This window comes from Dermochelys coriacea, chromosome 2, assembly GCF_009764565.3.
Source record: "Dermochelys coriacea isolate rDerCor1 chromosome 2, rDerCor1.pri.v4, whole genome shotgun sequence".
Lineage (NCBI taxonomy): Eukaryota > Metazoa > Chordata > Testudines > Dermochelyidae > Dermochelys > Dermochelys coriacea.
In genome coordinates, this window is record NC_050069.1 from 217,466,041 (window position 1) to 217,531,173 (window position 65,133).

The 65,133-nt window shown below is 42.2% G+C and overlaps 1 protein-coding gene across 3 annotated transcripts; it reads right to left on the reverse strand.

Annotated features, from left to right (window-relative positions):
• Nucleotides 1-42,507: 42,507 nt before the first annotated feature.
• Nucleotides 42,508-46,248, reverse strand: ARL4A (ADP ribosylation factor like GTPase 4A). 3 transcript variants are annotated; one of them, XM_038392278.2, is made up of 2 exons: nucleotides 46,094-46,248; nucleotides 42,508-45,276 (listed from the first exon to the last, which is right to left on the reverse strand). In XM_038392278.2, exon 2 carries the CDS (start codon nucleotides 45,176-45,178, stop codon nucleotides 44,576-44,578), a length of 603 nt encoding a protein of 200 aa, XP_038248206.1. In that variant the 5' UTR covers nucleotides 45,179-45,276; nucleotides 46,094-46,248; the 3' UTR covers nucleotides 42,508-44,575. The 3 variants fall into 3 exon arrangements, with proteins under 3 accessions (XP_038248206.1, XP_043365173.1, XP_038248205.1); XM_043509238.1 differs by lacking the exon at nucleotides 46,094-46,248 and adding an exon at nucleotides 45,472-45,609; XM_038392277.2 differs by lacking the exon at nucleotides 46,094-46,248 and adding an exon at nucleotides 45,442-45,587.
• Between the last annotated feature and the right edge of the window lie 18,885 nt (nucleotides 46,249-65,133).

A 65,133-nucleotide genomic window follows, 5' to 3' on the forward strand; every position in this document is an offset into this window, starting at 1 on the left:
CAGGGGCCCTCAGCCGATTGTCAAAACGTAGTCTTTCTTCAACATTGGTAGGCTTCACATTTGACCTCTCTTTTCCATGTATTATTTCATTCTTTATACATAATCATTTCAAAAGAATAAAAACCACAATTGTCAGCAGCACAGACATCTTAAGCAACCCTACAACAAGGATATAGGCATCTTGAATTATATATATATAATTGGCTTCTAGCTTCAAGTTTCTAAGGAGTCCAAGTTTATAAGTCACAAGGACTGGAACAACACAGCAGTTATGGGGGGAAAAAAAATCAAGGACCTTCTGATTTTTGCTCAAATATGCAACTTTTTAAACAGTTGACTTGTGTGCATGTTATGCCTGAACCACCATTTGCCTGATTATCCCATCAGTTTCTCCACCCTTGTCAATTGGATAATGATGGTGAGATGATCATTTTCACATTTTAAAAGGGATGGGGGCCCGATCCTGCAAGATCTGAAGGCAGAATCTTTCCTTTGTTTTCTGTAGGAGTTGGTTTGGGCCTCATGGGCAGAACTTCCATGCACATTCACAATTTGCAGGACTGGGGTCAAATGTAGCATAAATACATGCCAAAACAGAAACATTTGCTTTTAAGTATTCCCTCCCTCTATCCCTCAGTCCTGCCAAAAATCAAATTTATCGATCCTGATTGATACCATGATAAAAGGAAGATGCTGGTCAGATCCTCAGTTGGTGGAAATTGATGTAGCTCAAAGGATCTAATCCTGATTTCTTATTGTCACTAAAAGAAAAGGAGTACTTGTGGCACCTTAGAGACTAACCAATTTATTAGAGCATAAGCTTTCGTGAGCTACAGCTCACTTCATCAGATGCATTTGGTGGAAAAAACAGAGGGGAGATTGATATACACACTAGTCTATCTCCCCTCTGTTTTTTCCACCAAATGCCTCCGATGAAGTGAGCTGTAGCTCACGAAAGCTTATGCTCTAATAAATTGGTTAGTCTCTAAGGTGCCACAAGTACTCCTTTTCTTTTTGCGAATACAGACTAACACGGCTGCTACTCTGATACCTGTCCTTATTGTCACTGTCAAGTTAAAACTTTTTTTGTTTCACTGGAATAGCAGTAAGATTAGGGCCTGATCCAACTCCCATTAAAGTCAGTGAAAAGCTCTGTTTTTAAGGAGGTTAACCTATATACAATTGATTTTAAATGGGTGATCTAAATTCAGCTTACTTTTGAACACAAATTTTAACTGGCTTGGCTGTCACAGACATTTCCGATCAAACCAGCTGTGAAGGAATGGTCTGCTCAGCTCTCCAGCTTCAAGATGTCAGAGACTTGCCTTTGACTCCCTGCAGCAGAGGAGACATCACAATGTCGTTGCTCCAACAATAAACTCACAGCAAGGCTTTCCATGCTGCTTACTGCCCATTGTCTTGCATAACATAATCCTGGAATGAAGCCAAAGCTGCAACCTGACTTGGATTTTTATTAAACACACAAATCTCTGTTGGGAAATGGGAATGAAACAAACATTGGCTTTATTTTCATTACCAATTAGAAAGTAGGGAAAGTATGAGGAGATCAGACTTGGGTTATGATGAGGATTTTAAACATCAAATCCTACATAATAAGGAACTGAGATGGGGATGTGGCGAAATGACTTTGAACTCAAGATGCTGATGAGCAAAGCAAAGAATTAAAAGGATCAGGTCTAATGCTGAAAATGAACAAAGGAAAAATCTGCTTTTGTACTTGGAAATATTTTACTTTAATTTGTAAAAGAAAAATGTTAGGTTGGTCAAGCAGAAGAATGTTTAGAAAGCTTTGCATTTGAGATCATAGAAAATTCAACTTCTGTCTTAGAGTTTTCCCCACAGTAAAACTACTGTTATGGAAACAAGTTTAAGAAGCTTTAGCTTACTAGAGACATCTCAGGCATTAGGTCAGGCAGAACTGACTAAAGTTCTGTTTACAATAAGGTTTTTCAAACCCTTAGTTCCCAGTTGTTCCATCCGTTCCCCCCCCCCCCCCCGAGAACTATTTATGTACTTTACCCCATTTGACTCTTTTCTACACCACAGATCACTACTACTGCCACTGATGGAGTTTCACAGGCTTCAGATTCAACTGAGTAGAACTGTGCAAAAATGGAACTGGAATGTTTGTTCCTCAACCCCACTGCTTAATGGAGTGCTTCTAGCAAAAATAAACCCTCCAGGACACAAAACATAGACCAGGAACAGTCCTGGGCAGTTTATTCTGCACCACCTAGGCTACTTATCACTATCTTTTATAATGGATCTCTCTAAAACTGGGTCACGTCCATTACCTTCTAAAGTGAATTCTATTATTTCACAGTTGCCGTAGCTCTGTTTCAAGGTAGTAATGAGGCTTATATGGCTTCCAGACTATATTTCAAGCTCTGGCATGTATTGGAAGCAGACAAGAACAGGGTAACTGGTTGGTGCAGAATGGAGCACTGATAGTGAATTCTTGGCCTGGAACGTTGTGCATGCACACAGCTTTGACAGCCTGACTCACTATCCTAATTTCACTCCCTTTGCTTGCTAGAGCTAGCCTGGAGTCTGGCATTTATGAAGGAATAGCAGAAATCCTGTGCCAAGTATTGCGATAAGTTAGCTACTCACATAACTGTCATTGTACAAACTTGTACCAGCTCTAGCTCTCAGACTATGAATTCTGTAATATAGTGCCAATCTAGTTACTCACCGTCTTCTCCAACGGACTCAACATTTACTGTGGTTTAGGCTTCCCTATTTTTGCGGGACATGAGTACCACAGGTAAAAATGTGAGTTGAGCCAGTGAAAGTAAAAGAAAGTAAGGCTGTAAGAGCTCCACAGGCTTGTTTGCAAAGGGTTTCACAACTCAGACTTGCAGCTTGATTTGCTCAGGCTAGAAGGTTTGCCCTCAAACGTCTATGGGGAAGCCCCTACACGGGCAGCTCATTGTTAATCTTCTCCAAACTACCCCAGCTGTTCTGTTCTTTGCAACAAGCTCCCCTGCCTCCCAGCCCATCCCTCTCCTTACTGTAGATATCTTCAGGAAAGCCCAGATGCCTGTTCTTTCTCCTGGAGTCAGGTGGCCCCATTCCCTGGCCTCCCTAGCAAACACTAGATACTACTTCTCTCACCTGACTTTCAGGGGGTTATCAGGTATGAGCTACTGACCTGTAACCCTAAACGATCTTCCACAAGAATAGGATGCACCCACAGAGCAAGGAAAGAAGGGAAAAATCACAATCATTGCAGGTGCCACAAGTACTCCTTTTCTTTTTGCGAATACAGACTAAAACGGCTGCTACTCTGAAACCAATCATTGCAGTAGCTCAGATACCTCCCTAGCTGTTTACAAGAATTGTTTTGGGGAAACAAACATCCTTCCCTCCCTACAAACCCCAGGACTCTTGATATACTCTTTATGCCTTCTGTGGAGAGGAGAATTGACAGTAAGCCAAGGGTCCTGGAGCTTAGCATGCTAAGGATTATGGAATGCCTCTCGGACTCAGCTGGCTGGCGATTGGAATTGGCATGTGTTCTCTAATCCAAATGCTTAATGAGGTGCTGCTCACAGAATTCCCCCAGGGTCCCTCATGCACAGATGATCTTTCAACTGGCAGCTGATCTGGAGGGCTTCCATCTGGTTTAGGAAGGGAATAGAAGAGGCCACTCTACCTCAGGTGAAAGTAGGGAGAGGCAACAGAAGATATCTAAGGTAAAAAAAGATCCCAGGTCTTGCTAGGCAGAGATCCTGAGGCTGAGTGAAGGTGTCCAGTTAGATAGAGGGAGAAGCAAGCATGGCAGGTGAGGACAACCTCACCTCATGCTGAATATTTCCCAGACATTGACAATGTTTACAAATACATTGAAAATTGAACTCAAGGTTCAGGTCAGTAAATATTTGTTCCGGGTTCAATAAATATTTCACACAGTTCTAGAAGAAAGCGATGTCCCTTGTTGGCAGTGGGAGAAAATATAACCATAATTCATAGTAATTACCACTCGATTGATTGTGACTAAGTTCTGCTAGTTAATTCTGGGTCACCACCGTTTGCAAAACTATTCACGATTCACTTCAGTGGTTATATCCCTCTGCTGAAACACAACCCGATAGGGAGAAGGGGCGGGGGGGGGGGGGGAAGGGATTGCTAACCAGCATGAACAGCTGAAGAGATAAACTCCTACATTAGAAGACTTCCTACAAATATAGCACTTTTCATCCAGAGATATCAAAGGTACTTTACAAAGTAAGCAAGCATTGTCCTCAGTTTATAGATAGGAAAATCAAGGAATAGAGAAGAAGTCAAACAACTTGCCTATGGGTCACACACTGGTTCTGGGGCAGAACCTGGATTTTAACCTAAAATCGTTAGTGGATTAAACACTGGCTCCACTGAAATCAATTGGATTTTTGCTATTGATTTCAGAGGAGCCTGGATTTCACTTAGATCTCTTGACTTTCAGATCTAACCATTTGAAATCTGTGTTTGTCTGTAGCTGTATCAAAAGTCACTTCAGTTGCTCACTCCTTATATGACAACAAAATTCTAAAGTTGTTTAACTGACTCATGCCAAAAATATAAACCCACTCAGAATGCTGAATCTATAACAAGCTGATTTTACTAAATATATTGTACTCCAAGGGAACAACTTTCAAGACAAACGATTAGATTACCATCATCAGGAGAGGTGAATGCTGCTAGGCAGGAAGCCCATCCCATTACAAAAAGAAAAAAGAAAATCTATTGTGTTTTATAAAAATACTGGTTTTCTAAAAATAAGATGAAGATCATCAGTTCATGAGGAGGAATGGCATGATCCCTGCCATGAATGCCACTTCCTAATGACACAAAACTTCCTATTTCTAGAGAAAGAAGCATTCATATGAATTGTTCTCTATTTTGGTAAAATTTCTATCCAGTATGATTGATTTTGAGCATTTATTTAGTCGTTCCCACCCTCTTCATACATTTGTCTTAAATCTTTGACTTAAAAGTCCCTTAGAGGTTTTTTTACTGCTCTTTCGGACCATATATTATTTTTATTATATAAACAATCAGATCTAATCACCAAAGTGTCAAATTAGTCAATAGCTTGACAATTAACACCAGAAAGTCAAATAAATTCAATGATTTCTATCTAGTAAGCTTATAGTCAAATGTGAACAGTTATTTACAAAATGTAAATGGGTATCAATTTGAAGTCTAGATAATTAAAAAAATCCATTAGAAGTATGCCACCTGCCCGATAGTCCCGTCTCAAGTTTTACTGTCACATTTTTCTATTTTACTATAACTTTCTCCCATGCTGCCCCTCTCACTTAGGAGAAGTTTCCTGTAAACATCTGCAAAGCTAACTTATGATCCTCCTTCAAATCCCTCCTTAGAGCTCTCCTTTGCTGCGATGCCTACAAGAACTTGACCATAGTACTTAGGCTGCAGGGGATCGTCGCCTACCATGCTGAGCAATATGGTCTCATTTTCCCCTTCTACTCCTCTGTCTTGCTGTCTGTTTTCATCTTTTATCTGGTGACTTCAACTGTAAGTGCTTTGCAGCACAGGCCTTCTTTTTGTTCTGTTTGTACAGTGCCTAGCACAACTGGGTCCTGGTCTTATGGCTCATAGGACCTACGGTAATAAACAATAATTCAAGCATATTTTATTGTTTTCTTACCTGATGCTGTGCAAAAGACTCACAAAAACAAAGAGAGAGACTAATTTATTATACAGCAGGAAGTTAAGCACATAGAACTGTCAAATGCCCAAAGCAAACAAACTGCAAATATTTTCCCCTAATCTTTCCATTGCAATAACCTTAGCTACAAAGTTCAGTGATAAAATTGACTCTCTCTTTAAGGGACAAAATATTTTTCAACCGAATTCAACAAATATTTTTCAACCAAATTTACACTGATTGAAGGACATGAATGGAAAGCATGTCTGTTACTATGAAGACAGGAATCACTCTGCAGCACCTAGAAAGTATTCTGCGACTCACCTGCAGCATCTCTCATCCAATGAGATGGCTAGAGATTATAATATTTATAAAATGCAAAGACAATGCACACGGCTGCTCTCCTGGATCCTTGCCAGTTAGTATATTTGTGATTCAGAGGGTGAATACCTTTGTGTTTGAACACTGCATGAATCAGAAAATAATTTCAGAACAGTTCATAGATGTCATGGTTGATCATGTCACCATGGGTCACCTTCACACTTCACAGGATATGAATCATTGGGATCACAGCCCTGGGGCCATATATTTTCTTCACGATAAGTTATTTATGATAATGGCTGTTACAACCACAGTGCATAGTCCTAACACCTCTTTCTCCTATATACACTCACAAAACAAAACACTGAGGCTATTGTGCAGCTCCCCAGTCTAATATACTGACTGGGGCACTCTAGACCCACACAGGAAGTCATAGGGTGGGACCCACGTCCAGTGCCTGGCTTTCTAGGCCAGCGAAGGATTTGAATGCTGCACAGGCACCGATCACCACTACCGTATGATCATAAATGTCTAATTATACGTTAGTTATTTCTGTTAAGTAGCTAATGGTGCCTCTAATTCATAACCAGAACTTTAACCCTATAGTGAAGATAGCTACATTACATTAGTCAGCTTCTGCGGGGGAGCAATCCTTGCTCTGCTCTCAAGTTACTGCATCCAGCCAAACTAGGAGTAATGTTAACCGAGCCTAGAAGTAGCCGCACTGGGTACATCTGTGCAGCAAGCAGCAGTCCACAGCAGCGAGTCTCAGACCCCAGGTCTACAGACTCAGGCTCACATCACAGCAGTAAAAATAGCTGTGTAGACTTTGAGGCTCGGATGCTGAAGCCCCCCCACCCCAGGCTTTAGCACCTGAGCCCGAATGTCTACACAGTCATGGACGCTGGGTATAATAGGCCCACGGAAGCTCAGCCTCCCCTGATGCTGTCATGGCCTCTGGACCCCCAGTTGCAGGGTTTTTGGGGGGGAAAGTTTTTAATTTATCATGCCCATGCAGATTCGAGGAGACGGTATGTGCTGCCCCAGAACCTGCAGAGGGCATAGCAAAAGCTTCTTCCGGAGAAGAGAAACATATGTTTTTCTACGGGTGGCTTGGGGAGAAGAGGTGTGGCGCGGCTGCAGCTGGCCCAGAACTCCGGGCAGTGGAGCTCGGGGCTTCAGTTGGCTGGGGGCTCCTCCGGGCAGGTGGGGGTCTCAGGGCTCTGGCTGAAGGTGGGGAGGGCCCATGGATGGAAGGGGTGGAGCCTCCCCAAAAGGAGGTTCCACCCACCATCCATGTACATAGCTCTTTTTAGCGCCATACTGTGAGCTTGCATTTGAGACTTGCTGCCATTCGCTCTGTAGATGCACACTGAAGCCCCTCTTCAGGGAGGGGGAACCACTGCAGGACCTGGGGTGGGCAGACTCGGTAGGAGAAATCCCACCAAAGAGATTTTGTTCAGGTTATCAAGAGACAAAGGGGGCAGAAATACTCAGCTGTAGAACAGGTTTCAGAGTAGCAGCCGTGTTAGTCTGTATTCGCAAAAAGAAAAGGAATACTTGTGGCACCTTAGAGACTAACAAATTTATTAGAGCATAAGCTTTCGTGAGCTACAGCTCACTTCATCGGATGCATTTTGTGGAAAAAACAGCTGTAGAAATGTCCATTCTCCGTATTCTTAGTGGATACAGAAAATGCTCCCCCATCTCTTCAATATGTTATGAGCAACAGTTCCTTCTTCACTGAAAATCCTTCAGCATCTGTTTAAAGTGATCTGTGCTGTCAGAACATTTAATAGCTTCTAATCTAATATAGGGATCTCCTGAGCAATTGGCTGCGAGAATCCATGCACTGTACTCATAAACAGTTTGCATGTCAAAGGACAAAAATGACAATGGCGCCGCTTTGAAAATGCCTCTCCTGGCCAAAGTACAGAATTCAGAAGCAGACAAAGTGTTCTATTTATCTTATGCTAGGGTGCGGTCCGTGTGTGTTGTAAAACTCCAGATACAAAGGCCATTCACGTCCGTCAGGAACTCCCCTGCACTGTACTGACTCAGCGGAAAGCGGTGGGAAAGGAAATGTGTTCTTACATTTCAAAACCCCACCAAAGCAACACACTCCCTAGTCAATGTTGTCATAGTGCAAGAGGAAAGGGGCTCCGCCAGTTGAAAAGAAAAGAAAAAAGTTAAGAAGATATTAAAGAGGGGAAAATAAGTCCCTGGGAAAAACAATATACTGTACAAGTGTTGAGAGTTTTCAGGCTCTATTTTTGACCTCTGCTTGCCACTGGAATTGATTGTGATCTCACTTAAACTAGGGAAGTTCCATTGACCTCTGCCGAGTTAAGTGCCAATCATCCTCAGGCCTTGTTTATATGGGAAAATTCTCATTCTCCCTCCCCCATGGTAATGAAACAGCTTTAACTAAATAGAAAAAGCATCCACACTGCTTTGTCTGAAGGAGCTTTAGTTATTTTTCTTGAGAATCATAGCGTCAACCCAGAACCGTGCTTTTTGAAAATAAGCACACAGCATTCTGGGCAGGTATCCCAGGGTACAATATTCCACCACTAAGGTGAACGCATTATAGGCTGTTTATCAAAGTAGATTTCAGGATACCTACCAGAATTCTAGGATTAATGGTTAAACTTCCCCGATTCCTTCCATGCTATGCCATAATTGTCTGGTTTTTGCTAGCAATGCTATTTCACTCTTTCAGTTTCAAACAAGATTTGAAGTTGCTGCCAGGCAGCACGGAAAAAGCACTGCTGAGCACCATCAGTAGTATAAGCAGGGTGCTTCAGTTGTATTGGCAATTAGGCAGGTGGGTGACTTTGGAAGAGATGGAAGATCACCATCAATAGCCACCATGCAGATGCTACTAGAAGAGGCTAACGAAACTAGACCGTTACTTCTGCATGACATTTGCCTGGACCGGCTTCACTCTGGAGCACTGCTTATGGGTCTGGCCAATCAGTACTGTCTGGTGGGAAAAGATAGTGCTACAAGCCTGGGATGACCAGAAGTGGCTGCAAAACTTAAGGTAGCCCATTGCCTAGGAATCGGCAGAGAGCTCACCCCTAGAGCTGCAGCACCAAAGCACCAACACAAGTGTTCCCCTCAGCAGGAAGATGCATGTGCCCATCGCAATCTCAAAGCACATCACCATCCCAATGGCAACTGGTCAATAACTAACCAGTTTGGTGTTGGTAGCTGTCAGGGCTGTCGTCAAAGGGGTGTGCATGGATACTGAGAGCATACTACTGGCCCAGGTCCTAAAACTTGGCAATGTGGAGGAGGTTGACAGTTTTGAACACCTGAGGTTCCCAAATTGTACAGGAACCACTGGTGGGCTCCATGCCCATTTGTTCCTCTTTCTACTGCCCTGTAGCACCCAAGTTTAATCAGCAAAAGGGTCTCCACAGTCATGCAAGGACCAGTTAATTGTCATGACATGTTAACAACATTAGTGAAGGGTGATCTGTAAAGAGCCTTAATGTTCAGATCTATAGGAACTTTTATGCAATGAAAAAATTGCACTTTCACTCTCAAAACTATGATGGACGTGAATAGTGTTGCAATTCCAGATGTTGCACTAGAAGATCCACCTTATCCTTTGATTCCCTAGTTTATGAAACTTTTCACTGGACACTTGCATGAGACAAAGGAGCTATTTCACTATATAGCCTGCATAATTGAATGCCTGTGGTGTGCGTATTTGGAAGACTGAAAGGAAAATGGACCAGTCTCATCTCTCAGAAGCCTCCAGCCTTGTCACGTCTTTCTTTTGTTACAGATGTTTGCTGTGTTTTGCCCAACATCTGTTAGATCAAGGGAGAAAGTCTCACCACCAGATGGCAGGCAGATTTGAAGAGACTTTTGGAACATCATGGAGCGAGTGACTAACAAAATGTACATACAGACTTGAGAAGTGTTGCATTTATACCTTGGAAGTAGAATGTAGAGGAGGAAAATTAATGTAATATATGAAATTAACACACTAAATGTGTATGCTTTGTGAATGGTTCCTTTTAGGAATGGATATTATGTGGGACAACTATATCTCAGCTATATTTTTTTCAAACCAATTGCAGCTAAAAATAAAGTAACTATTGATTTGACAGATAAGCCAGCGAAAGCTAGAAAACAATTAAAATGGTGGATAACTAGCCAGAGCACAGAAACACATGTTGTGCACATGATCACAAGTGTTTAGGGGGAGAATAGCTGTTCTCTTCTGTGGGGGGGGGGGAAGAGTGGAATAACATGGGAACGGTCTGTCCCTTGCAGCTGGGGGAGTGAGATGGGGCTCCAAGTTTCCTATGTTCTCAAAAGGCTCCCAGAGAGGTGCTACATATGAGTACTGGGCACCAATATTATCCAGAAAGCTGGTTGGACAGTGTGCAAAAAAAATCCTCTCCTGCAATTTTCTATGTCCAATGGGTCTGGGTGCTCTCTTGCCAACTTCAGTACATTCCCTGTCCTCTTCCATCTCGGTCTTGTCCTGCAGCATGAATCCTACCCTTTGGTCCGGTTAGCTTTTTTTTTTTAATTGTTGGTGGGACTTTTCTAGCTGGTCTTTGCCAGGCTCTCAGCTAATAGCACCCTTCTCCCTGTGAGCCATGCCATGCCAGTCACAAGGTGAACAGAAATAACCCATACAAGTAGTTACTGTAGACCAATATTATAGCCTCCACACAAAGGATGATATGAAGTTACAGCTCTCCAAAGTCTCAGTTTTGGAATTCCATTCCCTTGTGATTTCACCTCTAATGGGGTCCCTGCCTCAAATGGCAATGGTACCCTTTATATTACCCTTATACAGAGACAGGGCATGGAGAGTCACAGAACAGGCTAGGAATTGCATTTACCTCCCTGCAGACTGGAGATTATTATCCAGAGCCATGTCCCCAAGAGGCAGAGAAAGGTCCTATTCAGAAAGGCAAAGGGACAACTAGGAAGACATAGTGTTGCCACTTACCAGGATAGTATCTCCCAGCCCCAAAAACACTACCTGCATGGGCTGCTCCAATTCAGCAATTTTGCTTTGAATGTGTGCGCTAAACTAGACCACTCTCTTTGCCTACCCTTCTTGTTTATAATACTGGCTGAGCAGTGCAAAGTACACTGAAACAGAATTCTGCAGCTGTGATACATGTCCAGTAATAGGTTTAACAATGCAGAGTGTACTACAACAAGTGAATCCCTGGTGCAAAGCTAGATGCAAGGGTTATAAATAGCAACCAGAAGCGCCTTGTCGAGTCTCCACAATATCTATGTCAGAAAGAACCTCTGAGAGCTCAAGTGGCTAATTTACCTTGTTTAAGCTTTACATATATTAACATTTACTGGATGAGGTTCCACCTGCAGCACTGTTTCTCTGGCTCTTGGAACATATTTCCAGGTGGGTTTCCATTGGCATCTTCAGCTGCCTGTAGAGCATGCCAGAGAGATTTTGGCTGTGTGGGGGAATTTCTTCCCAGCAGGATTCATGGTTGTCTGTGTGGTTTCTACAGAGATGTTTGCCTCATTGCAGGCTGTGGTCTTATTGTCCAAAGACAATGTCTTATTGTCCAAAGCTGGTGTGGTGTGGTGGCCTTTCAGATACAAATATGGTCCAGCTCCTCATAGTCTGCACCTATACTGAGAGCATTACCAGAGGTCTTGTTTTTGTAATTCTGCCACAATTCCTTGGCTTTAGGGCACCACCAGCCTGTGTCTCTAGACTACCCCTTTGCATGGGCAGCCCATGAGCCGCCCATTGAGGGAGGCTAGCCTCCAGCCTTGTCCTTTCCATCCCCCAGCACCACCACCCTACTGGAGCTCAGAGCACCCCCAACCATGGCCATCTGCCCCCCAGTGCTTCCAGCCCCAGAGCGCTGGCCAGGCGGTGCAGCCCCATCCTTGGAGTGCCAGGTGGGTGGGCAGCACGGCCTCAGCACACCCAGTCCCAGAACGAGGGGCAGGTGGGTGGTGCAGCCTCAGCCCCTCCCCCCAGCCCCAGAGCACCAGGAGGGCAGGTGGCGTGGCCCCAGCCCACATCACTGGGGAAGATCTCAATAAGGATAAGTGCAGGGTCCTGCACTTAGGATGGAAGAATCCAATGCACCGCTACAGACTAGGGACCGAATGGCTCGGCAGCAGTTCTGCGGAAAAGGACCTAGGGGTGACAGTGGACGAGAAGCTGGATATGAGTCAGCAGTGTGCCCTTGTTGCCAAGAAGGCCAATGGCATTTTGGGATGTATAAGTAGGGGCATAGCGAGCAGATCGAGGGACGTGATCGTTCCCCTCTATTCGACACTGGTGAGGCCTCATCTGGAGTACTGTGTCCAGTTTTGGGCCCCACACTACAAGAAGGATGTGGATAAATTGGAAAGAGTACAGCGAAGGGCAACAAAAATGATTAGGGGTCTAGAGCACATGACTTATGAGGAGAGGCTGAGGGAGCTGGGATTGTTTAGTCTGCAGAAGAGAAGAATGAGGGGGGATTTGATAGCTGCTTTCAACTACCTGAAAGGGGGTTTCAAAGAGGATGGCTCTAGACTGTTCTCAATGGTAGCAGATGACAGAACGAGGAGTAATGGTCTCAAGTTGCAATGGGGGAGGTTTAGATTGGATATTAGGAAAAACTTTTTCACTAAGAGGGTGGTGAAACACTGGAATGCGTTACCTAGGGAGGTGGTAGAATCTCCTTCCTTAGAGGTTTTTAAGGTCAGGCTTGACAAAGCCCTGGCTAGGATGATTTAACTGGGACTTGGTCCTGCTTTGAGCAGGGGGTTGGACTAGATGACCTTCTGGGGTCCCTTCCAACCCTGATATTCTATGATTCTATGATCTGCAGAGTGGGAAGCAGGAGGGAGCCTGAGGGTGGAGCGTGGGCAGGGCCACACCTGGCTGTTTGTGGAGGCTCAGCCTTCGATACCAGCCACCCATGCCTTTTTTGCCTGCATCTGTTCCACTAGCAGATCTTGGCTTGCCTGTAATTAGTGGGAAGAGGATGCTGAATGGCTCCCCAGAGGGCAATAGAGTCCAGATCCCCCAAAGTGACCATGCAGAAACACAGGGTATGGTGTCCAAAATGGACTCGGGGTCTGAGAACTTGCCATGAGCTGGGTGCAACTAGATTTACTAAGGGTACGTGACATTTAAATTGGTCGGGGGGGAGGAGGGAGAGAAAGAAGAGAAGAGAGAATTTCTGGTGAAGATGGCCTTAGAAAGCAAACAGACACCCAGATCCTCCCACGCAGGCCACCCACCACCTTGTAAGAATAGGTTCAGAGCTGGGCCAGCTGAAAGAGACATGGTAGGGAGAAGAGGCAGCACCCTCAACATAGATTCCAGACTGTGCCCCTTAAGAGATCTTCTGACCCTTCCCCAGTGAGTTCACCCCCACAAACCTCTGCTGTCGTTTTGTCCCAGTGTCATCTCCCAACTCCACTGAATCTCACTGCATCCCTAACTCGCTATTCCCAGAACCCCTGACCATCTCACTGAAGCCCCAGGCCCCGCCCACAAATGCACAGGATGTAGTTTAGGAATTTGCATAAGGCATGTTGCCTCATTTAAAAAGTATCTCAAGCCCCTTATGAACAATGATAGGATTATGCAATGTATGTATAAAAATTGTGAGTTGTCTGTGTCCAGTGTGTGAAACTGTAACCTGGGATTAAGATCAGTCCCTCCTCTCCCCCACTTTTTTCAGGCCTCTTTAAGCACTGAGTGCAGGATAGCAGCAGGGTACTGAAGGTGTAGTTAATCTGAAATAGGTGGTGTCCACCTGATCTCTATGTACAGCTCAGTCCAAAATAGTTGTAATTTTGAAAGTGGATTAATTATAGTAGGATAAAACACAAATTAAACCAAAAAGGTGCGTGTAGATGCAACACAGTTTGTCCCAGATCCTCAAAGATTGATTTCCATAAGAGTTCAGTACCTAAATACCTTTAAGAAACTAGGCCTTTATCAAACATGCTCCCATACATGCCCCTCTCACATACCCCCAATATATCCTGTGTAGACAAAGTCTCAGCTGAAGTCAGTGGAGTTATGCCAGTTTACACCGAGTTTCTGACTCACTGTGTTTAGGGTGGGCCTGAACTCAACCCCTAAAGTTAGGGTGACCTTTTCATTATTGTCTGCCAGTTATGGTTTAACCACATTTAACATTGACTCTGCAACAATAGGCAAATTCTGCCATCCCTAGGTTGCTACCTAGTACGATGGCCCTCATTCATGAAAAAAATTCATTGCAGCAAGTTATGTCAGAGACTATAAAACAAATCATTGCAAACAGAATATTTTCCTCATTTCAGATGTTTGCAAAGCTGCTGTGGCACTACAGCTCAACAGAATACGTTCCTTCGGCGTCGGCATGTGGATTCCTAACAACCTTGAATTTAGTTGCTACAGCTGCATTCAGACCAGTAGTTGTGTGCAATTTCTGCAATTATGAAGTAATCTGCACCCCAAGATTAAATACAGAAAGAGATCAGACATTAAGGAACAGATTGAAAGTAAGGATTGCTCAGTCATACCTTACAATGAGGCTACTTGTGGAGTAAGATACCGGTCCTGACTGTGGGAATTGTTTATTCCTACTGTGATCTGTTATAGTAGATAGCACAACAGTTTAGCGCATTCAAGTTGCCAACCTTAAAACAAGCTCTGTGCAGATGGCTTGCCCCAAGAGCCCAAAATAAATGCCCCCATGGTGATCCAGTGACAAGAAACCACGAGCTTGGAGTTTTGTTTTTTGTTTGTTTGTTTTAAAAGGACTGGAGTCTGGTGAGAATGTCTGAGCCACATAAAGCCTTGTCTATAATAGAGCTACACTGATGTAACTGCACTGGTGCAGAGGCCTAATGTAGACCTGCTGGACTGACATAAGTTAACTTGTTACCAGTGCAAGATCATGAGGAGAGACCATATCTACACTATGGGGAACATAGCTATACCACCATAGTGATGCCAGCATTACCCTGTCATGTAGATGCAGCTTTCAGTGACAGAAGGGGTTTTTCCATTGCTGTAGGAACACCACCTCCCTAAGCAATGGTAGTTAGGTCAATGGAAGCCTTCTTTTGTTGACTGAACTGTATCTATACTAAAGGAAGACTTGTGGCACCTTAGAGACTAACAAATTTATTTGAGCATAAGCTTTCGTGAGTTACAGCTCACTTCATCGGATGCATTAGGCATAGGAGTACTTGGTTACAGGCTATATACTCTTGTGGGCTGGATTTTGCCACCTTTATTCACAGTGAATAGTATCTTTTGCACAAGCAGTTCTTTCGACTTCAGTGAGACTGCCTGGGAAGTAAGGCAATACTCAGAGCACAAGGAGCAGAATCAAGCCCTTTATGATTCACTATCTGACAGGCTATGAGAAGGAAAAGCAACTAAACTGAAGAGAGAACTCACCTCTTGGCTAAACACTTCTCAGGTCTGTCGAAAACTGACTCTGATGTGGCCGGGAGGGCACCTGAAGAGAGCTATTGCCATATCAATCTGTCCATACCTTATCTAGACAGAAAACTTCAGTCTCCAGCTCTGCGAGTCACCTGAACTGTGGCAATACAAATAGGCTAGTATAAGGCTATGTCTACACTACAATCTATGCCAGCAAAACTTACCTCGCTCAGGGGGGTGAATAGTCCACCCCTGAGCAACACAATTACACTGGCATAAGTGCTTCTGTGTGTAGCTCTGTGTGGGCGGGAGAGCTCTCTCCCAGTGCCAAAGAGCGCATAAACATGGCTTAAGTGCACAGGATTTTTCAGACCAGCACAAAAATTTACACTTTTCCTAAAGAACTTCCCAGTTAGTCAGAGCTATGTTAGGGAACAATTGTGAAAATGCTGGTGCATGCGAATCTGAGGATCAGATCTTGCAGATCAGCCCAGCTAGAAAGCAGACTATAGCCTCAAAAACAAAACAATGGAGAAAGTTTCTTTGCCCAAAGGGGCAAGGAGAATGTGTGTCTGGGATTTTCAGAAGCACTCAACTCCCATTGACCAGAATGGGAAAATCCCACCCCTCGTCAACTCAAACAGGATACATAAACCGAAGAGAGATTAGTAGACTTTTTTTTTTTAAATGTGCAGATTTTGTTCAGCATTTCTTTAAATGACTGAATGAACTTTCTAGCCTTTTTACATTCGCAATACAGTCAGCATCTATAGGGGAAGCTATTGTCACCCTATTGACACAGCTTTACAAAAAGCATCTACATACCTAACCACAGAACAGCAGCAGGAAAGGTGTGAACTCCCTTTCCCCATTCCCATCAATAGGGTCACTTCAAAGACTTCCAGAGACCATTTAAATGCAAACAAGTCAGCCAAGAAACAAATACTTAAACAAACCCACTTGTTTTTATTCCCACCCGTCCCCTATTTTTCCAGGTGGTCCTCCCTTTGACCACCTGTTCTCAGAACAGTCCTTTCCTGTTTAGGCCAGAAAGGGACTGCACACTTCTCCCAGTCTCCCCCACCTCCCCCCCCCATATAGCAATCATAATTCAGTAACTTCATTACCTCCAGGCCTGGCATAAGGCAGGTAGCTGCTTATATAACCACTGCTCAGATCACCTCCCAGGGGATATTGTGTACCCTCTCAGGACTCCACACATGCCTTTCCAGAGCACAGTTAAACTAGTGTAAAGCTAACAGAGCCAAGAATGATTTCCCTTGCCTACTTCCAATATCTAGTTAGTACATGCCCACGCTGCTCCTCAGGAAGTTGTTTTTAGCACATTGACAGTGCCCAGAGGAGTAGTAAGCTAGAGCTGTGACCAGCCAGGTTTGAGCAGGAGTTCGTAATGTGCTTATTGCATGTGGTTGAAGAATTGTACAATGTGAGGGGGAGAGTGAATTCCAGAAAACATCCTGCCTACAGGCAGCCCCATTTCTAACTTGAGACCTCCAGCTGGCATCTCCACCAATATCAAACATAACATTGACAAGGACAGAGGGGTTCTCAGTCATATAGGGCTGGATATGTTAAAGCCAACACCTGGGATTCCTGTTGGAAGCCTACTGACAGCCAACATCAATCCCTGAGCTCTCCTGTAATATGCTGCCAGTGTTAAGAGGAGTTTCACACAAGGCCACTGGGACGGCCCACTACATGCTACACATCAGAGCCTGAGCAGCCAATTTTCGCCAGTGCAGATGCAGTCAAATGGAGAAGTAGGAGCTTGTATTTCTCCCCTTCCTTGTGCTCTCTGCTGGGGGAGGGTATGTGACCCAATGCCCACAGAAGTCAGTGGGAAGCCTCCCGTGACTTCTACAGGTCTGGGCAGGGGAGAGGGTTAAGTAACTCTGGATTTGAGCCAAATGCATACAGTGCAGGTAAAGATATAGTTTTACTTTCTGTTGCACTTCCCAGGTTTATACCCTAGTAGGTCTAATAGAGATTTTGCTTCTGCAGGTTTCCTCAGCTCTTTGTCAAAGAAGCCAGTCTGTAGAACCTGGAGACAGATTTCACACACAGATACTCAACCCCCCACACCCTTTTCCTGTTTGAAAAGGTCTCTATACTTCAGATAATAGCTCATTTTTTAAAGCCACTGACTAGAAAGAGACTTGTTTTAAATTAATTGCAAGAGGGCATCCTCTGTTGTACTCTGCAAGACTACATTAAAAGCAAAAGCTTTAGGCCATTTCTTCAAGGGAGTTAATTAAGGTGAGATCACTCAGGAAAAAGAACTACAGGACAAAGTAATATCTTTACTAAGGTAGTTGGAACATTTATTGTGCTACTGCAACAAAAGCATTATATAGTATTTGTACATCATCATAGCTAAGGAAAAAGAGCTGCTTGTCAATTAGGGGAAAACTGATGTCTAATCGCATCCAAAAAAACAATGGGCATATTAACTGAGAGTAGAGAAGTAGCTGACAACATGGCTATCAAAGATTTGCCATGATTTTCATTAAGTGGGGGGAGGAGGGAAGAAGAGAATAAAAAGACTGTTGAGTCATGCAATCCAAACATTAAACTGCCTGCTGAACTTTTGCAGCATCTTTCCATGGTCTTGTCTGACTAATGTTTGATGCATGGTGTCAGTCAGTGGCTCTGACCCTGCAAACAAATGCTGGACCCCTGTACAATCATGGAGCCTCATGGAAACCAATAGAAATCCATGCAGGCACAGAGGTGCCTGACAGTAGAAGTGATACTTAGGCCTGATTTACAGTACAGAGTTAGGTTGAGGAAAATCCACTTGCATTGACCAAGTTGTGCACACATCTGCATTTACACTTGTCTGCTGCGACAGTGACGCAGTAACACCACCCTCCCCAAGAGGCATAGAGTCACCATCAACCTACTTAAGTCCATGCAGTGACTGCATCAGTTGGGTTGACCCTAACAGTCCTCCAGGCGCTGTGGAACAGCTTCTGTGTCCCCACCTCAGTAACCGTTCCATTCACAGTGTTGAGCTCCACTTCCCAAGCATCACAGAGAGTGGAACCCCTTCCCCACCTCCACCCCCCTTACAACCTAGCCCCTATATGTTTTTGAAATGCCTTTTCCTGATTGCCCACCTCACAACTCATCTTTGTTGTGTGCATCCAACTGACTGCTTCATGAACTAGGCTGGCTCCACGCCCACAAAGAACAATTAGACACTCCTGCCTCGAATAGGCAAGTAGCATTGGATTGCTTCAGCCTGTGGGGAGAAGAGGCTATGCAAGCACAGCTAGGGGCCAGTCGTAGAAACAGCAACATCTACAAGTAGATTGTACAATGTGGGAGGGGGAAAATTAGTGGCAGAGGGGCACGAGAGGGATCAGCAGCAGTGCCATGTGAAAGCAAAGGACGTACACCAGGAATTTTTCATAGTGAGCGAGGGCAACAAGATATCTGTGCTGCCCTACAGACCTGCCGCTTTTACAACAAACTGCATGCCATTCTTGGTGGTGACCCCAACAGCACCCCACAGACAACTGTGGATACTTCAGAGGACACCAAGATGGAGACCCTCTGCGGTGAAGAGCAAGGAGGATGGAGGAGATGCAACAGAGGACTCCAACTGTGCCATGAGTCAGGAACTCTATGCAACTCTGCAAGAGTCATCAGTCCTGCCAGGTGAGCACAGATGAGCCTGCTGATGAAGGGAAAGGGCAGCTGGGTAAGCATGTACATGCATTGTTTTTTCCTTTTCTTTTCCCCTCAAATCTCATCTGACTCTCTCCCAGCATTCCAATCCCACCATTTTAGCATTAAAATAATAATAAAAAAAAGATCCTAGGATGCATCTGACCAGGTATTTCTAGCAGAGCTAGGGCAGTATTACTACCATGGTACAAGGTACTAGTGAGACCTATTCTGGAATACGGTGTGCAATTCTGGAGACTTGTGTGTCCTGTATTAGCAACGCATGTGAGAATTGTGCTGAGCTTTGCAGGCTCCTTGCTTCTGTCACAGAGATGGCAAACACCGAGAAGCACAGCACAGGATTATGGTAGTTTGAAAAAGCATGGTGGAAAAGTTATTGGATGTGGAAAGTGGTATGACTGGAACTTGAGCTCTAGCTCCCAGAAATCTCTGGGCAATTCGCTACTACCCAACAAAGCACTGCAGTAGGTGTCCCACAAGGCATTGAACCTGATGGTAGTGCAGGGCATACTGGGATACCTATCTGGGGTACACAGATTGATGGTACACTCAGCACAAGCATTCCTGGTGAATATACAAGCTCAAGCAACCAAGTGTGCACACACCTGGTGATATACAAACTTTGGCAGCTGCATGCCATTGTAACTTGTGCCAACCAAACTTTGTAGGATAGAGAGAGCCTTACTCCACTTTGTAAAGCATTTTAAGGATCAACTGATGGCTCTTATCCAATACTTTACAATCACCACCACCTGTCTGCAGTATCAGGACCAGCAATGGTCCATATATTAAGGCCAAAAGGGATCACTGTAATAAATCTAGTTCTACACTAGAAGATGCTTGATGGTATAGCTGTACTGGCAAATCTTCCTAGAGTAAATACAGCATATACCAGCAACAACAGCAGCAAAAAAAACAAAAACAAAAACAAAAACAAAAAAAACACCCCTCACAAGCCATGCATTTTTGCTAGTATAGTTTCTACTGGTTCAGCAAGTGTTATAAGCTATACCCAGACAGAGTGCTTCCAACAGTAAAGAAATGTTGCAGTAAAAAACAGTCTATCCCCAACATCATAGCTGTGCCAGCAAGAGTTGCTAGTGTAGAACTGGTTTAGGTGCATCTACACCTATTGTCTAACTGGTCTGCGTTAGGTCTTTCTAAAGGATAGCAGTTGCAATGCAGGACCAGTTGTCTGCAATGGAGTGGAAGGAGGAACAAATATTCCCAGTGGTAAACACAGTAATCCCTTAAAACTGATTTTGCTGCCAGATTGTAATCTACTTGTTCCTTTGTCGCACTGAAATTCTGACTGACAATTAAATGAGTACAAACATTTACTCTCAGCAGGACAATTCTGCACTAGCATAGGAGACTAATGTATATGTACATTAAATGTACATAAGAAAGCTTCACTGAAACACCCATTTGTACTCAGCTAAGCAATGTAACCATGCAACCAGACAGCTACAGCCTTTGTTCTTACCACTGCCTATCCCTGCTGCTCCTCATTGCCCTCCCTCTCGTTGTGCCCTGTCTAAAAGGTAATCTGCCTCTCTGGAGCAGAGGCCACCTTTCATTGCCTCCAGTGAAGAACCAGCACATCGTTGGGCATTATAAAGTAATCATAATAAACTTGACAGTAAACTGAAGAGCTCCTAGAAATACAGAACTTTTAGACCAGTCCTAGAGAGTGAGTAGTATTAAAACATTTTAAATGGGAAGATCTATGAGCATTACGAGGAAAGTGGCCACACATTAAATTAAAAAGTATATTTATAAAGGGTTACCCAATGATTAACCATTTACTAAGATGTACGTTAAAGTGTTCTGAGTTGTTTCAGAGTTCAAAAGGAACCATGCATATAAACTCATCTCTAAGACATATGTTCATATCTCTAATGTGTGTACAGCATCTATCATTTATGTTAAGGGTAGACTTCTAATCTATAAAGTGTGCCTGAGAAGACAGATAATACAATAGACTAAGTTAGAACAGAACTCTCAAGTGAGTTGCAAGATATCTGCCTGCCACAGCACCACATGACCCGTTAGGATAATAAAGAAGATCCTACCAATCTGGGTCATTCTTGTTTTCATCCAATTCCCAGGAGGTTTGTTTTCATTTTTGTTTCAGGTCTTCCGTTCACCTCACTATCCAAAAATTTTAAAAACCACACACACACCACCCCACCAAAAAAACAGGCCATGGAGGAATGCAAATTGCATTCCTCAACTGATAGTTTTTACTTCAAATTAAGTAATGTAATTGAATTTCATGTCCTATTGACTTATTATACAACAAACAATAGATTGAACAAAAAATTACAGAAGAAAGTCATATAAACTTTGGTAGCTTATTTAATAAATTGAAATACCAGCATGCTCACTAGCTTCAGATACAAGCCCGACTTTCAGGGAGGAAAATGCTGGTTTACAATAGAGAGCCCTATCAGTAAGTTTGTATTGTCACTAGAGTTTGAAAGCTCATTTCAATGCTGTCAATAGATTCTATGCATCCAATGAAGTGAGCTGTAGCTCACGAAAGCTTATGCTCAAATAAATTTGTTAGTCTCTAAGGTGCCACAAGTACTCCTTTTCTTTTTGCGAATAGATTCTAATGTACAGATTGTAATTAGCATTAAAGGTGACCTGCAAAATAAAGACAGCTGGTCTTGTTTGGTTTGCTTCCTTATTCATTAAGAGGCCTGAAAGTGTTTGGGGTTTAAGTTGGCTTCTGCCCTTTTTTTTTTTTTTTTTAATTTAGAAATTCAAGTCCTATCTAGCCTAAGAGTCCATAATAGTGGTGACATGACATCAACACAAGAACCAAGAGTGAAAATTGAGTGGAAGGGAATTTTCAGTCAGAATATAAAGCTTAATTTTGTTTGTTAGATAAGTCACTTAGAGTGGGATTCACATATGTACTTAGGTGTCAGTCACATTTTGAGACATCCCTGTGATCCACAAAATTGCTCAGGCACTGCCTAACCTTGTAGGCACCTGAAACCACACAGCACCTACATTTTTGCAGTAAAAGTTCCCTAGGCACCTGTGCTTCTGCCTCTGAGCATGCACACTGGTAGCTCACCCTAGTATTCAGACACTTACTTTTAGGGCTGCCAATTTTGGTTGGACATATTCCTGGAGGTTTTGTCACAGGACATTCCTGCAGATTCCAGGACAATCTTGGAGGATTGACAACCCTACTTACCTCCCACTTAAGCCCCAGAGTGATTTACAAACCATGGGCAAGACAGGTGTTGGGCTGTCTAAATCATGTGTTGGACCCAATCTGGTAAACATACTCAGAGGTCACTTAACTCCACCCAACAATTGCCAGGAGGCAGCAGACCTCCCTTCTAACCTTTAGGTCAATGCCTAGGACACTTATCCATGATGGGGGAAGAGACCTAGTTCAAGGCTCCCCTCTGCCTGATGAGAAGGGAGTTGAACAGGGGCCTTCCCCACTCAGGTGAGTGCTTTGACTGCTAGGCTATGGAATATTCTGATGTCCGTTTCCCTCAGTCTCTCCCACTGAAATTGTTCCATTGTAATTAAATAACTGGTTAAATATTAATTGGGCAAAAAAGTGTGAGAATGACTGTAGCAGAGTGGTTAGAGCACTCACTTAAGAGATGGCAGATCCCTGTTCAAGTCAAGTGTGCCAGAACCTTTGTAGAAGTGGTTGGGAAATTAAACTACTACTTAATATCCTGCAGAGTACAACTAACAAATAACCAGAATACAAAATGTAGCCACATATTATAAGGCATAATTACAGTAAGAACAAAATAAGACAATTTTAGTTCTAAACAATCAGGACTGAATTTTATTTTTGCATTTCATGTATTATACTTCTTTCATTTGTCATTTTACTGTGTATACTCCACTATTAATAGTGCACTATTATTAAACTGTAACTTTCACCATTACAATCAAATCATCCTTGCTTATATATAATGCATATTTTAACAATTGTAACGCTAAATTGTAAATGGCCTTGGAAAAAGGCAACAACCAACTTTGAAGGGAAGTAAACATGTCCCCATATAAAGCTACCATGTTAAAAATATTTTAAAATGTTTTATAAAAACCAAAATTTATATATTTGTAGAAAACCTAACAAACACCATCCACAGGCTGTAGCAGATGGAAGCAATATGATATCTATTGAGCAAAAAAATGTAAACAATGCAATTTTTGATCATGTGATTTCTAGGATGGCAGAGGATATCTAGGAATGCATCCAATCCAATCCCATAGTGCATCTTGGCCTTCAGTAGTATGGTCATGGTTTTCCCCACAGCGCATGTTTCTTTTATTAAAAGTTGGGAGGCATGGTTCTGCCCCCACACCCTCCATTTTCTGGTGCTAGTGGTTCAAGCCCTTTCATCAGGTGTGAGGGTGATGGAGGGACTTACACAGGATGTGGCAGACCCCTGGTTTGAGTGCTTTAAGCACCAGGCTAAAAGTTGTAAGGGAACTTCTCTTCCTGCTCACCCCCACTGGCTGTTTTATGGAGTTAGGTGGTCTTGGAGCATGTCGGCCAGATCAATCCCAATCCACAATTTTAGGCAGCCAGACACCCATCTTCCCTCAGTTCACGAATCATAAGCTGAGATAGGTGCCTCCCTGCAGCCCAGATTTAGGCTCCAAGTTCTAAGAGAGGTACAGAGCTTAGCACACCCCTCTCATCAGCATCTCCCATTCACTATCTTAGGCAGCTCCCCACCTACCATGGTAACTTTGTAGGTTGATTTCTAAGGCACCTGTCTCTCCCCATTCATTGTACGTGGAGCCTAAGCATCTAACTCAGGCTCTGTGGATCACACAGTGTTGTTCCTGTGATTTTCTAGGTGCCTAAAAGTTAGGTATTGTGACACTCAGGGAATCTGGGCTTTAATATTTAAATCAATGACTTAATCAATGATTATTATTTTGAATAAAGGAAAAACTCAACAACCCCACCCCTACAATTAAGGTAGAAAAGCTAAAAATATACATCTGAGACATCACAGGCACTGCAGCAAACCCAGAAGAAATCAACATTGGCATTCCTGATATGTCTAAGATAAACAAACTGAAAACTCTGCCTCCCTTAAAGGGGAAAAAAAGGGAAAAACAGATACCACATACTTGCAGGCATTATATACACTGTGGGATGAAGCTTTCCAGAACTTAGACATTCCTCCAGTTACATCATCTTTGGTGAATGCTTTGGTGAAGGTTGCCAGCCTTCAAAAACAAAAAACACTGAAATTTTCTATTGGGTTTCTGTACAAAATACCAAGCTGGGAGGGGTTTCAAGCACTTTGGAGACCAGGATTAGAATTCAAAATGATCTTGACAAACTGCAGAAGTGGTCTGAAATAAGTAGGATGAAATTCAATAGGGACAAATGCAAAGTACTACACTTAAGAAGGAATAATCAGCTGCACAAATACAAAATGGGAAATAACTGCCTTGGAAGGAGTACTGTTGAAGAGCATGAAGGGGTTATAGTGGATCACAAACCATGAGTCAACAAAGTAATATGTTGCAAATAAATAAATAAATAAATAAAACCACCACAAACATTCTGGGATGTATTAGCAGGAGTGTTGTAAGCGAGACAAGAAGTAGTTCTTCCACTCTACTCAACACTGATAAGGCCTCAACTGAAGTATTGCATCTAGTTCTGGGAAAGATGTGGACAAATTGGAAAAAGTCCTGAGGAGAGCAATAGTGCGTCTAGAAAATGTGACTTATGAGGAAAGATTGGAAAATTGGGTTTGTTTCATCTGGAGAAGAAAAGACTGAGTGGGAATAGGCTAATCTTGGTATATGAAAGTTGTTAGAAAAATGAGGGTGATAAATTGTTCTCCTTATCCACTGAGGACAGGACAAAAAGTAATGGGCTTACACTGCAGCCAGGGAGATTTAGGTTAGACATTAGGGAAAACTTCCTAACTGTAAGGGTAGTTAAGCACTGGAACAAGTTATCTAGGGAGATTGTGGAATCTGTTACTGGAGTTTTCAAGAACAGGACAGAAACACCTCTCAGGGATGGCCTAGATCAGTGCTACTCAAAATGGTGGTCCGTGGACCGACACCGGTCCGCGAGCCATCAGCTGCCGGTCTGCGTGCACATTGGAAAAAAATTGCCTGTCCCCCACATCAGATAGCTTGAGAAGCACCGGTCTAGATAATACTTAGTCCTGCTTCATTGCAGGGGACTGGACTAGATGACCTATCAAGGTCCCTAATTTCAAGGATTCCAAGATTGGAGTAGGGAGAGTAATTTTCAGTTCCTTGGCTGTGTTACCAACTCCTGCCCTCGTTTCCCCACTTCCTAGTAACCCACACAGGACTAAAGGTAGTGAAGTACCAGCCATATTGTACTTGCTGTCCAGACTATGGTTATGCTTAAATCTGTACTTCTTTAGACTGTGCCAGTGGTCCTTGGGAAACTGGCCATGGTTACCTCCAGAGCTAAGTCTGCAGTGAAGATTCTCTAATGAGCCCAGGCTTGCAAAATGAAAGGTTTCAGGAAAAGTGAAACCCCCTACATTCAAGCCAGAAAAATACAATCCATGCAATCTATCATTGGGCTTATAGGAGCTTTGTTTTGGGGGATGAAGTATATACACATCAAATTCAGGAATTAAAGATCCCTTTATAAGAATTAGGATTCATTCTCGACCTTTCAGCAGTGAGGTGGCAGATGTCAAGTTTACAGTCATTACAATCTTGTCCTCTGCTTTGGCTTTTGTTTCCCTAGAGTAATGCCCTGTGACCTCAGCAGTACCTCAATACTGACTGGAAGAGGGGGCCCCTGTACTGTAACTCACATCAGGCCTGACACACTCATTGCCCTAGCACACTGTTGTCATAATATATATCCCACAGGTGTCACAAAGCATCATGTGTAAACTGGTGACACACTGATGATGTACGTACAGGTTGTGCATAATGATTGCTGGAAATAGGTCAATGTTTTTTTGGAGGCAGAATCAGGCATAAAATCAGCCTGCCCTAGACAAAGGAATGTGGACTACCCATTTGATCAGCTACAGATAGAGGACAATGAAAGTACATTTACATCTAAAGTAAACAAAGCCATCAAGCTAAACAAGCAGGGGTGATGACACCAGCAGACAGAATCTAGATCTTAGGAAGCCTTCCTGGATCTTGAGGCAGAGAAATGGACTCTGAGTAACATAAGGGGAGAGAAAAACAAAAACCAAGCCACACACCACATCTGAGTTATCCATCACTTAGGGCATCTCCTGCCGACATAGCTTCTGCCACTCGCCGAGATGGTTTTATTATGCCGACAGGAGAGCGCTCTCCCGTCGGCATAGAGCATCTTCAACAGAAGCGCAGCAACGGTGCAGCTGTATTGGTATAGCTGAAGTGCTGTACATATAGACATGAAAGTCACCAATGTCCAGCCAGAAGTTCAGGCTTTGCCTAGTCTCTGGGCTCCTACCCTAGGAGGGTAGGGGAAGGAAATCACTCCCTATTGGCCCTGAGCAAACATGGAGGCTGAACAGTTCCTGAAAATTCTACATCAAGCTGTATTTACTTTTACAGTACAGGGGAGATCCTGGGAATAGATGCTATGCAAGTTTCTCTGGAATTAGAGAGAAACATTTGTATTCAGATATAGGACATTTCCTGCACAGCAGCTGTTCAGATGCCCATTAATTTAACTGCTAAACTTTCCACCTCAGCCACAAGACTCATTGCATAACATTGACACAGGCTTAAAGAGAAGCAACATGCTGAGCAAGAAAGTCAAGCATCAGCATTTAATGTTAATAGAAGTGACCCTGCACTAGTCCATCAGAGGAAAGAAGGGAAATTGATTACACTATTTGACCCCCACTGCCATGCAGTGGCCTATGTCCAAGGCACTTTAATCACTTCCCCAGGAATGGCAATTCTACAAACACAAAATGCTTCACATGTGAATCCTCAGAGGTCAGACACAGCCTGCGGCCAGTCAAAAGGAGGAAGATGATGAGGATGACATTTCTCCGCAAGCAGACCCACAGACAGCAACACTGATGATTTCTTAACCCCCAAGGACTTAACTACAGACCTTCCTGATGACAGGCCAATGAGATACAATAAGTGACTCTTTGGACACCATCACTTGAGTATTATTTGTTCCACTGTTAAGATATTTTAAACCCCTCCCCCCCTTGTGTGTATATTCCTAGTTTAAAGTAGTCAGGACATCATAGAATAGTCAAATCATTTAACTATTAACATTTTAAATGGAGAAAAGCATATAGTATAGTCAGCAATCCATTTAGTTACAGGCCTGTCTGATCTGGACAAGATTCAAGGTCAATCCCATAGGGTGAAATGGCATAGCAGACAGAATTAGAGAGGGCGAACCCTACAGAGTCTGTGGCCAGGATTAAAAGAAAGTCTTCAAAACCCCACCAGTGTTAGCATGGATTCAATTTAACCAGCATTCACAATGGTGAAAGCTCTAGCATAGGAAAGGCTCTGTGGGTTTCTGGCGATTTTGCCGAGATGTTAGACAAACATGAGCACCAGAGACCAGGTAGGTGCAAAAGAATCTTTTCCACACACATACATGCGTTTGAGAACCCAAATTCCTTGGCCGCTGACCAGAGTCCCTTCCCTTGGCCTGGCCATCCCTCCATCATAATGGATATGCAGCAAGGCCAAAACTGAGTAGTGTTGTTGTGACCCTTCACACGAGGTCGCAACCATACTGACTCAGACCCAGCTGCCCCTCAGTGACAGAAGGAAGGCTGGGCTAAGTTTGAGCAGCGTTGCTAATCCACGCATCAGGTCACAGCGCTTCTCGCGGCAGCTTGGGCCCCTGCCACTTTTGCAGACTTTCCAGAGCCCCTGTAGCTAAATCAGTTTAACAGTAAAAAGACAAGTAGTGGCCAGAGCCTATTTACAGTAAGGATCCTACCAATTCAGTTGAACGCAGAATAGGAATTTTCCTCAAGTGTAATCAAGGCTTGCATGTGCCCAGCATGTTAAATAAAGGATCCCCTCTGTAATTAAAGTTCCATCTCTTTTATTGCAGACCTTTACTAAGCATTGCTGGAGAACACTAGATGCAAGCAGCTTGTGCAGCAGCAAGTGTCAGGTACTAGAAGTTATTCCCCAACTGTGAAAAATAATGTTGCACTGTTTCCTGCTTAATAACCACATAGCCTTTGATTTTAACAGTTTTTGTTCATGAGGTAAAGTCTTAAGGCCAGAAGCAACCTGTTCAAGTTTTTGGTTTACTTTAACTTGCCAACTATCTGCCAATGTTTAAATCTGTATTCGAGAACAATTTCAGAAAAACAAGAGTTTGCTTTCATGAGAATTATTTCTGACCTCTGCTATTACAGCTATAATACACCAGATTCTAGAGTACTTTTTTTTTTTTTTTTTTTTAAGATCTGTGTTCACACTATTCTACATTTTAATTTATAACCACCACAGCATGGATAATGCCATGGCAGAGAGAAATAAGATTTCCAAAACAGTAAAAAAAGTTAACAGTATTTTAAAATGAGACTGATGCTTCCAAGAATCCTATTAGAATAATAGGAACTCCCATAGCCTCTCTTAGGATGAGAAGGTGCTGAACAGATGGGCCAACCCTTGGGTCCAGGGCAAAGATGATTTTTCAGAGGCATGTACCGGCCCGACATGCACCCTTTTAGTCAGTTGTGGTGCTGCATATACGCTCTGCCTTAATGTCCCTAATTAAAGCTATTATGTATTATTAAAAAACTCACCACACACATCCTCTCCCACTTATTAACTGATAGTTCCACACAAACACAAGGAATACCTTCACCCAGAATTCTTAGCAGGGAGCAGATGCCATATGAGTTTCAATCCCACATCCAGGCCCTTTACCCACAATACACTCTCAACCTGGATTCCTTTCCTACAGCCAAGGTCCCTGAAAAGCCTTCCTACCTACTGAAGTTCTTCTCCCAGCAACACACAGCCCCTCCCCAGCTGGGCTTCCTGCAGCTATCTGGGAGGTACCTCCCTAAATGCCTTTTACCATCCTCCTCCTCTCCCTAAAAGCACTCTCCCACCACCACCTGGTGCCTTTTATCAGGTCCAGGTGTTCATTAGTCAGTTAGCTGCCAACCAGCCTCCTAGGCAGTTAATTACGTGCAGGTGGCCCAAGATGGGTTTCTCTAAGGTGAGTGAGTCTATCATAGATAGGTGGGGCCCTGACTTCCCTTAAGGAGACCAGCAGTCCAGTGACATGGCTCTATATCACCATTGCACTTCCCCATTCCACAGGGTTGCCAAAGGCAGTTCAGCCCCAGTGAATGTTTGAGCAGCCTCAGGGTTACTCTAATTTATGCTTCATTAGCAATGCTTCCCATCAGAGCTGAGAATCACCAGTTGGTAGCCCCTTCTTAACATGCCCACTTTGCTTAGGAAGGGAGGGGAGGCAAACTGGTAGAGGTGACGTAGACAGCCATGGTGGTTCTGCACCAGCCATGGATTTCTTCATGCCAGACAAGTCCCCAACTACCCACTTAGGACAGCTTAGGTGCCCCTTTGCACCACCAAAGTGTTGCAAAGAGACTATAACATGGCCCAGAGTTTGGCCCATGCAATAGATACAGTAAGCCAGCTATTTTCAGAGAATCAGATAACATGCATTTTGTAGGGACCTGTTCTAAGATGTGTATAAAAATATTTCCTTACTAGAACCAACTGCTATTAAATAATAGTGCTGGCTCCCATAGCACAGGGAAATGGATCTTCACCAAGCACAACACTGCCTCAATTTCTCCACTACCCAATCTAGACAGACTGTCTTTCTGAGATTAGTAAGTGAGACTGTCTTTTCAAGCTTTATTGACTCTGGACTCCATCTTGGGATATCAGTATTTTTCCACAGATTGGTCTAGGAACCAAGCTTTGGGAACAAAATGGTTCCTGCCATATGTAAAAGATATATAAGGCAGTGAGTGATATAATCTGTGGTTCTTTACTCCCCACATAAGGACTGAACTGGGGGAAGTGCTAGACCCAGGCTAAAGGGATTTCTAGCCTGTAAATGAAACACCTAGGGATTCCAAGCTGTAAAGCAAGTGCAGCTTGTCCCTTAAGAATCTGCAACCTGCTTGTATTATCTCTTAAGTTGAGAATCTGCTAGTTCATATCCAATCTATCTAGTATATTAGGCTTGCATTTTTTGTTTATTTGCTAGGTAATCTTCTTTGATGTGTTTGCTAACCCTTATAATCACTTAAAATCTATCTTCTGTAGTTAATTTGTTTTTGTTTTATCTAAACCAATGAGTTGGAGTGAAGTGTGTGGGAATCTTAGCTCAAGGGGCAAAGGCTGTCGCATATTCCTCCCCACATTGAGAGATGATGAACTCTATGAGCTTATCCTGTACAGTTCCCTGTATAGCACCAGATGGTATAATTTTGGGTTTATACTCCAGAGGGGGTACATGCATGGGGAGCTGGGAGTTGCCTTGGCCGTGTAGCCTTCCTATGCAGGGACTGGTCAGAGAGCCTGCATGTAACTGCAGCTGGGTGTAGCCCTACTTGTATGAAGCCTGGTGAAAGTGCAGGCTGCAGGGCTTTGCAGTTTGCTACAGCAGTACAGTGGTACCCCAGTTCCAGGTGGCACCTGTCCCACAAAGAAATACAATGGCTTCCTTGTGCAGTCATGTATAGAGGGTTAAAGTGATTGGAAAGTGGGGGAGAAATACTAGTGAATCAGAACAGGAAGGTTCCAATTCCTTGTGCACAGGTGTAAATGAGTACACAAGGTGCAAGGCAGAGTAAAGACAGGCCCATAATAGTAAGTCATTCATGCAGATTTCCACGTTACATGCACCTTCAAAGGAAAAAAAATATTTTGTTCATGGGGAACACATACTAACCACAAAAATTTTCACACAACTTCAAGGTTATGTTGACTAGTGCTGAGCAAACCTCAAAAGGTTCTATGTTTCCACTGGTTTTAGATTCTTCTTCAAATTTCTTTGCTTTAAAAATCAGGTTAGGAATCTCAACAGTGTCAGCTTTCTCACACAGTAGATGAATCATTTCCATTTGTTTTATATTTTGCATCAGTATGTCTAGTAAAATACAATAGGAAGGTAGTCATCAGTAGTCCTGCTGTAATTAATGATACTCAAAATGCTACAGTAACATAGATGCACCTGTACCACTATAGCATTTCAGTATAGACACTGACTACTGCGACAGGAGGGGTTCTCTTATCGCTGCAGTTAATCAGCCTCCCCAAGAGGCAGTAGGTCAGTAAACAGAAGAATTCTTCCATCAACCTAACATTGTCTTCGCTGGGAATTAGGCCAGTATGGCTAAATCTCTCAGGAGTGTGAAAAATCCACATCCCTGAGAGATGTAGCTATGCTGATGTAAATTTTCAGTGTAGATCTTCCCTGAAAGTACTTTCAGGAATAAGGCTACAAGCTGACCCATGCTGAAAATGAGAGATTTGCAAACATTAGCAGCTGCTATTTCAAACTTAAAAAAACATTTCCCCAGGGTTTCCACTAGGAACCATGTCTCATATGTTTTCATTTTAATAAACAAAGCTACTGTTAAGCTTTTAGGAGTACAACAAGCATTAAAAAACAGTCTGCTTCTTTTTTCATGTATTTACATTCCTATCAAATACATTAATTAAAAGAAATTGTGGAAAAGCTCAAAACTAGCCCACAAGCACAGAACCTCTGTGCCAAGTTTCAAGGCAAGTGTGAAATTCCATGGTTTATTAGGTTATTAAGCTTCTGGAACAAGCATTTATATTTATAAGAGAAATGTTGACAAAACCCTAACTCTGAACAATGGCAATACCGCCATCATAATTTAGAGTTAAACTAGAACTGCTTGGTTGATGTGTAATGTGAACAAGGTAAATACCAAATCCGGATAACCTTTGTCCTATTGATAATAAAGTGAAATTAATCTGAAACACAGCATATTATTTCAAATGTTTTTTGTTTCAGTCAGTCAGACATTTGCAATTCACATTAAATGGTTTAAAACATGAATATATTAATATTTTCAAATACATTAATAACAGTAAAATATAATAAAACAAATAATATTTTAGTAGAGGAGCAATTCTTGAAGGAACCCTATTATGGTGTATATGTATGTGTATGATATGTTTACATGTATATAAAATCAAATGTGTAAGGATGCATATTTCTGAAAACAATACACTACTTGTGAATGTTAAGCAGTTGCAAGTGCCTTTATGGGGATTAGCTGCCCTAGTTCCTGCTCTTATTTTTGGAAAGCAATCAGCTCTTCTTGAGAATTTAGCACCATGCTGAGCCACCCGGGGGCTTTCCATGGCCCAGCCCTTCACTTTTCATTATCATCTGTTAACAGATACATCCTGTGCAGCCTGCTTCATCATAGCCAAAAGAGAGAGAACAGGGGACCTCTGAATCCTCAGGTTTGAAAGTACTGCACAACACTCTATTCTCCTGTACTGTACAAAATGAGCCACTCATTTAAAACAAACTGAGCAATTTTTGTCATTAGTTGCTTCAAACAAATCTTTGAGTAGATGCTGTTCTAACACAAGAACTTTGCTGATCATCAGTATCCAGAAATATTCATTTTCTAGGGCTAGAAGATCTTATATTCATTCCAATTTGCTTTAAATCCAAAACTATGCATAGTGACAAGCATATTTTAACTGCTATCAATGAACACCTGTGGCCTAATTCTAGATGGAATTAGCAGCAGACTGTCATCATTCTGAATGTGTGATTATTATTCACTGACAAAATTTAAGTATATCAGCATTGCCAACTTTCACAATATTTGGTGTATTTCTTGAAGCCCCAGTTCCTGGAGTCAGGTGATGACATGATAAGCTCAGCTTTCATTTAAAAAATAAAAGAGAGAGTAAGTTTCTAGTCTTCATGGTTGCGGAGAACATATGAGGCCTAAAGGTTCAAAAAACAGAAAGAATAAAAAGAATACAAAATTATTATTTTTTAAATCTCATGCTTTTTAACCCAGTTACATGCTTGTGGGGTCCCTGACTCATGTGGTTTGATTTTGAATGCTTGTGATTGGCAATATAGAAATAAATTAAAACTTCAAGCCAGCTACTAAACAGAATTATTATTAAATAATTTTTTCTACTTTGGATTTTGATAGCATCTTTCATGTAGAGATATCAAAGAACTTTTCAAACATGAATTTAAGCTTAGCAGCATGCTGTGAGTAAAGTATTTCAATGATACTCATTTTACAGGTGGGTCAAGTATGCCATGGAGGTTGAATCTGGTTTGCCCAGAGTGATATAGCAGGTCAGTGGCAGACCAAGAATAAAATTCAAGTCTTGACTTCTAGTCCTCTGTTCTATAGGGAAGGAGGAGAAGATTGCTTTTGTTTTTTTAATTACTACAGCACACTAGGAGCCTTGTCTATACTGAGCCTTTTCTTCAAATCTCCTATCATTGTTGTAGTAACAATGGGAGCTATATTGTGTCCAAAAGGCCTAATGTGATCCTGGGATGCATAAACAGAGGAATCTCGAGTAGGAGTAGAGAGGTTATTTTACTCTATATTTGGCATATCTATATATATCTATCTCTGTGTCTAGTTCTGGTATCCATAATTCAAGAAGGCTGCAGATAAACTGGAGTGGGTTCAAAGAAGAACCACAAGAGTGACTTATAGGGATGGATTTAAGAAGCTCATTCTATTTACCTTAACAAAGAAAGGTTAAGGAGTGACTTGATTATAGTCTTTAAGTACATATATGGAGAACAAATATTTAATACCATGTTCGTCAATCTAACAGAGAAAGGAATAACATGATCCCATGGTTGGATCAGACCGATTAAAATTCAGATTGGAAATAAAGTGCAAATTTTTAATAATGAGAGTAATTAACCATTGGAACAATTTAGGAAGGATAGTCATGGATTCTCCATCACTGACAATTTTTCATTCAAGATTGGATGCTTTTCTCAGAGATATGCTGTAGGAATTATTTTGGGGAAGTTCTAAGGCCTGGAGATCAGACTAGACAATCATAATGGTCTCTTTTGGCCTTGGAGTCTATGAATTGTAAACTGTCTGCAGGCATTTGAGTCAGTGTATTGGCTAGACCAGGGATCGTCAACCTTTGGGATGTGGCCAGACAGGGAAATCCGCTGACGGGCTAAGACCGTTTGTTTACCTACAGCGTCCGCAGGTTCGGCCGATCAAAGCTCCCACTGGCTGTGGTTCATCATTCCAGGCCAATGGGGGCTGCAGGAAACACCATTTCCCGCAGCCCCCATTGGCCTGGAATGATAAACCACAGCCAGTGGGAGCTGTGATCAGCTGAACCTGCAGACACTGCAGGTAAACAAACCATCCTGGCCCGTCAGCGGATTTCCCTGATGGGCCATGTCCCAAAGGTTGACTATCCCTGGGCTAGACCTCCTTGTAGCAGGATTATGTGATACAAAGATATAAATGCTGGTGACTAGACTACATTAGTGCTCCCACAATTGTTACTGTATTTGGTGCTGCATTGGTGCTGTAGTAATCGAGGGAGAATTTCACAATTCACTGCAGGCACAGCCTGCAGGCCCAGAGTAACTCCTTTGATTTCAGTGAGGCTATATCAGATATGATTCTGGCCCAATAAGTCTACTTTCCATAACAATTAAAAGGTAGTAGATCAATAATTCTGCTGTGCGTAAACACCAGCTCATTTATAGAGTATATTTAATACAGTGAGGGATATGTATCTCTGTCTGTCCAAAACACAGAAGAAATATATTTTAAAAGCCAATCAGAATGCAGCTTTTTAGTAATATCATTTATCATGTAATATTATAAAATCTACATTCAATATTTTGGGTTTTAGATATGAAATTATTATAACATAAGCTTGTTAATCTCCTGCTTTGAAACTATAATATCTCAAAAAGAAAAGGAGTACTTGTGGCACCTTAGAGACTAACAAATTTATTAGAGCATAAGCTTTCGTGAGCTACAGCTCACTTCATCGGATGAGCTGTAGCTCAGGAAAGCTTATGCTCTAATAAATTCGTTAGTCTCTAAGGTGCCACAAGTACTCCTTTTCTTTTTGCGAATACAGACTAACACGGCTGCTGCTCTGAAACCTATAATATCTCAGTACTTATGTAGCTGCAGAAGACTATTAATTTATGCCAGTTTTATACTCCCCGATGACCTTTATTAATTATATGTGTAACATTGATTTCAAGTTTTAAAAATATTTCCCAGAAATGTTTCAGTGTTTATTTTTAACATTTCAGGTCAGGAAAAAAAATTCAATATAAAATACTAAAAACAAAACAACTGGTTACAATTAGTGCCTATTTGCATTTTATTCACAATTATGAGGGGAAACACTGAGAAGAACATTGTATTAGCTGAGACATTCATTATATTCTCCAATGTTTCCTACAGAATCAAAGATTTCATTGAAAAACAAAGAATCCTGCACTAGAAATATTTCCCATCATTGCTAATACAAATTGATAGTGCTTTAAATGATCTGAAAAAAGTGTGGGGGTGGAGAAGGAAGGGTCTATCTATCATAATCTGCCAGTAGAAGCTTTGCAAAGACAGTGCTTTAAATGCAGCACTCAGTGACCTGGCTTATTTTTCTTTTTAATTTTGCCAGGTCTGTGATACTCCTCCACTCTAAGAACTGCAAGCTCAGTATGTTATTAGGACATTGGGAGACCTCACAGTCAATGTGTTATCAAGTGCTGCAGGTATTTTAAACACCAGTCACCAATGTTATAAATACCAGCAGCCTCTGTAGACTAGGGCTTCCCATGTTGTTAACACTGGTAGAGTTCAACTGATGCTAGTAACAGAGAGATATTTTTAGAAAATGTCCCTATTGTAAACAAGGCCAAAGTGCTTGGGTTTCCCCCTTCTCTCACATTATGCCAGCTTTGCAAAAGATTGTGTCCAGCTAAATAATAGGTTTCAGAGTAGCAGCCGTGTTAGTCTGTATACACAAAAAGAAAAGGAGTACTTGTGGCACCTTAGAGACTAACAAATCTTTATTTATGCTCAAATAAATTTGTTAGTCTCTAAGGTGCCACAAGTCCTCCTTTTCTTTTTCCAGCTAAATAGTAACAGCAACAAAGGTGGAAACTGTCCTCTGCCTGACCCTGTTAACTTGTGAACTCTCTTCACCTCAGCCCCATTCACCAGAATGTCAAAGCCTATAAAAGTTTGCAAAAAGAAAAGGAGGACTTGTGGCACCTTAGAGACTAACAAATTTATTTGAGCATAAGCTTTCGTGAGCTACAGCTCACTTTGGCAGCCAAAGGGGAATGGGGGGGAAAGAGGTGAAAATGATGTGGTACCACAAGAATAAAGTTACCTGGATATATATATGAATGTGATTCAAAAAACAAGTGATCAAAATTAATTTTATAGTTACTAAAAACTAAATTTAGGAATTTGATGTAAAAAAATTGACAAAACACACCATAATTGGGCTCTAATTACAGTACACAGAATTGTGTGGCAGCTACATTTTAATAGCTGATTCAAAGGTTTAAAAAACTGAACTCAACAAATGAGGAAAAAGCATCCTGGTTAGTGCCTCAGGAAGGATTCGTTTAAATGGGCAGAAGCTTCTGCAGCTTCTAGAGGTCCCAAGAAGTTGGGGCATTCTTAGATCAGGCACGTAAGGCTGATCATATCAGGGCACTGGTTCCACAGGTTGGTGAAATGATGACAAATGCCTGGCATCTGCACATGCTGCTTTTTTGTGGTTGAAAAATCACATTAACCAGAGTGTTAAACCACCATCTGCTCAGCACAAAAGAAGGTGGTGGTAATGCTGTCATCTACTTCATCAGCTGATGGTAAAGAGATAGAAACTGCTCCTTTCCCAATGGTTATTCTGTGACAATGGATAAAAAAGAAAGCTACCGAGGGGCAGAGTTGAATGGATTTCTCTCTCCCATGCCAAAGTATATGCTGCAGGACAGTAACACATCAATGGTTCCAGCTCTATATAGTTTCTATCCCTCTTTACTAGAACTCTGGGTATAGCATCACAGGATTTATATGGACAAAAGTTCAAATCCTATTGCTCCTAGAATTTAAAAAAGACAAGTAACACCATTCTAGAACATTTATCAACACAATACCCCCTGTATTCTATGGTAGGGGATAGTTTGTCCTGTCAAGCCACGCTCAATACGATATTTAAAGGAACGATAAAAGATTTGTACCTGTTGCAGAGTAATTAACTCACTGAGTTTTTTCTTTAATCTCTGGCATGTGGTTTCTCCCTGACTAAACCTGCCTTTAGCTACCAAGGACCCTTTTATCTTTCATGTTTAAAATATACATTTTTTGTTTGATCGGACTCATGGGGTATTTTTATACTTGATGCAAAGATTTTAAGGGCTCTGCCTTCAGTATACAACATAAAACAGATAATAGTCAATGTACTTATAGAAACAGTGGAATTGCCAAACCAGATGATTTAGTCCAGTGGGTCTCAAACTTTTTTACTGGCGACCCCTTTCACACAGCAAGACTCTGAGTGCGACCCCCCCTAATAAATTAAACACACTTTTAAATATATTTAACACCATTATAAATGCTGGAGGTAAACGGGGTTTGGGGTGGAGGTTGATAGCTTGCAAACCCCCATGTAATAACCTCATGACCCCCTGAGGGTTCCCAATCCCCAGTTTGAAAACCCCTCATTTAGTCCAATATCCTTTTTCCAGCAGCCACTTGTATATATGTTTCAAAAGAAGGTGCAGGAAACCTGATAGACAACTAGAGAATAGTCTCCCTGAAAGGCAAGTTTCTTCCTGATCACAGCCAGTTAATGCTTGGTTTATATCCTGAAGTTGAGGGTTTATATCCCTTATCAATTTTCTTATCTTTTGTTACTGTGATAATTGTTCATATATAATTTTACATGAGGCAAGGATCTGTAAAATAGAATGACATTGCTGGGTTTCCTACCCCTTATTTCACCCAATCTCCAATTTACTTCTAGGTATTATTTTTATGGTTGTTTTTCAGCCAACTCCTTACAAATTGCTTTAAGGCCAAGTATTTCTCTTTTTAGCTTGCATCTGCTTTAGATAGAATATGGAGGGCGTGTCTACACTACAGACATTTGGCAGCACAGCTACAGTGCTGCACCTGTGGCACTGTAGTGCAATAGTGCAGATGCATGCTACAGTGACAAAAGGGGATTTCCATCACTGTAGTTAATCCATCCTCTCTGCCACCACCTAATCTGTCTACAGCTGAATTGTTAATTGGCTGGAGAGGCTCCTGTTTCCCTATACTTTTACTTCCTCCCACTCTCAGAGGTGAAGCTTAAGGGTGGGATCCACCAAGGGACTGACATTGCCATGCTGAGCAGCATGACACCTAACTTTTAGATGACTAGAAAATCACAGGAATGACACCACGATCCACAAAACTGAATAAAGTGCTTAGGTTCCCTGTACAATGAATGTGATCCACAAAAGCCAGCTAGTGGCAGGAGCCACTTAAACTAGCCAATGGACACACTGGCCAGACCTCACCCCCCCCCCCCCAAAGACAGATAGGCACCTAAATGTGGGCTGCAGGGAGGCCCAGAGCTCTGTTTAGCAATCCACAAGTAGGATCCCCTATCCTGGAGTCAGGCAGCTTAAATGCCTAAGCTCTTTCTTGTGTGCATCCGCCTTGCCTTGCCCTGACCCACACAAAATGGCCAGAGGAGGTAGTGGTAGTGCCACCACTGCCACCTTATAACTTTTAGCTCAGTGGTTCGACTACTCATGTGGACATGGGAGACCAAGGTTCAATTCCCCCCTCTCTAGCAGCGGAGGCAAAAGAATTTGAACAGGAGTCTCCACCAAACTTTAACCATGGAGGTGCTTTAATCACTGCAGTTTTGAATATTCTGATAGGGGGCCCCCTCAATATCTCCTGGTGAAGCTGTACCTCTTCTAATGAATAATGAAAGAGTAACTGGGGCATGGGAAATAGATGTGGGGTTTCCCACCTATACCATGGTACCCTAACCATTGGACCACAGAATAATTTCCAGCTCAACGACAATTTAAGCATTTAGGCACAGAACTACCAAGGAACCTGAGAGTGTGAGAACAATTCTGTAGTTCAGTGGTTAGGGAAAGCACCTAGGAGGTAGTAGACCCCATATCCAGTCCTCCTGCACCAATCACTCTTTAATTACTAGAACAACTTCAAGAGGAGAGACTGAGGAAGCCCTACATTAGCATATCACACAGCCAAGTGCCTAAAGCTCTCTTCTGAGACCCCTAATCAAATTCTCTCCCCCTCTGGAGAGGGTGGGGGGGGGGAATTGAAGCTGGATCTCCTACATCCCAGGTGAGTTACAAGGTAGGCAGGGACAATTTCTCCTCCTCTGGCCAGACTTTGAAGAGGAGCCAAACCGGTAGGCAGACTAAGCACACCAACTGGATTGGGCTCCAGCCACAATTTAGGTAGCTTCCCGTTTGTGAATCACTTTGGGGATGAAACAGGAAGATGCAGGGAGAGGGCGGGGGGGGGGGGGGAAGATACCTAGTGTGAGGCAGTGCATGTGCCCAGAAGCTGAAACAAAGGCACCACTGAAATTTAGGCAGGAAGTGAGCTTAGACACCAAGAGGGGTTAGCAGCAGTTTTGTGGATCATAGTGGGGACTGTGGGGGGAAGAAGACTTGCTTAAATCTGGGGTTTAGGCTCCTAAGTACATTTGTGGGTCCCATGGTGAGTCTTGGTTTGTTACAAGTCTTTGCTTTATATCAGTACAGAGATAAAACCTGTAAACACACTTCTTGTATTACAATACTATATACAAATACCAGGGACAGAGATAAAAGAACTGCGTGTAGTCTTTGGACATTGTATGTGGACAGCAGTAAATATATAGAGCTATTGTCCAGTTGATACAAAGCTTTTATCTGAGGCGGGGGGGGGGGGGGGAGAGGAGAAATGATTTAGGTTACCAAACTGCAACGTTTCTTAAGTGTTTCAGAGGGGTAGCCGTGTTAGTCTGTATCAGCAAAATGAGTACGTGTGTCACCTTACAGACTAACAAATTTATTTGGGCATAAGCTTTCTTGGGCTAAAACCCACTTAATCGGATGCATGCAGTGAAAAATACAGCACGAAGATTTTATGTGTGCGCACACGCACACACAGAACACGAAAAAATGGGTGTTTCCATACCAGCTCTATGGCAACACCCATTTTTTCATGTTCTTTGTATATCTTCCTACTGTATTTTCCACTGCATAGATCCGCTGAAGTAGGTTTTAGCCCACAAAAGCTTAAGCCCAAATAAATTTGTTTGTAAGGTGCCACAAGTACTCCTCATTCTTTCTTAAGTGTTGTTTTGCTGACATGTATAGTGGTTAAGATTCAGAGTACTGAAAAACTGAATAGCCAATGTGTGTTCAATGCACTGCTCAGCTTAATGTAAGGCCAGGACCTGCAATGATCACAGATCAACATGATTTGCTAGCTAGAACAGATAAACTTTAATTCATATACTTCTAAGAAAAATAATGTAAAGTGATCAAGCTTGTATAATCAACTGAAGCAACCCCACAATTTTAAAGATAAAACCTGAGAAATGAACAGTTTCCTTGTGTGGGTCTCAAAGCGTTTGTTTTGTTTCTCAGACAGTAATTGCTGATTTAAGTATAATTATCCTAAGAGATTCACATAATGTAGGCAAAGTTACTGATGTAACTAATTCTCTTTGACACAGCTGCTCCACCCTGTTTCACATTTCTAGGTAGTTCCTAAAGTATGTTTAAAATCTCCTTATATGAAATTGCTACTACCTTTATTAAACCAGTTTATAAAGTAAATTATGTCAACAAAACACATTTACCAAACCTTTAATTTCTATAACAGTGGAGTAACTTGAACATAGAATTTAAACAAAAGTTTGTTTTGACTTTAGTTTATTTCAAATAAAGACTTCCTTACACATCCCAACTTCAGCTTACTGTAGAAATCACAGCTCTGGGTTGAAGCTTTCTTATGTCAAGTGATAACATTGCTCCCAGTCAACATTATGTAATACAACATTATAATAAGGGGCTAGCGATTCGTACATGAACAAGGCTACTTTAAGAACAGCCAGGATCTCCTGCAGAAAGTATCTTACTGGACTCATGAGGCTCAAGATACAGTGTGCAACCATGTTCACATCCCACTGCGTCCAACTGTTCTTCGTAAGTTACCAAGGAGTGGGGAGCCAACAGGGTGTGCATTAACACTAGTGTTTCTTGATACAGTTAAGGGAAATAGGGTTGATCTTTCAAGCTGATGTACACTTAACCTCCCATTGACAGCATCAAATAGTATCCTTCAGACAATATTCAGAGCAGGTTGGGTAGATAGGAAAGAAAGAAGAGAGAGTGTTTACATGGCTTTGGGCCAAGAAGCACAATCAGTTCCCCACATTTATTTTACCAACTATTAAGCTCTCAGATGAAGTAGAGCACGTTCCATAGCATGCAACCCTTACTCATGAGCCATAAAAAAAAAAAAAGAGACAGGCATTTCAATGTCTCCTTGTACAATAGTAGTGTACAACCTGCTAGTTAGGACATGGAGAGGGGCGGGGAACGGAGGTTAGAGAGTATAAGCCAAACTGGCCTCAGCCCTTTGGGGATAAAAAGGTACTACATAAAGAAGTAGAATCAGTTTTGTTGGGCAATGGTCCACTATATTTGGAACATCTAAAAACTTCAAAGGTGAGGGTTTTTAAACATTTTTTAGAGCTATTATGTCCTTCTAGTTGTACAACTGTACCCACTTAATTTTGAATAATAAAAAAAAAGAGTAGCCCTACATGTTTCTCTGTCAAAACTGAATGCTCCTAAAATCAGTATAGTGTGCACAAGTGTTTGACAGCAATTATGGAATACTGCCATTGAGATTTCCAAGTCAGTGCAAGAGATTTACTCACATTCTCCATTAAAATCAAGAAGTGCTGTGGTTGAATCCTCTGCACTGCTTTGAAGGTTTCAACCTACTTGTTTCCAATGAAAAGTATGCTTATATAGGTATGAAAAATGCAACATATTTCATCTACATAGTCAAAAAAATCCAAATCCTTTCTAGCATAAGTTCTAAACCAAGTAAAAATTTTAGGCTCAGCTGATTAAAGGATTTAATACTACCATTGTAGTCTGTTAATACTGTGTATGATTTCAGAACTGCACCAGCAAATATGTATGTAACATCTAAATCTGTTCATGAGAAGGGAAGGTTTACAATACACACAACCACTGCACAAGGAGAGAAGTGGCTATAGCTAGAAGCGAACAGCGTTCTGTTACAAACATATAGAACATAATACAAGTATACCATTGATATTAAGTCTAATGAGATACCTGTGATTTATAACATTGTCACATTTACGAATCTCACCACATTTATAAGAGTTTGATTTCCATGCAGACAGTTCTACTGCTATTGAGAGCGAGATTTGCACATAGAGGCCAACAAGAACACTCCACGGCAACTCAAGTAAGTCAAACACCTTCTCCCTGCAGACTTGTTTTGAGTTGTGTTTATTGAGGTTTAAGAAGTTATCCACATTTCTATAAATATAGACATTACTGAGTAAGTGACTTTCAATGTCACTAGTGCAGGTACATATATAACCAACATACAAAAGCTCCACTGGAAGCTACTTCAATTCTTTCAGAAGGATCAGGGTGTCATTAAAAAAAAAAAACAAAAAAAACCCCAAAAAAACCAGCTGTCACTTTCAATTATTGAAAACACTAAAGTGCATTTTTGGTTACCTTCTGGACAAACAGCTGCTGCCTATGAAGTTTGATTTTAAACAGATATCAATACCTTACATTGTCTGACATTCAGAGGTTATCCTCTTAATACATGGCTGTAGGTAAGAATGCATTAACTTTGCTGGTTGAGTGAGTAAGACACAATGATTCTTGCATTGTTCCCTTAAGACTGATATTTCTAATGGAAGTTTCAAGATAGTCTAACATTCTATTTTACAGCACCACTAAAGTTAATCTTAAAATTCAGGCTCTAGTTTAGCCCTTTTAAATTGCTAATCAAGATGTCTAGACAGCTGTTTGAAGTTCTGTACCAGTAAGAAAAAACTATTCTCCCTTCTCATTAGATTTACTGTCCTGCCCAGTTAATACTGTTTGCGCACTTTGTAAACAAGAACAGCTTAAAGCATAATTAGAGCAGAACACAGGCCATCTTTAAACTGATGTTTTCCCAGCGTCAAGTGTTTCAAGTGTATAAAGCTTCTTTACATTCTTAACCACAAGCACTACAAAAACTGTAATAAAGGCGGCTATATAGAAAGTGACCTAGCAGTGTAACTAACAAACCTGGGCATTTTTGCAGATACAAAAAGTGTGCTCTGTTGACTATAGCTCTCTTTACATTTCATTATGATCAAGTTTTATTGCCATTATCATCTAAAGAGCCCAGAATGCTGCACTGCTTAAAATCTTGCAAGACCTAAATCGCTGTATGCATCTCCTTTATTGCAACAGCAAATTTACTTTTGTGTTGATAATCTGGGGATGTCACAGTAACTTAATTTTTTGAACAGCAAACAAGATTTCTGGAACAAGTCTCCAAATGACATGAGTATGTTCTAAACCAAGTTTGCACCGTATAACAATGCATAGCTATTTCTAAGAAGACTACACACCAAACCATGTTATGTGTTGGTAAAACTGATCCATGCTCTTGCATGTTGTGTATTTGTCTAAAAAGTCTTATTTCCTCTATCAGTTGAAGAATCCACAGCACAGAAGTTTCAAGTATTAGAACTAAAAAAGTGATTCAACTTCAAAAGATGAATTAAAAACATACCATAGCGCCAAACTCTCTCACGGAAATCATTACCAAACAAGATAAAAAAAAACCCCAAGGCTCACAGCCTCATGAAATAATGAATTGCTAATTCCATACACGTTGTTGAAATGAATATTTTTAAAGCTGTATATATTCACCTAAAACACTCCACTTACGAGCATTAGAAGTTTAAAAACATCAAATGCCTTCAATGGATATTTCTTGTAAAAATGCACCCTCGAATATATGAATACAAACACCAAGCAAAAAAACCTCTCATTTTATTTGGCTATTTAGATATCCAGGTCACATTTATCCACCCATCTGTTTCCTGATAGCTTTATATTACTTTATAGGGCATCCGAAATAATACAGTGCCAGAAACCTTGGAAAAACTATTTTCTGTTTTTGATTTTCAAAAGGTTCTGTGTCTGCACAACTTCCACAAGGCAAAGTTGTGCAACTGATTGTTTAACATAACTAGGCTTTAACAGCTTCCAAGCAAGCGGGTCAGGCTTTGGAAGCTATTATGTCAAATTCTGACCACGGAACTACTCTAAGACAGAAGCCTGGAAACAGAACTCATCTCTTCTTTTTCTGCTGTCTCAACATTTTTCTTCGCTTAATTATCATATCGTGTAGTTTTTCAAGTCCCTCTTTGAGTCCATCCCCTATGATTGCACAGGTAGGCTGCAGATGCCAGGGAGTAGAAGAGCTCAGCTCGGTCATTGCTAACATCTTCTCGATTTCTGAGAGAGAGAGGGAATTCCTCAGGTCCTGTTTGTTAGCCACTATAAGGACAGGCACACCTTGATTTTCAGATATCCTAGTAATTTTATGAAGTTCTGTCTTGGCTTCCTCCATCCTTTCGATGTCGACAGAGTCCACCACAAATACGATGCCATCCGTACACCTGGTGTAGGACTTCCACAGGGGCCTCAGCTTCTCCTGGCCTCCCACGTCCCAGAAGTGGAAGGTGACCGTTTTCGAGCCGCTCAGCGTCACTTTGATTTTCTCCGTGTTAAACCCCTTGGTAGGCACAGTGTTGACGAACTCGTTGAACTGCAGCCTGTAGAGCACGGTGGTCTTGCCGGCCGAGTCGAGGCCCAGGATCACGATGTGGAAGCACTGGAAGGAGGGCAGGCTGGAGAGGATCGGCGTCTGGTCCGAGAGCCCATTCCCCATCGCCGGCGGCGGGGGGACAGCGAGCCGCCGCCGACACAGGCACCGCCGGGCTCCTCTCGGCCGCCGAGCCGCACTCAGAACCGCGCCGCGCTCAGACCCTGCCAACGACGAGAGAGGCGTTAGCCCCGGTGTGTGGCTGGCTGACCGACCGACCGGCCGCCCCGGCCCGGCCCAGGCTGAGGGGAGCCGGGGACCTAGGTCCGCGCTCAACCCCACCACATGCCCCTCGCCCCCGGGGTCCGTCCGCCCACGTACGTACGTACCCTGGCTGGCGAAGCTAGCGCAGCCCGCCCCTCACGCCGCTGGCAGCCCCATGTCCGCCCGAGCGCCCAGCACTGCAGCAACTCCCACCGCGCCGCCTCAGCGTCTGCGGAGCCTGAAGCAGCGCCGCCGCCTCCCAGCACAGACCGAACCGCGCCCCCTGCCGCTCATTGGCCGCCCGGAGCTGCGGGGTGGGGAGTAAAGCGAGGGCCGCCTCCCATTGGCGCAGGTATCCGCCACTCTCCAGGGGCCTCCGCAGCGCGTTCCCGCCCTCCCGGGTTTACACACGGGGGTGGTGGGCGGGGGCAGAGGAAGGGTCTGTACCTAAAGGCAGAGCGCTCAGAGCGCACTACGTCTCCACGTTCGTCACCGCGGGGCTCCAACTTAGCCACGCCCCCAACGCGCCTTCCTCGTGGGCGAGGGATGGAGCAACGCCCCTCCCTGCTGCAGAGCCCAGCACATGCCCCAGCAGCAGAAGCCCCGCCCGCGTCTCGGGAGCCCCGAATCTCCGTCCAGTCGGCGGCGCCTGACCGAGGGCGGCGGGTCTGCACCTTTAAGCCGTAGAGACCCAGCACCTAACACGGGGGGGGGGCGGTTAACCTGGGACCCTGCCCCCCGCCTCCCTCGCCCTCAGGGAGAAGCGCGGAAACTCACCTCTGACCCACCACTCCCGAGGGAGGCAGGGAGGGGTTTGAGGCTTCCCGCGCGCTCGCACACCTGTAGCGTCATCGCCAATGGCCTCCCCATTGGCCCCGCGCACAGCCGTCTCCTAGCAACCCGCTTCAAACGGCAGCGGTGGAGGCTTGTCCCCTTTGCGCCAACTCGTCCGTTCAGCCCGTTGTGCTTGGGTCACGCCCTCTGCGCGAGCACGCACCCCCTCCCCCGCTCTGCGCACGCGCCATAGCGAGCGCCCGCCCAGCGACGGGGTCCCGAAGCGGGGAGGCCGCGGGGCGCGCCGTTTGTGCTCCACGCCCGCCCGGGCCGCGGGATCCGGGGTCTGCCGAGAAGCTGTGGGCAGCGCCCGGCCGGGTGTACCCGGAGTCCAGGCTGAGAAGCGAGGCTCCGCGGCTAGCTCCTTGCCCCCAGTGTGGGTGCTGGGCTCCCTCTGCTCCCCCCACAGGCGACGAGTGGGGGGGGGTGGCACATGGCGTCTCCTGTCCCCCCCTCCCCATTTCTGCTGGGGTGGGAGTGGGGGCTGAGCAAGGCTGAGGGGGACGTGCGTGGAAAAGGCCCCCTCCCTGCCCGAGGAGGCGCGGGGGCAGGCTGATTTAGATTTTTCTAGAATCCTTGTTCCTCCTTTCCACCTCCTTCTCCGCCATCACCTGACTCATTTTCGTAACGTGTTTATCATCTGTGAGCTCCCTAATTCATTTAACTGTCCCCATTAAAAAAAAATCAAATCTCTCTTTTTTCTTAATAAGATTATCATTCTCCATCTCGTTTTCCATTTTTTTTGTTCTAGCTTCGCTGTTTTTTGACCTTACACTTTAACCATTTTATTATAATGGGCAAACAAAAAAATTATAAAAACCAAACTAAAACACTATGCATGGTTCTGTAATTTTGAAATCCACCAGATTATTTTTATGAACGGCGTGAGTTCAATTATTTAGAATTGAAAAGGAGTGAAATTAATGCATTTATTTAGATAACTTTTTTGAGAGGGTCTCTTTTTATTCCATGTTCCAGATAGATCACTATGAAGAGGAGAAGATTTGAAAGTAGTGCAAGTAAGAGAGAGAGAGAGAGAGAGAGAGAGAGAGAGAGAACAACAGAGTGAAGCAGCAGCTAAGAGCTCAAAGCCAATAACTTCATTTCTCAAATCTCTGGAAAACACAGTTTACTCAACAAACAATGCTACAGGTAATGAAAACTCCGCCACTACAACAGGTGATATTTCAATGCCACTAGCTGAATATGAGGACAGTAGTCAAGGAGATGTGCCAATAGTAACTGATGCAGCAGAAGGTCCTCTGTACCATCAAGAAACTCAACAGGAATATGTAGATCTTACTCAGCAAGAGCAATTCACGAGTACTACAGGTTTGACTGTGACTGACATTGGAGTAATGCTGCCCCAATGCGATCTTTTTTTCAAATTGGTGGTTCTGAAATTCCAAGTAACATTCCACGAGATGCTGATAATCATGCTTTCCCAACTTGTCTGCTGACAAAAACTCTTCCAAATAGTGAGACCTGCACGAGAAACTGGTTATGTTGTAGAATGGAAAAAACAAACAAACAACTCTGTAATGATGAAGTGGGTTTTAATCTACAAAAGTTTATGTCCAAATAAATTTGTTAGTCTCTAAGATGCCACAAGGACTCCTCGTTGTTTTTGCTGATGCAGACTAACATGGCTACCGCTCTGGAATCTCTGTACTGTATACCCTGCTTCATTTTGAACAAAAGTGCTGCAAATGTATCAGTTCTCTCTGATCAATCAGGATGGAGCATCAACAGAGGTTGGAGGAAGTTGGAAGACCAAATACCATCACATGAGATTTCAGTGTCACACAAAGAAAATTATGTTGCATGGAAATCAGCCAGTAGGGCAGCATCAGCTGAAAGTTCAGTTGAGAATTTACTCTTGACTGAACTCCACAGAAACTAAAAACTGAAAAAAGTTTGAGCGCATTCTGAATTTCATCCTTTTTCTTTCCGAGTGGGGATTGGCTTTCTTTGGTTCCAGTCAACGTATTGGTGATTGTGCAAATGGAAACTTTCTAGGCATAGTTGAGCTCCTCAGCAAATATGACCCACTTTTATAAGAGCATGTTAAACGTGTTGGAGAATCGCAAGAGTCAAAAGCACATGCAAGTCCATTATCTACTTTCCACATGCATACAAAATGAGTTTATTGAGCTATGTGGATCATTCATACAAAACAATCTTGATGAGATTTGAAATGCCAAGTATTTTTCAATCATGGTTGATGCCACTCCAGATTGTTTTCACAAGGAACAGACTACTATGGTTATTCACTATGTTAAGATTGTAGACAGCTCAAAATTTTCAATTGAAGAAAGGTTTATTTTCTTTGATAATTTCACGAGAAAAACTGGAAAAGAAATTGCTGCTCGAGTACTAGCAAATTCTAGAAGGATTTAAGTTAGATTTTCTAGTCTGCATTGGTCAAGCCTATGACAGTGGATCTAATATGGATGGGAAGTACAAAAGTGTACAAAAAGTTCTGCTTGAGCATAATTGAAACTGTATTTTCTCCAGCTGTGGAAACCACACACTAAACCTTGTAGGTATTGACTGTGCTGAATCAAGCAAGGAGGCAGTGACTTACTTTGGAACTGTTCAGCAAATGTACAATCTCTTCAGTAGCAGTTCATAAAGGTGGGAAATTCTGAAGCAATATCTTCCTGTTTCACTGCATGGGATGTCCAAAACTAGATGGTCTGTATGGATTGATGGTGTTCAACCATTGCGCAGCATTTGAATTCGGTGTGAAAGGCTTTAAATGAGCTTGAATCTCTCAATCTCACTGCACAGGCTCGAACTGAATTTCTGTCCATTCAGAAGCACAATGTCCAAATTTGAATGCATTCTGATGTCATCTTTGTGGATGAAAGTTACTTACAAAGATCCACCAAACTAATTTGGTAATTGAAGCACACAGAGCTACACTTGATGTTGAGAGGGATAATATTGAAAGTCTTATCAATGGCATTCAGTAGATTCGTGAACAATGGAATGCGATTCTGACTGAGTCCAAATTAGTAGCACAGAACGTTGGCATTTCATCTGAGTTGCCCACCTTTCGCAACTTACCTACTGAATCTGATGCCGAGCAGCATTATAGGGTCAATGTCTTCCTTGTCATCATTGACTCTGTTCAATTAGGTCTTACACGTTGATTTGAGTCACTGACAAATTTATACCCTTTTGGGGTTTCTTTGGCAGTTCAACAGACCTGAGTAATGAAGATCTACTTTCTGAAGCTGAACAATTTCAGCAACAGTACAACAAAGAAATCTCAAAAGATCTCAGTGACGAGGTCATCTTCCTCAAACAAATATATTCTATGAACTTTAAATTAGATTGCAAGCCAAAGGAATTGCTCCAAGTAATACAGGCACTTGGACTCTCTGGGGTGTTCCTAATATCACAATTGCATTGCTTATTTTTGTCCGTTTGCCTACATCGGTGACTTCAGGTGAACACTCCAACGCATTGAAGCAGATAAAGCACTATCACTGTTCAACTATGGGACAAAAGTGTTTGAATAGGCTTACCATGCTTAATATCAACTTTGACATTGCACGAAAGCTAGATTTTTCCTCAATAATTTAGTGCATTTGCACAGAAAAAGGATAGAAAAGCATTTGCTAAATAAAAAAAATTCAAATGATGTCTCTCTTCTTTTGGTGCCTTATTTTATTTTCATGTGTTGTCACTTTTTATTTTTATTATGGCGAGGGGCCTCAAAAGCTGGAAGTGGCCCAGGCCTCTCTGGACCTCTGAGAGGGCCTGATTGGGAGGTGGGTGGGGAGGCAGTAGGGGCCAGGATGCTAAAACACAAGTTCACCCAGGGTACCATTTTCCCTAAGGTCAGTCCTGGGTATGGGAGGCACATCCTGGGTATGGGAAGCACAGGGGAAGTGGGAAAGGCACAATCACCTGGTGCTCTTGCTGAGCCCCAGTAGGAGGCCCAGAGCAGGGAAGAGAGACCAGGCTGGCAGCAGAGATTCACCAGAGGGGGCGCAGAGAAGCCCGCTGAGTCCCATCCCTTCATCATCCACAGTTGTAATTACCAATGCTTGGCAGTAGGTATCTGGAGCCTTTTCTGGCCCACACTGGGCTCTCAGTGGGGGAGGCAATGGGAGAAGTAAGTGGGGAAGGAGCTGTGAGGAACGTGGGGGTAGGGCTAGCCTTACTGGTGGATGACCATCATGGTCAGGAGGGCACTGTGGTCAAAAGGGAGTTGCTGGAGGGTACCATGGCAGTTACCAGGAAGTTGATCATTGATGTGGGGGAGTGGGGGGCAGAGGAGGATTGCCATTGTCAGTTATGGTGATAATGACTTTGAACACCTGCCCCAGGTCTTTGGACAGGTACCCCCTGATCACGATCTCATCTGTCTTCTTGTTGGCTAAGAGCTCTGATTGCAACCGTGGCTTCTCTATGAAGGAGAAGGTGAGCTCTCCATTGATCCCCATTGTCTGTAGCTCTGGCTTTTATCTGAGCCAGCAGCGAATTGGGGATGCCCTGCTGGAGATGCTGATCTCCATGTACCTGTTGGTGAGCATTGGATAGGTGATTATTGGGGTGTTGTCATTCTGGTCCACCATTGTGACCTTGATAAGGGCACTGCTGGAGAGTTGAGGAGAGCCCGTATCACTTGCCTGGATCCTCAGGTCCAGCTACTTGAGGATCTCATAGTTGAATGTCCGGAGGGTGTAGATGGTCCTGGTGGCTGGATCGACAGAGACACAGGTGGAAATGGGGTATCCATGTTCTATGTCTCTACTACATACTTAATCTCCAAGAAGGGCGCCAAAATGCAAGTTCACTCAGGGTTCCATTTTCCCTTAGGCCAGACCTGAGCGGGGGCAAAGTGATGCTGGCTTCAAGCAGGTGTCGGGGGGAGTGAGAAATGCATTTCAAAACTTTCACACCTTAATAACATAACTACCAGGTGTCTTTGACCCTTCACCTTAATTATTATCACGACTTTCACTTTTTCAATCAGCGTGGCATTCACAGATGTAATTCATTAGACCTTGGAATTTTATTATGCTTTTGACATATTTTTCTGAAAAGTGGTTAGAGGTCCGTCTACATTTAAATTGAGTTAATTTAATAATGTACCTTTTGTTAGCTTTGTAGAATGGCGAAAAGACAATTAAGTTTGGACCTTTTCTTCACAAAGAAAGCTAAATCACCACCACCAAGTACATCAGGAACTGAACCTGACTCTTCTGGAGTTCAGAATTATGTTAACAACAGCAATGAGAGTTACACTGATACTTTGGATTCCAATTCAAATGCTCTTACAGAGGCTAGTGCAGCTTTCAATAAAAAAAGAGACCCTTGCTTTGGACCGGATGCAGCTTTAGAATATATTTGAAGAAGGCCCATAATCAGCCAATAATTGATTTTACGGCCAATGCCAGTTGGAATAAAACCAGAAGATTCAGGCAAGAGTGGTATAATGAGTATAAATGGCTTGAATACAGTGTCTGTGACGACAATGCTTTCTGTTTTTATTGTCGAGCATTTGGCAATGGGCAAACAGTGAACTGGCATTTCAAATTACTGGTTTTAAAATATGGAAGAAAGCAAATGAAAGATTTTTTGAACATTCAAAGTGTGAATCTTATCTAGAAGCTGTTGCTAAATGGAAGGATAGGCTGCAATCCTGGAAAACATGGATTCCAGCTTGGCAGTCCAAAGGAAAAAAAGCAGTGGAGGACAACCAAGCATATTTAGAAACTGTAATAGTACTTTATTTTGTGCTCGCCAGGGTATACCTTTGAGGGGACATGATGAGGAACTGGATTCCACAAATCAAGGCAATTTGCAAGAATTGATTAATCTGCATAGTAACTGATTCAACAAAATGATGGCTAACCAACAGAAGTATTTCACCTACCTACCTACACAGTTCGTGTCAAATGAAATAATTGAGATTATGGCTTCAAGTGCTAGATTCAATCATAACTGAAGTCAAAGAAGCTGGAGGTTTTCCATCATTGCAGATGAAACTGGATCTGTCAAAAACATGAACAAGTTGCTCTCCTAGTGGGTTACGTAAACCAGTCATTTGAAATAAAAGAGCGGTTTATTGCTTCTATGAGATACTGCAAGCGGATGGTGCTTCACTAGCCACCCTGATCAAAAGTACACTATCAGCCTTGGGACTTGATATTTCAGCTCTAAGAGGTCAATGCTAAAGTGGAGCCACCAGCATGGGAAGATCCTATAAAGGTGTGGCCTCTGGCTTACTATGTTCACTGCTCTGCTCATATATTTAATCTGTATGTAGTGGACATGGTTTCCTGCATTCCAGTTGTCCAAAACGCTTTTGGAATTCTCCACGCTCTACAAACTTTCGTTGAAGTAAACTCAAAGGGACATGCTGTCTTTGAAAAAATGTCAGAAAATATTTTTTCGGGGGGGGGGGGGCCCCCATCTGCTCTTAAATCACTCAGTGACACTCGTTGCAACTGTCATGTTGAGACTATCATCAGCTGTTTTGGAAATTTTTGATGAAATGGTTGAAGCTCTGAATGAAATCTCAGGTGGGAGTTTGACAGCTGAAGTTTATCTACTTCTCAGAAATGTACAAGACTTCACTTATCTGTACTGCATGTTTTTTATGTGGAAAGTGCTAATGGAAACAACCACTTGGTGATGGTTTTGCATCCCAAACTTTAATCATGTTAATGAACTCTGGCAGGAAAGCAGTTATCATGGCCCTAGTGTGCCTCACAATGGGGTTATTTCCACAAAACTGGGAAGAGAGGAAAAGTCCTTTTGAGAAGCCTGAGGACTATTAAAGGAGTGAAATATTGTACAGAACTCTGGATCCCTTATTAAGAAGACTGCTTTTCCAAGAATGACCTGTCATTTTCAAGTCCCTTGCAGACATTCTTATCTGAAAGCCCATCAGATGAAAGTGTAGGTGCTATTTCCACCACTTACAGTATCAAGATAATCTGAACTCTGAAATCACAATTTTTCCCCACACGTTCAAAATTAGCAATGCTGATGAGTGTAATGAGGAAGAGGAGCCCACCCAGCTTGAAAAAAAGATGGCAATTCTTTCTTGAAATGGAACTACGTGATATCCTTCCACATCTGTCAAAACTCTGTGCTTTATTTATCCCAGTGACTAAAGCATTGGCTGAGAGAAGCTTTTTTTCCTTGTGGCAACTTAAAACGTACTTGAGGAATACAGTGACAGATGCTCATGATTCTAACCTGGCAATACTACAGATTGAGGACAAGCTGTTAACATATTGGACATTATTATGAGGTTCACAAGCATAAAGGACCAAAACCTACAATTCTTTTGACAAGGTAAAGTCATCGTTTTTTAAAACGTTTACATTTATTATTGCTTAACAGTTAGTTGTCACAAAAAGGTATAGTAATGCATGGATAGAAAATCAAGAGAATAATACCTGCTGTGAAAAATACCCAGATTTGGGTCCTGTTTGGTAACAACAATAATTAAAAAAAAAATTGTTGATGGTTTAAATTTCAGTCATTTCTTGGATACACAACTCTCAGAAATAAAGATCATAGGTTTAGGGCATATTTTGGTTAAAACATTCCATATTGGAAGCTACAAGGTGGCATAAAGTTGCCCTGTTTTCTTTCTGATTAAGAACACCAGCTAGTCATCTCAACAATACTGTGGCGCAGTGGTTGTGGTGTTTTGGTTTTTTTTGGTAAAAGATTGCAATGTCAATAAACTCCATTATTAATATTAAAACTATTTCAAGAATGTTTAAATTATACTTGACAGCGATGCATGGGTAACAAGTGAGCTGTAGCTCTCGAAAACTTATGCTCTAATAAATGTTAGTCTCTAAGGTGCCACAAAAACTGCATTGTTGTTACTGACGTCATTTATCTAATAATTTATACCAGAGAGCTTTGGTTAATTAAAGCCAAACAGGTACTCATGCCAACCTCTCCACAAAACATGTATTGGTTTTTTTAAAGTACGGGAAAGAAATGTAATTCTGCAAAGACCATTACTTCACCCCAAACAACGTTTTTATTAAAATACAGATGATTTTCAATTAAAACCTCACTTGGTCTGGTTGTATTAATAAAGCTGCACGTAGTTGTGTTGAGATTATATTTATTCACAAGATTAATTCTGACATTTTATCTTCAGGTGTTTTTTTAAAGAATCTCAAGTGTCAGAGCCACCCACATATGAATTGGCCTGAACGCTTAACCATATATTAAGGCAACTTCCTTGTTAAGATTTTTAATGCATGTATGAATCATATGACCAGTTTTCTCATGTGTAGCTCTCTTTTTAGAGTCTCCATCTGCTATTATAGTATCATAAAAATGTCTAGAAATCAAAACTCCTGTGTCTCTTGATTCAGAGTAGCAGCCGTGTTAGTCTGTATTCTCAAAAAGAAAAGGAGTACTTGTGGCACCTTAGAGACTAACAAATTTATTAGAGCATAAGCTTTCGTGAGCTACAGCTCACTTCATCGGATGCATTTGGTGGAAAAAAAAAAAAAATTTTTTTTTTTTTCCACCAAATGCATCCGATGAAGTGAGCTGTAGCTCACGAAAGCTTATGCTCTAATAAATTTGTTAGTCTCTAAGGTGCCACAAGTACTCCTTTTCTTTTTGTGTCTCTTGAGTACCTGCCCTGAACCTCGCTGCATACCACCAGAACCTTTCAATTGTGCCCCCCACTATCAGCAATTATGGGTCACCTCTGCACAGGGCCCTGCCCCTGCCCGAGAAGGAGTAAGACGCTTCTCCAGGCACCCAAGGCAAGAGTCACCTTGGTGCCATCTGTCTTCAGCACAGGACTCCTGCCTGTGCCTTCTGGGTGTTAGCTTCCTGACATGACCTGCCTGTCAGCCACTCAATCCTTCTCCTTTGGGCTACACCAGCCCTGCAGGTTGACAGTAGATGCCCCCTAAACCCCAACTCCCTTCAAAATGTCCCCATGTGGTGTCCAGCCCGTGATCTCTGGATACTCACAGAAATCCCAGATACTCTGTTCCCAAAGGACCGGTGTACTCCATTTTACCAGTTTTACCTTAGATCATTGCACCTGTGCCACACCTAGTCCTCGAGTTCAATTATAGTGAAACAGGAAATTTTAACAATAGAGATGGAAATCAAAACAAGTGTGAGTAATAGAAACAAATGGTTACCTACAAAATAATAAAATGCAAACTAAGTTATCAAGTCACCTTTCCTAGCTAATAAAGTAGATTCTCACCCCAAAGTTCAGTCTTTTGCAGTGTTCACTCGCCCAAAGGAATTGGACCCAATCTTTCATGAAGCACCCTGTCATCAAGGTACCTCTTCAGTAAATGGATACAGTGTGTTTTTCTCCACCCTATGATATACTGAATCAGTTTTTTTAAAACTTTATTCACAGAAAGGACAATCCCCTTGCTGACACATCATTCCTTTTCACTTCCAAGTGGGTTTCATTGGTTGTTATGTATCTTTGATGGTTTTCCATAGACTTTTCCTGGTTGGTGCAAAGGTGAACAGTTGGCCAATGTGATGCTGGCAAACCAGGTGCCAGCTCATACTGAAGCCCCAGGCCAATTCACATTTGTATTAGTATAGATCACAGTGATTTGTTAAATGTATAAGTGTGTATTTGGTGTTTAAACTTCATGAAAACTAATGGGATGTTACTTGCATTGTGTTCACTTATCTGTATCTTGTTATAATGTAGTAGCAAACATTTACATTGTGTATAACCCTGTAACTAAATAATCCAGCAAATGAGAATGAAGCCTTGTGGAATGCAGATGAAGAACTCTAACAGGAAAGAGCTAATTTCAAAGTAAGTGGTCATTTTGTATGACGGGAGGTCAAAGACTCCAAATGCATTCCTCACTTTGTTGTCAAAGGAAAAGCCCATGTAGGTAATGACATTGTCAGATTGTTTTCTGTGAGAAGAAGCTATAAGTATGGATTCTAAGAAAGCTGTCCATCTCTGGACTGTTTGGATTCTAACAGGGTAGAATAACTGAACAAGAAGATTGACTCTGGGAATCTCCATCTGGGAGCCTTGAAAAGACTTTTTGGGAAACTGGCAGTTTATTACATCACTGCCACCATTTGGAATTACAAACTGCATGTATTTTACCTGCTTTAACATCTCAAGAACACATTTCCTTTTCTTAGCTAATAAACCTTTAGTTATTTTACTATAGAATTGGCTACCAGTGTTATCTTTGGTGTAAGATCTAAAGTACCAATTGATCTGGGGTAAGTAACTGGTCTCTTGAGGCTGGGAGAAACCTAAATATGATATGATTTTTGGTTTGTGTCCTTTTATCACAAAGTCCAGTTTTTGTGGGTGGCAAGATAGACTGGAGAGTCTAAGGGGACTGTCTGTGACTCCATGGTGAGATTGGTATAGTGATCCAGGAATTCACATTTGTCACTGGCTTGGTGAAATCTAATTATAGAACACACCACCAGTTTGGGGTATCTGCCTTGAGATAAAAGAAAAGGAGTACTTGTGGCACCTTAGAGACTAACAAATTTATTAGAGCATAAGCTTTCGTGAGCTACAGCTCACTTCATCGGATGCATTTGGTGGAAAAAAAGAAAAAAATTTTTTCCACCAAATGCATCCGATGAAGTGAGCTGTAGCTCACGAAAGCTTATGCTCTAATAAATTTGTTAGTCTCTAAGGTGCCACAAGTACTCCTTTTCTTTTTGCGAATACAGACTAACACGGCTGCTACTCTGAAACCTGCCTTGAGATAGACACTCATAGTTGTGAGCTACTCTAGACAGCATGACAACCAATATATTACATAATCAGCTAGCCAAGGAGGGATGATAATTCCCTCCCACTTGAAAAGGCCATCACCAAGACATATATTATTCCCTGGTGACTCACTTTCACTCCAAGACCATAGGGACATAATTTCCAGTTTAGTTACATTATTCCTTAAATATCACCCATACACACATCACAATGATTACAAGTATCAATATGTTACAAGCTTTCAGCAGAGACCCCTCATACAACCTATATAAATACCAAGAAAGGGGTGTATTAGGTGTTGTGAGTTTGTCAGGTCTGAGACAGAAGCTGCTTGTAAAGAACAGTGAACCCTTTACCAAATGGCATCAAGGGGCCTTCGTGTCACAGGGGGCCAAATAGTCCAGGTGGCATTTTGGAAAAGAGAGATTAGAAAAGCTAGATTATACATGCATGTTTCAAACAATATTCTGGAATTGATGCTTCTAGCCTGCTCCCTGGCATCTTTATTGTTTCAGTAGGAGCTGCTGTTCACACTGCAAGGATATACTACATTCTGTTTAAGATTTATTAACATTTAAACTTATTCTGAGCACAATAAGCTAAGTGAAAGACTTTTGTTTATTAAATGCTATATTAATAAATCTATGTACATTACTGGACTATATCCTTTTGTTCTGTTTGTATAGCACCTAGCACAATGGAGTCCTGGTCCATATTGGGGGCTCCTAGGCACTGTGGTAATACAAACAATTAATAATAGGAGTTGAGAGACCTAGGGCTTGATTCCTTTCACATGTCCACTATATTTACAGCCATGTAAGTCCAATAGGCTTGATTCTCATTTACACTAAGACCCTTTTATACCACTCTTGTAAAGTGGCCTGTCTATGCCCACATTAAGGCATATTTTGGAACAGTACAAAAAGGGCTTTACTGTAAATGAGAATCAGGCTCATTGACTCACAATTTAGGCCCTGATTCAGGAAACCATCCCTACTGAGAAATGCTGCTAAGCATGTGCTTAACTTAACACATACTTTAGAACCAGTGAAGTCAAAATTGAGCATATGCTTAAGTGCTTAACTCAATTAGGTCTTACATAGGTATAGGGAAAGAATCAGGGCCTTGAGTCACTGACCTGCTGTGTTTTGATGAAAGAGAAAGGGTGTCATGCTCAAAATCTTTTGGTTCCCAGAGCACTTCCCAGCGGTCAAACCAGGGAATTTAAAAGAAAAGGCAGTTTTGACAAATTTTTGGCAATTATAATTCATTTTTTTCCTTTCAAAGCCTACACTTTATATTTTAGAAATTGAAATGGCAAAATACAATGTGTAAAATAAAATGTAATTGTGGTAAAAATATATTGTAGTAGCAGCAGAAATTGAAATCCACCATGTGTTGTAATTGAGTCTTCATGTTATTAAAGTGTTAAGGCCCTAATCTTGCTTCCACTAAAAGTGGCAAAACTCCCATTCACTCATATCTGAGTTTGATTCTGCAGTGCTTTACATGTTATGTAGTTATTTACGTCCGGATCTTACCACTGACTCCACCTGGTCAGAATGACCTGCTTGTGTGTAGTCAATCACAGGATAGGGGGCCTTCCCTCTCTACAAAATAGGTGTAAAATGCTCCCCCAGTATAAGGGAGTGGATAATTCTGATTGTGTAGTATTTTACTCTCACTTTGCACAGGTATAAATGACTAAACAGTGTTCAAGGCAATAGTAAGTCATGCCTAGCGGTAGCAGGATTGGGCCCTAAAGCCATAATCTACATTACAGAGTTAAATCGACTCAAGTTACACTATCATAAACCACTATAATTACATTGCTTGTGCATGTTCACACAACGCTGCTGGTGTCAGCAGAGCATGTCTACAGTTGGTGCTGTAGCATCAAGAGAGCAGTGCACCATGGATAGCTATCTTACTGTGCAACTCGCCACCTTCGGCCACTGAGAGTTCTGGGAATGGATCACAGTGCCTGCTGGGTGCAGACTCACTATTCCATGATGCAGTTCTCCGTCCTATCGTTCCATGGGCTTCCAACTACATTTCGTGCCATTTTTCCAACAGCCCCTGTAAACTGTGTGCCCACCATCTCTGTCTGAAAGCATGGATCCTGCACTGCTCTCCAGTTTTGTGATAAGCGTTATGAACACAATGCAGTGATCATGCAGTATTTCATGTGCTTTGAATCTGAAAATGAATCTGTAGTGCCTGTCCTGCTGTGGGCCATGGAAAGAAACCAGATTGCTTTTGGCATTCACAGAGCAGCTGCACATGGTAGACTGTCACTGTTGGGCTTGGAAAACAAGCACTGAGTGGTGGGATTGCATCAATATGCAGGTATGGGATGATGAACAGTGGCTACAGAACTTTTGGATGCGCAAAACCACCTTCATAGAACTGTGTACAGAGGTCACCCCTGCCCTGTGGTGCAAGGACACCAAAATGAGAGTTTCCCTCTCAGTGGAGAAGCACGTGGCAATTGCTGCGTGGAAACTGGCATTTCCAGACTACTAGTGGTCAGTTGCGAATCAGTTTGGAGTTGGGAAGTCCACCTTGGGGGTACGGTTATGCAATTCAGGGTCAATAATTGCATCATGCTATGAAGGGCTGTGACTCTGAGCAATGTGCAGGGAAATAGTGGATATGCTTTGCTCCAGCACATTCTTCACGCTTACCTCACGGCCTTGTCCTGATGAAGTCCCAGCAGCCAGCCCAGAGAACCATCCACTCTCCTTCAACTCTAGCAAGGAACTGATCTCAGTCTAGCCTTGCAGCTCTTCTTATACTAGCCTGTTGGGCCCTGATTGGTTGCTTCCCCGATGATCTCTGGGCAGCTTGGAGGACCTCTCTACTGCCCTTTTCTGCAGTGGGGTGTGGCAGGGCCACAAGGCCTCCAATAGGGGGCATCAGGGCCTAGTCCACCCCATCACAGCGACATTTATATTTTTTCTGAATTGCTGTGTTGAGCTAGACATGTTTCTGCTGGGAACATAATGCCCCTCAATTTTACGATGCTGAAATCCTTTCAGTTACTGGCCTGGAATTTATACCACTTTGAAGCTTGATTGCATGCCAGAGTTATTCTAAACCTCTTAAAAATTTTTATCAAGCTGAGGTTTCATTTTAAGCTATGGTCTCTTTACAGTGCATCTTTTGAACATCAGTAATAAATAATTCTAAAACTGAGGTAATAGGGTAATTTTCACTTAAGAAAGGCAGCCCATAACATTTAAAATCTCTTCTGTGTGAGTAATTTTTTGTGTTCCTCACTTTGTTACATATAGCATGTCCCACACTGGACCTCAGCAGGTTGAGGTATGGACTTAAGAGGTGCTAGTCCTTGCAAAAAACTAACTTCACCATATATAACTCAGACAGTATTTCACATTTGTATGACATTCTGTAGTGTATACAGAGTGACACTGCTGAGCTAATATTATCTCCTCAACAAGGAGACAAAAACTTTTCTTGTATAGTATAGTCCTGACCATTTTAATTACAAACCCAGCTGACAATGCTTATTATGCATTTTAATCTGTTAACTTTGTTAAATAACCTCTCTGTTGTACTTTATTGCTTATTATGAGACAGCTACTCCTTGAGCGAATTATGAGACTCAAAATATTTAATTCCTCTAAATGAAATTATCTTGGAATAATCATATAATTATCCAGTCTATACAAGCAATTCCTAACATACTGTAGATATGATACCACATATCATTATCCACATCTTTTAAATCATTGCTAATTTCATACAAAGAAATTTAAAAAGTGTCAAAGTAATTTAGAAATATAAAAAGAATGGTAAAAGTTACAACAAACTTTTTAAAGATTCCAACCCCCCATTCTCTTTCCAGGAGGTATAAATTAGCAGTTTCTAAGCAAATAATTCTTACTCAGTCCTAGTTTAGCAAAGAACTGAAGTACATGCATAAACGTAAGCATGTATAAGTGGATGCTTAAGCATGCAACATTGCTTTGCTGAATGGGGCCCATAGGAAACAGCTAAAGGAATATACAAATTGATGATCTGAGATCAAGTTCTCAAATTTGTACTTATTAAAATTAGCCATTGTACCAGAGAACTGGAATGAGCAAAACATTGTTCCCAACTTTAAAAAAATGTGACTCTGAAAATTGTATTTTAGTACTGGGAAAACTAGTTGAAAAACCAGTAAAGATTTAGTGTAGGTGTCAAGAATCCAGGCCTTCTGCAAAGCCAGTCCCCAGGCAGCCTATCATGTGCAGATGGCCTGTTGTAGGCTGCTTGATTGGTCATATTGCCTGATTAGTTGGAAGAGTCAGAAGGTTGGCTCTTAAGCCCAGCAGCAGCAGTAGTTCCGTGGCTAAGCTCTACTATGTTTTTTCAAGGACATAGAGCAGGGTAAGAGAGTATAGTGGCATGAATGTTTGAGGAACATAGTAGATGGTGGTTATAAACTCAATAGGTGAGTCTGCTTCACCATAAACAAAAAGAAGTTTAGTGGCTGCTTAAAGCATTCACCATGGCTGTGATATCTCCTGTGCCTGCTAGGCCCCAGCTCTGCTCCTGCCTTGTCTCACTTCAGATAACCTGGATCTGACCCTTGGCTCAGATTCAAGACTTCCTACTTCCTTGGATCTGGCTTCTGACTCTGTTTTTGATTCCTTGTTACCGACTCCTATTGTAATCACTAGATCTGACTCCCGCTCTGACCATAGGCACAACTGCCAACATCCTGGTACTGTGAAAGTAGGTAAAATAGGACAGAGAATAAACCAGCATGACTCTTGAAAATGTAAATCATATGCTTTTACTTATAGAGAATTATAAAAATCAATTAAACATTTAATAAAGAGGTAAATGTGGATATAGTTTATTTAGCCTTCCAACTTGCTGTCAGTAAAATCCCCTACTAAAGACTAATCTGGAAATTTGCTAACAAAATTCTGAGATGTAAAGTCCTGTGATGCATTAAAAAACTTAAATCCAGATTGCTCCCTTCCATAGTTGTGTCATAGTACCATCTTGTGGCCACTGCATGTATCTAGCAGGAAGTGCAAAGAAAGGAGGAAGTTAGCTGGAGAGAGCCAAGGAGACTTGCAGTGTTTAGAGATTCACTGAGTAAGACACTGAATCTGGTTTAATCCATGATGTGGTGGATATATTTCACTGAAACCTGAGACTCTGCTTCTTGAAGAATATGCCCCCTTAAGGGGGAGAGGCTTGGGACCCTCCAGAGTGAGTATAGGGTAGTGCCCATGGATCTCTTTGACCCACTTGTCCCCAATCTCCAGAGGCAGGAGTTGTGTGCCTTTAGTCTTGTACACTTAGAAGACTTCTGAATTAGTTGTGACCTCTTTGGGAAAATGATATAGGCATCATTATGGACAACAGCTGAACAAAGACACCTGCTCTATATGCAGTGTCAACTGTTAAAGTAAGTTGTTAGGCTGTAACAACAACTTTGTGTAAATCAATCAGAAGTGCTCACCTTGAATATGGTCTTCAGTTGTTCATCTCATCTGAAAATAAAAGAGAGAGTAGAAATAGAAAAGATTATATAAAGATTGCATTATATGGATATATCATTTTATTGGGAGATATGTTTATATTCCCATGAGTCATCTGAAAATCTAAACCTTTCTGCTCCAATGTACAATGCTGTAGGTCATATACTGGTACTGCGACAGCTTCTTGAGCTTGGTATTCAACTGGAATTGAATATCTGGTAGAAATCATTGCAGAGGCACTGAAGTGGAATAAGAATAGTTTATTACAGTGGTTCTCAAACTAGTGGCCCATGGACAACTAATGGTCTGTAGAACCCTTCCTGATGGTATACAGAATAATACTGAGACTCAAGAAGTGAAGTAGAAGTTTAGGAATTGGGTTGATGAAAGGATCTCTCTTATGCTGTAGTCTACTGACTGGGGAAAGAAAAAGAACTACTGACTTGCTAGATATACTGTTTTTTCAGTATTAATGTTAAAAAAGTAGAATCAGTGTACTCTAGCTCAAGCGGAGTTGTAATTTTTTGAATATGCCAATTAATGGATTAGTTTCTTGAAGATAAAAACCTCACAGCAAACACTATATCATATAAATGAACGTGTTGTTTCAAGAACAATACATAACCAAAACGACGAAAGCTATTCTCCCTCCCTGCACAAACCTGAGTCATCAGATTTTGCACAGGGCTTTTTCCACAGGGGTTGGAGAAATAGAAACTTTCCCTTAGGCCATGCTCCAAAACTATTGTAATGCCCCAAATGTGAATGTGGTGGATTCACATAGTTGCAGATCAACTTGCTGCATCCTGCCCAACACCTGCTACCCTCTTAACCAAAGCTCCTTGTGATGGGGTGTCCACCCTACATAAGGCAAAGCAGGCTAAATTACGTTAATTAATCTGAAAGGCTGGGAAAGAGCCAGGGACTGAAAGGTTGATTGATGATGGAGCCTATGAGAACGAACAGGCAGGGCTAGTATAAAGCCAGGAAGCTTGCAGCAGAAGGGGGCTGCAGTGAGGGATCCTGTGACCATTCATTAGATATTATGGAAGGAAGGAAGGAAACCTGAGGGAAAGTAGAAACCCCAGGGAATCTAGGCCCTGAATGAAAGGTTAATCCAGAAGGGAGGTGGAGCAAAAGCCTGAGAGATGAAAAGGCTCAGGAAAATGACAGCAAGGTGGGACACTGCAAGTCTTGGGCTGCAGATTAGAGGGTTCCGGAGCTGAAACCCAGAACAGAGGGTGGGCCTGGGTTCCCCTACTACCCACAGGGGAAGTGGCACTGTGAGAAAGAAGACTGCCATTTTGGATAGAGAGCCTTTGATAAGCTCTGGAAGGGGAAAACACACATTGACCTGGCCAGAGGCCAAGCCATGAAGAGAGAGCACCCTGAGTTGCAGAGAGAGAGGTGGCAAGGGTGCAAGAATGCGGGACAGAAGGGTGTGTTAGACCTGGAAGGAGCTAATCCCCAGAGCAGCCAGGAGGAGGCATCCTAGCAGTGAGTTAACCACTTATACTCCCCTCCACTGCTGTGTGATTTAGGAGCACAGCTCTGGTGTACCTGTATAAGCTCTCCAAGACGTATTCCCCTGTGCAGCACATTTGTTCCATTGCCTTTCAGACTGTAGGCACTTGCAGAGAGTGGTAGACTTTATTTGGGCTTATGTAAATACATGTTGTATTCATGCCAGAAGCTGGGACTGGATGACATCAATCATTTGATAATTGCCCTGTTCTGTTCATTCTCTCTGGATAATCTGGCACTGGCTGCTGTTGGAAGACAGGTTACTAGGCTAGATGGACTAGTGCTCTGACTCAGTATGGCCATTCTCATATTCTTATTCCCAAAAAATAACACCAGTGTAAAATTAAGCAGAATTACACAACAAAAGGCCCAATTAGTTTCCATTGTAGTCAATGGCAAAATTCCCACTGGCTTTAATGGGTGCAGTATTCAGGCCATTATAGCATGTTTCTTTGTTTGAACAGAAGGGTGTTAGGATCCAATTTTGAAAAAATGAATTGCTCTCTTGCTTGATAGTATTACCAATGTGCTTCAGTTACTATAAAACATACCCACCTTAGTCAGTCAGGGTTGGATTTTCCTCATGCCTAAATAATCTTGATTGGCTGCGCTTGATTGTCACCTGGAGCCAAAGAGATTTTTTCAATTACCATTGTCAGAGGTTCATGAATTTGCTTAAGCTGCTTTGTGAGGAATTTCATTCATGGAGGCACATGCTGCTTGGATATGCCCTTGACATTTGTCACAGTTTCTAGGACTTCAGACAAAATAAATTTGGCATCATTATTATCATTGTGTACATTAGTTATTACAGTGGTGCCTAGAGGCCCCAATCAAGGATCAGAGCTTTATTGTGCTAGGTGCTGTACAAACACATAAAAAGACATTCCTTGTGTCAGAGAACTCACAGTCTGGAATTAAAATAAAACAAGTGAAAGAAACAGACAAAAGGGAAGAGAGGAGGATGGCAGGACAAGATAACACTGGGATGCATGCGTTATGCATGATAAAAAGTGATCTCAACGCACCACCTGCCTTAGCATTAGAAGAGTTTTGCAGGCCTTGGAAGATCTTGGGCCTGATACTTCTTCCTTTGAAGCTAATGGGAAAAATTCCAATTTACTTCAATAAGTGCAGAATCAGACTGATTGTTCGTAAAGGGTAAAATGCATAGATAACTGAAGACGGACTGGCAG

Coding starts and splice junctions, on each gene's coding strand:
- ARL4A (XM_038392278.2), bottom strand. CDS start 45,178: ATGGGGAATGGGCTCTCGGACCAGACGCCGATCCTCTCCAGCCTGCCC.